Source organism: Pyrus communis, chromosome 10 (genome assembly GCF_041283825.1).
Source record: "Pyrus communis isolate YQ-2024b chromosome 10, ASM4128382v1, whole genome shotgun sequence".
Lineage (NCBI taxonomy): Eukaryota > Viridiplantae > Streptophyta > Magnoliopsida > Rosales > Rosaceae > Pyrus > Pyrus communis.
In genome coordinates this window covers 3,846,349-3,911,983 of record NC_142574.1, presented here as the reverse complement: position 1 = coordinate 3,911,983, position 65,635 = coordinate 3,846,349, and the positions used below count along the sequence as shown (strand labels likewise).

Below are 65,635 nucleotides of genomic sequence, written 5' to 3'. Positions count from 1 at the left end.
TCAACTTACACGTTGCCTTATCCATCACACAAAGCTACTAAAATTATCAAGAAAATTCGAAACTACAGTAGCCAACCCTCAAATTCGAAAATTATAGCTGCCCAGCCCCACAAAATTACCACAATCATCTATAATATCTATATAACAGTAATCGAATTTGAAACTAAATTTCATCACCACCAACAATCCCAAATTTATCAATAATTAGGAGTTCGAAATTTACCTTGACATGAGAAAGGATAAGGTTCATCTAGAAAGGACATTGACACGAGAGAGTAAGGAGACCAAAATTTTTAAACTAAATGATGTGGTGATTGATTATTGAATTATTACTTAAGTGTTGATTAACGTGTTTATTTTCTATTAGTGACACATCATCGAATTTTATTTAAAAATTTGATCTTCGTAATATTATCCGAGAGAATTTCCAAGCTTCATTTTGCGTGAGACTCGGCAAGCAAAATAGTTTATTTTTTGTGTCATCATTTCACCATTAGCATTTACATGGTTTTCTAAAGGCTCAAGAAATGCATTTTCTACGTTCGAATCGAGGCATTAAAGACTGAGATTTGAATGGGCTTTGAGAATGCGCAAGGTCGGAAACAACTAACTTAGAAAATGGAGTATTTGGTTGACGGCAATGGAGGTTATGAAAATGTGGAGTATTTGGTTGACTGCAATGGAGGTTATGGTTAAAAAAGTGTCTACCAAATTGTGTTTCTCACTCCTCATAATGATATAGAAAATAAAATAAAATTTAATCATGATTATGTTAGTGGACAGATGTCAGGCTTTAAAAGTGATGGTAAGCATACACCCTAGTTTAGAATGATGAGCAAAAATGCTCTCTTACATATTATCCGTATGGTGTTACAACATGACGTAACATTCAACATCGAAATAATAAAAAATATAAAAGTGCACTACAATCATTCAGATTTACACTTCAAGGTTACATTATCTTAAAGTTATAACTAATTACACTGAATGACATTGGTATTACGATAACAAGATTTCCCTTTACAATGTCGATGCTAGATTACACTCTTTAAGGTATATATGATGCTATACTTGGATGCTATTGCATTTCATTATTAATGATAAAGTTGAATGTACCAAAACCCAAAACCCCACAAGGCAGCGTGGGTATTGAACATCATAGGCAAGTGCTACAGAATAAAAAGGAGAAGGATAAACAAAGCCAATAAGAAATTAAGTGAATAGAAACCAGCTTGAAGCAACTGAACAAGGAGCATAATATTGGTTATAGGAGTAGCATTATCTCTCAAGTTATAAGTTGAGATCCTAAAACACAAACTACCGGTAAGTCCATACACTACAAAAGATAAAAAGCTCAATGCTAATATGCAGTGAGTGTAATCAACTAAAGCAGGAGGATCATCCTTCGGAATGCGAGGCTCCAAAGTTGTTATGCGAACGCTCGAAATTTGCTTCCATACCATTAACTTGCTCAACGAATCATTAGTACGCTTTTGCATATACGTACATAAGTCATCGAGCTGAGCTATGAGCAACTACATCAATGACTAAGAAGAAAAAGCACTTGGATAATCGATATGTGTAACTAACAAGACGAACGAAAAAAAAGAGTACTCAGACACCGAAAAGCATCACAAAAGTGAGCAAAAAGATGGATCTGCTAAAACGATGGAGACATTTAGATGTAACCAAACCAAGAATAACTCGGAAGCTGAGATAGTTTTTTGGACAAAAGAAGCATGACATGTCAGACATGAAGCTAAAAGGACATATCACCATAAAAATGATAAAATAAAATACAGTGTAATAAACAGATTAATCGAAAGCTTTGTAATTAAAACCTACCTCTGTAACCCGTCGAACTTCAAGCTTGAACTCAACCTCTTGCTTTTGGCATTGAGCTTCTTTCTTAGAACCAGCTACATCCTATACGAACACGAAGCAACCATAGACTTGCTAAACAAGTTACCCAATGAACAATCAGACATAGATACCTATGTGCATTTGTTTTTACACATGATATATGACATATGTGTATACATGTACAACTATCTATATCTATGATTTAAACAAACCGGAAAAAGAACTACTTAAGTAACCTATACTACAAGAAATGTGAGAACAAAACAATTTCTGACATATACATCACTTGATACTAAGAAATGTGAGAACAAAACAATTTATGCGCTCTTACCAACAAGGACCTTCAAAACTGCTAGCTAGCAACAGGATTGCAAAGACTAACGCTCATCTGCAGCCTCCCCTTCTAGCTATCTGCTAGGTTTCTTCCCTATAAATTGCCAAATCAGTCAAGGGATATGTTAATTGCCACTTACTACTCAGAACACTCTCAAGTTCTATGTTTCTTTCTACTGTTTTGTTTACTTAAACATCAGAGGACCTTTGGTGGACACCTTCCCCTTTTTCTTGGTTAGTCAATTAAGCTAACGGTGTTTATTTTCTTGTAGGTGGAATTTCGTCAAATTTGATGTATATGAAATTTGCATCTACAATATCATTAATACATTTTACTAGACGCTCTACATGATATACAATTTTTTATTAAACACTATATCATGATTAGTGATTACTACGGAACACTATATTAAAAAGATTTGATGCGGTAGTCAACTCTTTAGCTTAAACCCCTTCATGATATTGCAAAGTTTTTTACACAACCAAACCAACTTACCATAAGCTTGAAACAGTTTGAGCTTAGTATCGGGCTCGAATTTGTTAAGCACGCTCAAGCTCGGCTCGTTAAAGAATCAAGCCAAATCTAGCTTTAGCTCGAAAATAATTAAACAAGCCAAACTGCAGCATAATATTTTTCGGTTTGGCTTTACAACCATAGCTATACTCGCAGGCACTGATGTAATTTCCGTCAGTAATCAAGGGCCCAAAACAACAATTTGATAAAAGTTCAAGAACTAGTGAACCAATTATTTATTGAAAGAATGGAAAATTGAACTAGTGATGCAATTATTAAGGTTTTGAAGGAAAGTCAAATGGTGGCCAGTTTGATCCAAGGAAAGTAAAACAACTAAGACATCAAACACAACAGCTGGTCAGTCAATGCAGGCCCGGTTTAAAGCAGAAAAGTCAGTGGGAGGCCCAAAAGTCAGTGTCGGCCGGTTCGCTGCATGACCGCCAAGGTCGCGAGGACTATATTAACGAATCGAATTAAAACCATCCTGACACATTTTCCAGGAACAAACGATTTTTAGGGGAATCAATCTGCACCTTCCCATTCCCATCTATATTTTTAACTTCTTCTTTCTCCATTTACGCGTTTTTGAACAACCTAGTTTTCTAGTCAAGTATGGCTCCACACGATAGAAACTTTTATCGGGCCATATGAATTGAAGAATTCTTTTAGGTCAAATTTTTTTCGTGATCTCTGTAGTAACACGTCATTTTCAATGTAACCCTTATAATGAAAAAGCTTTTAATTAAACCTTTGTGGTGAGCCTTATTAGCAATTGAGATCCAAATCCAAATTTATGTTAGTCTTCCGTTAAATAAACTCACGTGACTATCATATGAAGGGTCAAATTCGTCATTTCAATCCAAAATACATCATATTCAACAGATATCTAATATAATTTAGGGTTTAATTGAAATTAGAGTTTACCAAAAAAAAAAAAAAAAAAAAAAAGCTTGAACGCGAAGACTGAAACTAAACCTGTAAAACCATGTCAATGGCTAGGAGAAGAGGTGAAGGAAGTCGCGCCTAATTTCTTAGGTATGATTTAATTTCGTTTGGAAATCCTAATACTTCTAATAACCATTGTTTTTTTTTTCAAATGCCAACATGTCTTTGATCATGAGTTAGAGTCTTAGTTTTACTTGAATTTTCATTCTTGTATCAATTTGTACCAGTTTGAATGCATAAATGCCTTTTAGTTTTGTCTTTAATTGGTAATGTGGTTTTATCCAGGCCCTAGTTGGCCAGTACACAACCTTTCAATTTTTTTCTTAATCTTCTTTGAATTTTAATTCTTTAACTTTCTTATGGTCTTGAAGTTCATATGCGGAGGGCAGACCTGAAGATTGAATTTTCAATGTCTTTCACCTATTGTCTTTAATTCTACAATGCTTTTCACCCGTCTGAATGCATATATATACTACATTTCACCCATTGTCTTTAACTCTTTAAGTTATTCTTGTGCATATGTGATTTTTCTGGATTATATAGGTTGAGAACTTGAGATACATGTGCTATCACATTGGGGTGATGATAGTGACTGTGGATGAGGTCCACTAATTGCTATGGCAGTGGCTGGGAGCCTAAGATGAGATACGGGAACTACTAGGTTTTTTTATCTTTTCAAATTTCTTTTATTTGTAATTTTATTTTAATTCAATCATGTTTTTGTTTTGGGTATTTTTATTAGCACCCCATATATTGTTGAACACCCCACATATAAATATATTATTAAATGACATATAGTTTTATATGAAATGACTATCTAGCCCATGAATACCAAATTAGTTGAAGTAAAACAATCAAATTAGTTGAGCCAATAAATTTCAAGAAACAAGCAGGCAGAAGCTCGTCAAATTTGAGTGGTTTAGCAGGCGGAGCAAACATGAAGTTTAACATTGCGAATCCCACCATAGGGTGCTAGAAGAAGCTGGAGATCGACGACTACACCAAACTACGTGCATTATGGGATAAGATGATCTCTCAAGAAGTCAATGGTGATGCATTGAGTGATGACGTTAGGAGGTATGTCAAAAACCCATCGCAGAACATTCACAAACAAAAAAAAAATAAAAAATAAAATAAATTTCAGCTTTAAAAAGTAATACTTTCACAATAATTCGAATCAAAACCAATGCAGGCAGTGGCGGATCTAGGAAATAATATTAGGGGGGTCAGTAAGAATAGCGTGCAATTTTTTTTTTTACCAGATATGGCATGCATATTGCCATTTCATTGAGTCTTGGTAGGCCTGAAGTCATTTGGAAAGACATACTGCACACTTGTTAATGCTTCATTTGCGAGGGTAACTAACATGTTCCAAGGCTACTCTCATATGAAAGCTTAACAAAGAAACACACTTATCTTGAACACACTAACAATGTTTGATATCATTGCATCCCATTAGTATGTTTGTCCAAGAATGATGATGCTTTGTTATTCCCTGAGATCACCATTTCATTCACTATTCTTTCAGACATTTTATCAAACAGTTGGTGGGTATATATGAAGCCAACTCTAATCTTCAAAAGGGCATCACCCAAGGTATCCAAGGACATTCATTGAAGTTCGGAGGGCCAGCACCCAAGGTATCCATGAATGTTCACCGAAGTTTGAGGGGTCAGCTAACCCCCTGGCCCTTCAATGTATCTGCCACTGAATGCAGGAGTGCCTTTTAGTTAAAGTTGCTGAAATGTCTGCAGAAAAGGAACGTTTGATGTTTGCTTTTAATTTGGATCATAGAGATATTGTTCTCGTGCTTGACGCGAAGGGAGTGGTGGTGGCTGATATTACGTCTATGGAGGATTTTCTGGGTCCAGAGGGTTGTATCATGGAGAATATACAGATGTTGGGAAAAAGTTTCGAATGTTTTTTTTGTCAATGGCAGAACAAAGCTTGTTATGGCTCATAAACTAGCTCAGTATGCAGTTCATGTTGATGATTTTAAATCTGGAATTTAAGAGGAGCCTAGTTGGCTTTCTCCTCTTGTACTGTCTGTTGATCCCTCATGTTAATGAAAGTCATATTTTCATAAAAACAAGAAATAAAAAATCCATAAACATAACTAAATGTGCAGAAAATTGATGGAAGACTAAACCCTCGAGTGGATAAAACTAAATGTTCAGAAAATTGAATAGAGAATATAAAAAGAAATTTTAAATTTCACAAAGAGTGTGGGTGTAAGGGTAGTATTGGAAAGTATGTGAGTGTATTAAGATAAATTTTTAATCTAAAAAGTAAATGGGGGTGTATTAAGTATGTGGGGTGTAGTCAACAAAATATGGGGTGTATATAAAACAACCCTTTTTTCTTTTTATTTTCCAAAATAAATAAACTTAATTTTGAACGATCCACATGTAATAGTCACATGATTTTATTTAACGGAAGACTAACAGAACATTGGATTTGGACCTCAATTGCTAACAGGGCTTATCACGGGGGTTTAATTAATAGTTTTTTCACCACAAGGGTCACCTTGAAAGTGGCGTGTCACCACAGGGACTACAAAAAAAAAATTGGCCATCCTTTTAAGTATTGGCTCCTGTGTCACGTTACATATACACTCAAGAAAAATACAAGGAAAACTCTCGTTGGCTTTTGGATCTCACCCGACCCATTTTGGTGGAGCTCTCTTTGGCATTTGAATCTCACATGACCCATTTTGGTGGACCTGAATACAAGAGTCTCTTCTTGTACGTATTTTGAGTTTATAGTTAGTAAATTCGCGTCGACCTGAATACAAGAGTCTCTTCTTGTATGTATTTTGAGTTTATAGTTAGTAAATTCGTGAGTAATATGCATATTGTACATTTTTCGTGCATCTTAAAGATTGCACTTTTTTTTTAAACTCTAATATATAATACACGTGTTCTACATGTACATACATACTTTTTATGTTTAATACGCTTTTAAATATTTTTCAATAATACAAATAAATTTTATCTCTATTAGAGAGATAATACAAATAATGGTACAAATAGATGGTAAGAATAACATTTTTTAATATTAAATTCAAAAAGGTTTATTTTTAGCTACACTATGTACAACTCCATTTTGCTCTCACTTTCCCTCTTGGCTCTTGTAACTTAGAAGGCACATCTTACTTCTTAAAACTCAAAATTCGTTCCATTTTGAATTGTGGACTCTCTTCTTCCTAAAACTTATATGTCACGTCTTAAAATGTATGTGAGATCCAACAACCAATAAGACTATGCCACATGAGCAATAAATTTGATTATAAATCTCAATTATGTGTTAACATTCTAGACTTAGAAAATATTAAGTTTAAAAGAAATTGAATAGATGAAAACTAAAAAATAAATTGATTTTCCTGGTGCACCCAAATCAAACCCACATAAGAGATTAACAAATCTAAGGCAACGTGGAGAGAATTTTGAGTTTTATAGAGACGACTTTCATTTCAAGGGCAAAACGGATCAAAATCAAGTTCCACGGTGCAAAGTGAAGCGAACTTTGAGTTTCTGAGGTAAAGTGGCGACTTTTGAGCTGTAATGAGCAAAATTAGATTAAATTCGAGTTTCAGAGGACATAGCTAAAAGTAAGTCTTTAGTAAAAAGGAAAACTAATGAAAACAATTCCAAAACTTTGAATTTTAGCCAAAAGCTAACACACCCCGACCGAAGTCGAGACGTGCTGGCCGTCACGTGAGAGTGACGTAGCCAAGAGTGCAAAAGAAGTAATTAAAAATGTGAACAAATTAAAAGCAAAACTAAAACTTACTTAAACTAAAAATAAGTGAGTATGCGGAAGTGGTCAAACCCAAGTTACAAACATTCAGAGCATAGGTAATTTAAAGGTACAGTCGAACTATCTAAGTACTAAATACAGAACCAGAGAGAAGAACCCTTCATAATTTAGTGGAATGTTAGAACCGTTGGGTAATCCTCGTGTGCCACACAGAAGAACATCTATCTAGTACCTGGAGGGGCGAAAAACAGAAGGGTGATTGGGCAAAAACAAAGCTTTAGAAAACACATTTCTCTTTTCTGAAAGTAATAACCCCAAACTGTAAAACCCGTATAGTTTCCAAAAAACAATATTGTGTAAGTATGAAAATCAATGCACAAGAGCAGTGAAAACATGAGCATGCCACGTCACAACATCTCAGCAATAATAAATGTAAGTCAAGTGTGAATCAATCTAAACTATCATGCTAGTTGGAGTCACCTAATGTTACCTATACGACTGGACCTATTGCTCATCAGCCTATGCTTATACATAAGTCGGAGTCACCTATTGTGACCTGTACGACAGGGCTAGGTGTAAACATGTACGCTCTAGTGCTACGATCACGTGAAAGCTAGCGATAAATCGCGGATCACCTACTAGTCGAAGTCACCTAATGTGATCTGTAGGACAGGGCTAGCACCAAACTTGGATCCAAGGCTAGCGATAAAAATATTGAAATCTTGTATATGTTAGGCGTCGGGGGAAGGCTTGGATATACAATTAGGTGTTGGGGGAAGTGCCTGTTTACTAAAGTGGAAATTGAGAGTTTAATTACAAAAATTGGGTTTAAGGGATGAACAGGAGTTAACTCATACTCTAGCGTATTCGAAGCTAAGTGGTATAAGTATGCTATGGGACGTGCAGGTTTGGATGCCTTATGTATGTGTTAGCGGGATTAGAAGGGAGTGAGTACATTCATGCATCTCATTTGCACATATTTCATGCATTTGAAAGAATTGTTACAATTTAATTATTATTTTGTTGGTACTTTTTGTTGTAAATTAATTTATGTACTATTCTATTTCCACTGTGTATTCAATACATTTTAATAATTTAATTTAATTTTTCCACCATATCTTGGTTGTAAAATTTATTTCTATAGCTAAGATATGGCTCACACCCTAGCTCGTGAATAGTCTTTATTCGTGGGTCAGGACGTGACAGTTTTTCTAATAATAGTGCATAACTTCGCACAAACACATCAGGATACATTCTATACCTTTGCAGGAAATCCTCTGGGCGGTCCTCTTTCAATACTTTATGTATATAATTGTATCATTCCATAGTAATTGATCGTCGATTTAAAGGACGTCCAATAGGTTGTCCAAATGTAATTATAAACTCTTTTAGCACGTGGACTATGGCTTGAATTGCCATCAATAAATATTTAATGGTTTCATAAAGTTCTTCTTCCTCAATTTCTTCTTCATTAGTTTCTTCTTCTTCTTCAATTTGTTCTTCCACCATTTGCTCCACTTCCATTTCTTCATCCACTTCCATGCTTGATTGAGATATTATATAAACTACCCAACCAAATAAACAAAATCATAAAGAAATTAACAACATACCAAAATACCACCAACCATGAATTTTTTACATCGAAACCATCATCTAATCTATATACACACACCACAATTAATCTATACACACACCATATATGATTACTAAACAGCATCATCACCATCATCGTCTAAAATTACTAAACAGATATCTATACACACATTCCATCAGCATCATCATCACCACAATTAATCTAAACACACACATTCCATCGGCATCATCATCGTCTCATCTAAAATTACTAAACAGATATCAAAATATATGATTGAAAAAAAATAAGAGGGGGAAAGCAGCAAGCTTTTACCAATTGCAACAAGATCAGTCAACTCCTTGGCCAATTGATGACCCCTTGACTTCACATGAACATACACCACAAAAAACCCCATGAACCGCCGTTTCTTCCACTTCCTCCGCCGCCCCCTTCCCCTTTTGAATCAACCAATAAACCCATCAAACAAACACCACAAAAAACCCAATTTTCTCCCAGGAAGCACCAAACTTTGATCTTCCCACACTGAGTTGTCAAATTTTCCTTGTCCTAACCAAAAATTACGAGCTGGGTTTTTCTGTTTCGATTGGTATTTCGATCTTAAGGGGTAAATTCTACAGTTTAATATGAAAAATTGAAAATTTATGTACACTATTCAACCTGCCAGCACACTTCTGGATGCATAATATCTGATACAGATTTCTGAAAGCCTTGCACCGAAAGGAAAGAAAGGGAGGATTTCTTCCCTTTCCCTTTTTAATCTATTGCATGTATGTTTTCTCTTTTCATTGCATATGTATATGGTTTTTCCAGCAATCAAATAGATTAAACATATACAAATTGGGAAGAAAACTGCAATACCTTGTGGCGATAGAGGAAGATGAGAGACAAAACTGTTTCAATTTTGTGATGAACGTGAAAAGAAATCACATGGGGTAGGATGAGATTCTTGATGACACTTTGTATTTATACCACCCACTTTTAAATCTCTCAAAATCTCTTGGCCATTAAAATCCTAATAAATCTTTGACATTCTTTTTTCTTTTTTTTTTATTTGTCAAAGAGAAAAAAAAAAGTTGAGAAAAGAAAGAAAAAAAGTTGAGAAATAAGTGAGAATGTACTCACAAGTATTGGTTGTTGAAAAAAAGGTCCAAAAGTTTGAATCTGGCCATAAGTGATGTGTGAATCTCCTATGGGTGTTTAAAGTTGATTTATGCATTCAAAAGTGAATTCTAAGTGTTTATTTCATTACTTTGCTTACTATTGCTTTAAGAACTTTTATTTATCCTTAACTTTTCTTTGTTAGCCAGTACCTTAGCCCCGTTACAACCCTTAGACTTCGATCTTGATTGTTATGTGTTTCAATGTGTGGAGTTTAAAATTGGTACGAGCATATGGTATCCCTAATTCTCGCTTCTAAGTAGTAGCATTCTGTTCATGAGATCATATACATGTTGTATTAATAATTCCAGAAAGTGTCATCTTTGTTATAACATAGTGAGTGCTACTCTACATGTTTACATCAATCTTCTCACATATACCTAGTGTAGGGAGTGTAGTCAGAAAATCTGTGTGAAAATAAAGAGTATAGCCGGTGAGGAATTGAGGGATTCTCTAAGGCATGTTACTACATTCAAAATGTTGTTTTAATTGATTAAATGCGAGCTAGTGAGTGGTGACTGCGGTTAAGTATATGCTCGAGGGTAAAGATGGCTAAAATCTGTTGGAATAGTGATTTTTAACATGTCATGTTTCATTGGAAATCCCTGAGGCAATTATTGGAAGGTCTAGGTTATGTTTTGTTTGTTTCGTTTTGCTCGGGGACTAGCAAAAACTAAGTGTGGGGGAATTTGATAGGAGCATATTTATGCGACTTAGTTTGCTTGTTTTCTTGCATTTACCAAGTTAATTTCTACTTATTAAAGCATTTTAAACTATTTTCGTGTGTTTTCAGGTTCAAATGACAAAGTTGGTAAGGAAGTGCAATTTGGATAATTTTAGAGCAGTTTTGGGCTTGGAATGGATAGCACATGCATGGAGTAAGGTGGATGGACATTTTTGAAAATCAAAAGAGGCTAGGAATGTGCTTAACATCTGGAAGAATTAATTCAAGACATTGAAGATAAGGAATCAGCTATAAAGAAGGAAACAATATTATCTTATCCAAACCTTATCTTATCTTATCCTATCCTAATCTTTTGCTACCTTAATTCCAGTTGCAAAGGGGACTCATTTTCACATTAAATCACCTAAATATCTAGTTCTAGAAGGCCTTACCTTCTCCTAAAAGGGTGCCGCATACCTTATCCCTTGTCCTTCTAGAAATCTACCACATCTTGGATCCTTATCCCTGTTTGTTTGTGTTGTGCAATCCTTTTCCAGCACAACCTTTGGAGTGCCAATCCTTCTCCAAAATAACCTTGCCGTGCCCCCTAGCCCTATAAATACCCACATCTGCCGCACCATTCAGGGCACCACACACGAGAGCCTAAAATAAAAAACATACACTTTGTGCCGTGCAAAGAAGGGAGAAGAAGGATCTTGTGCCGTACCTGCATCCAAGGATTGTGCAATCTGCCATTGGATTGCTTGAACGTTTTTGGGTGTATTCTGTAACATCCCACATCGCCCAGGGGAGCGATCCTTAAATGTATATTCTCATCCCTACCTAGCACGAGGCCTTTTGGGAGCTCACTGGCTTCGAGTTCCATGGGAACTCCGAAGTTAAGCGAGTAGCGCGCGAGAGCATTCCCAGGATGGGTGACCCATCAGGAATTTCTTGTGTGAGTTCCCAAAAACAAAACCGTGAGGGCGTGGTCGGGGCCCAAATCGGACAATATCGTGCTACGGTGGTAGAGTGGGCCCGGGAAGTGATCCGCCCCGGGTCGGGATGTGAAAATTGGTATCAGAGCCTAACCCTGGTTGTGATGTGTCGACGAGGACGTCGGGCCCCTAAGGGGGGTGGATTGTAACATCCCACATCGCCCAGGGGAGCGATCCTTAAATGTATATTCCCATCCCTACCTAGCACGAGGCCTTTTAGGAGCTCACTCGCTTCGGGTTCCATGGGAACTCCGAAGTTAAGCGAGTAGCGCGCGAGAGCATTCCCAGGATGGGTGACCCATCGGGAAGTTCTTGTGTGAGTTCCCAAAAACAAAACCGTGAGGGCGTGATCGGGGCCCAAAGCGGACAATATCGTGCTACAGTGGTAGAGCGGGCCCGGGAAGTGATCCGCCCTGGGCCGGGATGTGACATATTCTATTCTTAGTTTTAGTCCAATGTTTGTTTTAACTTGGTTTTCAATTATGATGAACATGTGGAACTAATATCTTTTTCGCTAGATGTGAATTCGAAGCTATGGACATATGTTTTATATGAATTGATTACATCCAATTATTGTTTCGTAAAACATGAATGCAATTTACTTATCTGTTTGATTAATAACTTATTCTTGTATGTTGATTAAGGAGGCCTACTTAGTTTGCATGCATGAATCTGATGCTAAAATGTAAGGGAATTTCACCTAATCGTTATGAACTTATATTTATAAGTAGTGGAGGTTACTAGTCACAATTGTGTTAAGTAAATCCATGGCAGGAGTATCATACAGTTCATAGTTCGAATGCTTTGTCAATGCTTATGATTTTCATAGAACTTAATGATTTTTTATATGTATCTCTATCATGCAGTTCATATAGGGAACTTGATAAGAATAATTTAATTGCGTCGCTGAGTCCAATTCAATAAATTTAGGGAAATCTGATGGTTAATTTGTGCAGTTCACAGTTAACTTAGGGCATTGTCATTCATGGTTTATTGGAATAGTAATTGGAAATCGATTTGTATACATATGTGTCATGTGTGGAGAAAAATCCTCTAACTAGCCTTTCACCCTTTAATTCACCCAAATTTCATATTAACTTAATTTGTTTTCTGCAATCTACTTAGTTTTAGTTAAATTCGTCAAAACAACCCCCATTGAGTATTTTGAGTCTTTTTAGTTTAATTTTCGTCCAAACTTCTTTCTAGTGCTTGTTTTGAGTCAAGTTAACTTAGTTTTCTATTTTTGGGTCTAATTAGTGTAGATTAGCATCCTTTTTAATCTCCGGCCTAGAACGATCCCTACTTTCATATACTACAACTATCTAAAAAGGGTTTAATTTGTGTGTTAGGGTGAGATTCTTGATGGCACTTTGTATTTATACCACCCACCTTCAAATCCCTCAAAATCTCTTGGCCATTAAAATCCTAATAAATCTTTCACATTTTTACTATACCTAGATTTGAATGTATTTTTAAACTCTTAAATCGGCTACCCCTAGATTTGGGTATATTATTCAAAATCCTCTTAAATACTAATTTGACTATACCATGATTTCAAAATCTTTTAAAATCCTCTTTTAAAACTCTAATCGACTACATTCAGATTTTAAAGTCTATTAAAATTCTACAAAATCCTAATTTGACTACACCCTCTAATGTTGTTTAATGGCTAAGGCTTAGGTAGTAATAGGAAAAAAAAATTTAAATTTTTTTATTTTTTATTTTTAAATTTTGTCCACAAAAAAAAAAAAAAATTCAAATCCAACAGCTACTTGGCATCAGCATGACTCCAGCTAGCTACTTTAGGCCGGCCCGGGGCTGGCTGGCTGGCTCATTTGGGCCAGCCGGTTGGCCTGATTTGGTATTTTTAGCTCGGTGGGATCCACGAACCCTTTGGCCTAGCCCTCGGTTGGAGATGGTTTTCGTATCATTTCGAGCTATTTTTAGCCCTATGGCCCTCTGGCCAAATCGGTTGGAGATGGTCTTAGTGGACATATGTCAAGCTTTAAAAGTGATGGTAAGCATACACCCTAGTTTAGGGTGGTGAGCAAAAATGCTCTCTTACATATTACCCGTATAATGTTACAACATGACGTTAACATTCAACGTCTAAATAATATAAAATATAAAATTGCACTACAATCATTCAGATTTACACTCCAAGGTTACATTATCTTAAAGTTATAACTAATTATATTGAATGACGTTGGTATTACTATAACAAGATTTCCCCTTACAGCGTTGATGCTAGATTACACTCCTAAGGTATATATGATGTTATATTTGGATGCTATTGCATTTCATTATTAATGATAAAGTTAAATGGTACCAAAACCCAAAACCCCACAGGGCAGCGTGCGTACTAAATGTCATAGGCAAGTGCTGCAGGATAAAAGGGAGAAAGATAAACAAAGCCAATAAGAAATTAAGTGACTAGAAACCAGCTTGAAGCAACTGAACAAGGAGCATAATATTGGTTATAGGAGTAGCAATATCTCTCAAGTTATAAGTTGAGATCGTAAAACACAAACTACCAGTAAGTCCAGACACTACAAAAGATAAAAAGCTCAATGCTAAATATGCAGTGAGTGAAATCAACTCAAGCAGGAGGATCATCCTTCGGAATGCAAGGCTCCAAAGTTAGTTATGCGACGCTCGAAATTTGCTTCCATATCATTAACTTGCTCAACGAATCATTAGTACACCTTTGAATTAATCAAATTTTTAAATTTAGTTCATTATTTAATAAATAATAATTAAGAAAAACTAGTTAATTAAATGATGATTGTGGTATACGAGAAGTCTTTCTCCTTCTTTTCCTTAGGTTGTGCAAATTTTTCAAATGATGTGGTTGTCCACATCAGATGTCATCTAAGATGGTATAAAAATATGATATAAAAATATGGTATGAATAACATTACCGTTTGCATATACATACCGAAGTCATCGAGTTGAGCTATGAGCAACTACATCAATGACTGAGAAGAAAAAGCATATGGATAATCGATATAAGTATAACTAACAAGACGAACGAAAAAAAAATGAGTACTTGGACACCGAAAAGCATCACAAAAGTAAGCAAAAAGATGGATATGCTAAAACGATGGAGACATTTAGATGTAACCAAACCAAGAATAACTCGAAAGCTGAGATAGTTTTTGGCAAAAGAAGCACGACATGTCAGACACGAAGCTAAAGGGACATATCAGCATAAAAAAGATAAAAATAAAATACAATGTAAACAACAGATTAATCGAAAGCTTTGCAATTAAAACCTACCTCTGTAACCCGTTGAACTTCAAGCTTCAACTCAACCTCTTGCTTTTGGCACTGAGCTTCTTTCTTAGAACCAGCTACAACCTATACGAACACGAAGCAACCATAGACTTGCTAAATAAGTTACCCAATGAACAATCAGACATAGATACCTATGTGCATTTGTTTTTACCCATATGATATATGACATGTGTGTATATTACAACTATCTATATCTATGATTTAAACAAACCCGAAAAAGAACTACTTAAGTAATCTATACTACAAGAAATGTGAGAACAAAAAAATTTATGACAGATGCATTACTCGATACAATTTCTGACAGATACATCATTCGATACAATTTCTAACATATACATCACTCGATAAAAGGAAATGTGGGAATAAAATAATTTATGTGCTCTCACCAACAAGGACCTTCAAAACTGCAAGCTAGCAGCCGGATTGCAAAGACTGACTCACATTTGCAGCCTCCCCTTCTAGCTATCTACTAGGTTTCTTCCCTATAAATTGCCAAATCAGTCAGAGGATATGTTAATTGCCACTTGCTACTCAGAACACTCTCAAGTTCTATTTTTCTCTCTACTGTTTTTTTTACTTAGGCATTAGAGGACCTTTGGCGGACACCTTCCCCTTTTTCTTGGTTCGCCAATTAAGCTAACGGTGTTTGTTTTCTTGTAGTGGAATTTTGTCAAATCTGACGTGTACGAAATTTGCATCCACAATATCATTAATACATTTTAATAGACGCTTTATGTGATATACATTTTTTATTATTAAACACTATATCATGATTAGTGATTATTACGGGACACTACATGAAAAAGATTTGATGCAGTACTCAACTCTTTAGCCTAAACCCTTTCATGATATTGCAAAGTTCTTTACACATTCGAACCAACGTACCATAAGAAATAGCTTGAAACAGTTTGAGCTTGGTATTGGGCTCAAATTTGTTAAGCTCTCTCGAGTTCGGCTCATGTAAGAACCAAGCCAAACCTAGCTTGAGCTCCAAAATAATTAAACAAGTCAAACTTGAGGACATTGTTTTTAGGTTGGGCTTTACAACCTTGGCTATATTCGCAAACACTGATGTAATTTCCGTCAGTAATCAAGGGACCAAAACAACAATTTGATAATATTTCAAGAACTAGTGATCCCATTATTTATTGAAAGAATGGAAAATTGAACTAGTGATCCAATTATTAAGGTTTTGAAAGAATGTCAAATGGTGGCCAGTTTGATCCGAGGAAGGTAAAACAACCTACACATCAAGCATCAAGCACCAAGCACAACAACTGGTCAGTCAATGCGGGCCCGGTTCAAAGCACAAAAGTCAGTGGCAGGCCCAGAAAAAGGGCAGCCGATCATTCACGTCATGACCGCCAAGGTCGCGACGACTGTGTTAACCAATCGAATTAAAACCTTCATGACTCCAAGGGAATCACATTTTCCAGAAACAAACGATTTTTAGTGGAATCAATCTGCACCTTCCCATTCTCATCTGTATTTTTAACTTCTTCTTCTTTCTCCATTTACGCGTTTTTGAACAATCTAGTTTTCTAGTCAAGCGTGGCTCCACACGATAGAAATTTTTATAGGGCCATATGAATTGAGGAATCATTTTAAGTATCGGCTTCCGTGTCACATTACATATACACTCAAGAAAAATACAAGGAAAACTTTTGTTGGCGTTTGGATCTCACCCGACCCATTTTGGTTGATCTCTCTTTGGCATTTGGATCTCATATGACCCATTTTGGTGGACGTGAATGCAAGAGTCTCTTCTTTATGTACTTTGAGTTTATATTTAGTAAATTCGCATATAATATGCATATTGTACATTTTTAGCACATCTTAAAGATTGCACTTTTTTTATAGGAATTGTTATTAGCACTCTAAAAATCTCATTCTACACTCCTCACAAGTGTATTTTTCTTTTTAATTATAGAAAGTTTAGAGTGCAAAATGAGATTTTTAGAGTGCTAATAACAATTTTCTTTTTAAAACTCTAATATATGATACACGTGTTCTACACGTACATACATACTTTTTATGTTTAATACACGTTTAAATATTTTTCAATAATACAAATAAATTTTCATCTTTATTAGAGAAATGATACAAATGATAGTACAAATATATGATAAGAATAACATTTTTTGAATATTAAATTCAAAAAAGCTTATTTTTAGCTACACTCTGTAGAACTCCACTTTGCTCTCACTTTGCCTCCTAACTCTTGTAACTCAAAAGTCATCACTTTACTTCCTAAAACTCAAAATTCGTTCCGCTTTAACTTGTGGACTCTCTTCTTCCTAAAACTTACATGTCACATCCTAAAACACATGTGAGATCCAACAACCAATAAGACTATGCCACGTAAGCAATAAATTTGATTATAAATCTCCATTATGTGTTAACATTCTAGACTCATAAAATATTAAGTTTAAAAGAAATTGAAGAGATGAAAACTAAAAAATAAATTAATTTGCCTGGTGCATCCAAATCAAATCCACATAAGAGTATAACAAATCTAATGCAACGTGGAGGGAATTTTGAGTTTTATAGTGACGACTTTCAAGTTTCAGGAGCAAAATGCGATCAAAATAGAGTTACACGGGGCAAAGTAAAGCAAACTTGAGTTTTAGAGGTAAAGTGGCGACTTTTGAGCTGCAATGAGCAAAATTAGATTAACTTCGAGTTTCAGAAGACATAGCTAAAAGTCAGTAAACTAGTAAAAAAAGACTCCAAAACTTTGAATTTTAACCAAAAACTATCCTATAACTTTATTTAATGATAAAGACACAAGGAAAAAAAAAAGAAAAACCTTATTGGCGCGCGTGCAACTCAATGAGCAGAAGGGCACTGCCCTTGATCATCGCCAAGGTGATGCTCAATGAGCACTCCCAGTTACATCAATTTCTTCAAACATTGGGGTTTTTTGGGTTTTCACCCACTTCAATTTTGTTTTTTTTCACCACTCCAACATTTTTGTTCACTCCCGCTCCAACATTTTTATGTGATTACAAAGCTATGTAGCTTCGTAGCAAGGGTTGTGTTTGATTTGGATATCTCATGAGGAGAACGTAAAAAAGAAGTGAGGAATGACCGGGTATCTCTTGAAGAACGACATGGGCATGGGCATCACCACCTCATCACCATCATAAAGGTGGTTGTTGCTCAAAGGATGCACGAAATCAGAGAAGACACTATTTTTAAAATTTAATCAAAAAATTGGATCAAGAAATAGACTATTTATGAAACTGGACCAAGAAGACACTATTTATGAAACTAGACCAAGTTAGAGACACTATTTAAGAAACTGTACCAACTACTATACACTATATATGAAACTGGACCAAGATCTAGATACTATTTATGAAAGTGGACCAAGAACTAGGCACCATATATGAAACTGGACCAAGAGTGAGACACTAGTTATGAAACTGGACCCAATAACTAGGCACTATTTATGAAAGTGAACCAAGAACTAGGCACTATTTATGAATTTGGACCAATAAATAGTGTAATCCCGTTCAGTTTCATAAATAGTGTAATACCGTTAAGTTTTATAAACAATATAGTAGTGTTCAATTTCATAAACAGTATAGTTATGTTCAATTTCATAAATATTGTTTGTGATGGACACATTAGGTTTTTTTTTTATTAAAAAAAAAATTATATCAAAATTGTGTCATTTCATTAAAATTTAAGTTTTTTTGTCATCTTTATTAAAATTTGAGGGTTTTTCATTAAAATTTAAGTTTTTTTTTTCATTAAATAAAGTTATAGCATAATTTTTGGTTAAAATAAATTTAACCCAAACCCTTTTCATAAAGCAAGTGACCCCTTTACAACAAGAGATTTTTTAGTGTGACCGGCACACGAGATGGTACACCACGTTTCATTATACAAATTGTGGGATATGTGTGTTAAAAAATTAATAACTTAAAAAATAAAATTTCTCACCACTTACATAAAAACACGTAGTGTACCATCCTATTCCCGTCATCATAAAAAATTTCTCCTTTACCATAGTGGTGAAAAGGAGTTGAGTCATTGCATAACGACATGAGTTCGAACCCCGTCGGTGACTAATCTAACAAAATCTATCGTTTGACAAAAAAAAAAAAAAAAAAAAAAATTTCTTGAAAGCTCCCTTATGAAAATGGCCAAGTTTATAAAATATCAATTTTGCAAAGTTGACCAAGGACATACGTACGTGTTTTTCACGTACTAATTTCGTAATTTAAATTTACCGACTACGGTACCACCGTACCAATAAGATGAAGCCCCTGCTCGAAAATCGCTTGGTGGAGTTTAATTCCACACCCCACGCTGCAGAGACCACTCGTTTTTTAACTCTCCGTCTGAAGTCTTTGCAAGAAACAGACCCATTGGTCTGGGTCAACAGTCCAAGTCAACTCCACTCCCCCTATCCCAACCAACACGCCCGGCATTTTTCTCTCCTTTCACTTTGTTCCTCGCTCCCACAAACTTTCCCGTTCCCCCAAAAATTCCATAACCCAACACACAGACATCTACCTCTGATCCTCTCTCTCTCTCTCTCTCTCCTCCTTCCACCTGAAAAATCACATATATTAAGTATACATACAACAAATCTCCCTCGCACTATCTTTGTAGCCGGAAAATGAGCAGCTATGGCCGCCAAACCACCTCACTTGTCCTGTATTTCAATTTCCATTTCTTCTTGTCTTTCTTCTGCTACCTTCCTGTTCCTGTGGTGTTCTCTGCACTATCCTCAAACCAAAAAACCGCCATGATCGATCTCTCCAACAGCCTCAACGCTTCTGCTGGTGGTGCTGTTTCATGGGACGTCAACAAAGAACCGAACCCATGTTCGTGGAAGGGAGTCGGGTGCAATTCCTCGACCAATTCATCAGTTATCCGGATTTCGTTGTCCGGGCATTCTATATCTTCCTCGGAGTTTCTGCCGCTCGTTTGTCGGATTGAGTCTCTGCAGGTTCTTGATGTGTCCCGCAACCGTCTGACCACAATTCCGCCTGGGTTTATCTCAGCTTGTGGAAAGCTAGGTGACTTAAAGCTGCTCAATTTTAGTGTGAACAATTTGGTAGGTCGTCTGCCCGCTTTTGTTGGGTTTTCGGCGTTGGAGGCTCTGGACTTTGCTCGGAATAACTTGAGTGGAAAAATTGACTCCGAGTTGGACGGGTTGGTCAAGCTCAGAAGCTTGAACCTTACCTTCAACAATTTTACTGGGCCTGTTCCAAGTCTTCTCGGAAAGTCTAAGGTTTTGGAGGAGCTTGAGCTTTCTATGAATATGTTTGATGGTCCTATCCCTGATGAAATTGTGGGATATCCGAATTTGACTCTCGTTGATCTTAGCGGAAATCAGCTTACCGGGATTATTCCTGCTCGGATCGGAGAGCTCTCCAAGTTGGAGGTTTTGATTCTTTCGGCCAATAATTTATCCGGCGGAATCCCACAAAGCATTTCCAATATCACAAGCCTTTGGAGATTTGCAGCAAATTCTAACTATTTCAATGAGAAGATTCCTGGTGGCATTACGAAGCATCTTAAAAACTTGGATCTCAGTTATAATAATTTGAGTGGATCGATTCCATCGGACCTCTTGTTGGCAAGGAATCTGCAGACTCTGGATTTGTCGAATAATAGATTAAAGGGACCGGTACCTGAAGTTCTGTCTCCGAGCTTGGTGAGGTTGAGACTGGGAAGCAATTTGCTTGATGGGAAGATACCTTCTGCAGCAATTGCAATACATGAAAATTTGACCTACTTGGAGATGGAAAACAATAAATTGATTGGATCAATTCCTCCTGAAGTGGGCGATTGCCGGAAATTGGCGCTGCTGAATTTGGCTCAGAATCGATTGTCTGGGGCTTTGCCGCCAAATTTGGGTAACCTTGGCAGTCTTGAGGTCTTGAAACTTCAATCGAACCATTTGAGTGGGGGAATTCCAATTCAAATTACCCAACTACCCAAGTTGTCCGTTCTGAATATCAGCTGGAATTCTCTCAACGGCTCAATACCACCTTCAGTTTCACACATGCAGAATCTTAATAACATGAACTTACAAGGCAACAAGCTCAGCGGTTCCATTCCCGTCGGTATTGCCTCCATGAATTCTCTGACGGAACTCCAACTTGGACAAAATCAATTAAGTGGTGACATTCCAAGAATGCCGGCGAATTTACAGATTACTTTGAATCTCAGCAGCAATCTTTTTCAAGGACTTATTCCGGAAACTCTTTCGAGGCTCAGTGGACTAGAAATTCTGGATCTCTCAAATAACAATTTCTCAGGTAAGATACCTGATTTTTTGACTACATTGGGAGCCTTGACGCATTTGTCACTTTCTAACAATGAGCTCTCTGGAGAAATTCCGAAGTTCCCTTCTTGGGTCATGGTCGACGCACATGGGAACAAGGGTTTGATTAACAGAACAACAATAAACACTCCACCCCAATTGGAGAAGAAGAAAAAATCATATGCAGTGACAATTGTTCTTGCCCTTGTAGCAGGTGTGGTCGCTTTTGGAGCGATCACCATTGTTGCCGTATCAATATCGCGACAAAATTACAGGGTTAATGATGAACAAGTGCAAACAGAGGAAGAACTTGCTGTTCCCGAGGTCGTCCAGGGCAATCTCTTAACTTCAAATGGTATTCATAGATCAAACATCGATTTCACTAAAGCGATGGAAGTAGTTTCCGACCAGTCAAACGTTGTGCTGAAGACTAGGTTTTCAACTTACTACAAAGCCATCATGCCGTCTGGAGCAAGCTACTTTGTCAAGAAGCTCAACTGGAGTGACAAGATATTCCAACTGGGCAGGCACGATAGGTTTGCCAGGGATTTAGAGGTCTTTGGGAAACTAAGCAATTCCAATGTCATGAATCCTCTGGCCTATGTCTTGACTGGTGACAGTGCTTATCTGTTCTATGAATTTGCTCCAAAAGGAACCCTTTTTGATGCTCTTCGTGGTATCTCGTGTGAGGACATGGATTGGGGGAGCCGATATAGTATTGCAGTTGGAGTAGCGCAGGGTCTTTCTTTTCTTCATGGGTGCACTCCAAGTCCAATACTCCTCCTTGACTTGTCAAGCAAAAGCATTTTGCTCAAGTCCCTCAAGGAGCCTTTGATTGCAGAAGCTGAGCTCTTGAAGGTGATCGATCCTTCAAAGAGCACCGGAAGCCTTTCTACTATTGCTGGTTCTGTTGGCTACATTCCTCCAGGTATGCAGTTCTGTGATTTCTTCACCTTACAGTAACATAATATTGTTTCTCAGAGTCATCCCCGACTTGTCAGTATACCGCTTATTTAAGTAACTTGCTGGATTTGGAAGTAACTGTGTCTGAATATTTGTCTCTGTTCTGTGGTGGCAGAGTATGCATACACTATGGTTGTAACAATGGCCGGGAATATCTACAGCTTCGGGGTCGTTCTGCTGGAGTTGCTGACGGGAAAGCCAGCAGTTAGTGAGGGGACTGAGTTGGCCAAGTGGGTCTTGAGTAACTCAGCGCAGCAAGATAAAAGGGATCACATTCTTGATTACAGTATCAGCAGAACATCAACTGCTGTCCGAAGCCAGATGCTTGCGGTTCTGAAAATTGCTCTCGCTTGTGTTAGTGTGTCACCCGATGCAAGGCCAAGAATGAAGAGTGTGCTTATCAATCTCCTCAATGCAAGATAAAGTAAAGCGGCATGATTCAACGTCGCTATATGAATTCAAGTTCCATGCATAAGATGGGATGAACCCGAAGCTTTGGTCAGTTCCTACAACTAGAATATCAGTCGTTCGATGTAGTTAAAAGCTTATCTTGCCATAGAATATATGCAACTATAGGAAGTAATGTAACATGTAGAAAATTTATAAACTGAACGCGAATATATAAACAATGCGCTGCTTGTACCACTGCTGCATGTTAGTTGAAAATAGGCACGATACATACGAAGTCCTAAAAACATTTTGTGAGTTGGATTTCGGTAGCAATACGTTTGTATCAAGGATACGCTTGTTAAGTTACAAATACATACTTCTACAACCTCAATAACCAGTTTCATGCAATAGCCAACTCTAAAAACCGGAAAACGACTGAGAAAAAACAACGGCCAGCAGGATTTTATGATAGAACCTTTGATGAACTGGAACTAAAACTCATTATGCATTAATGTGCAAAATTGTTTTCCTATTCGTCATAGAATTGAACAAGCATCCCGTCAAACCTAAATGATTAGCAACGGCAGAAGCATGCCTGACGAGATCCTACGGAGAAAAATCCCAGACATTCTGAAAGCCAAGCGGGGATCAATTGGTGACGACTAGACCTTTCGAGACTAGAAGGTAAGATCTTTGGGGTCCTCAATAATCTTGGCCAAGGTTTGTAAGAATGAAGCCAGATCAGCGCCATAAATTATACGATGATCAGCAGTAACATTTACCTGTAAATCATTGCATGTTCCAAGAATTAGAATTCCTAGTTTCCTTTTTATGTATCATACCAATTAGTATAGCTTTCAAATTTCTTACCTGCATTTGGTTCTTCCGTCCAATCCGACCATCCTTAGTAGCCACAACAGTAGGCTGAGATGATCCAACAGCCATAATTGCTCCCTGTGAAAATTGAAACCAGAAACGCACAAATATTATAACCAACATACAACATGCATTATCACCTGAACAGAAAATAAATCAGGAAAAAGGCACAAAATACAACGCTTACAGTTCCAGGTGGCAGAATAGCATCAAACCGATCAACACCAAACATCCCAAGATTAGAAACAGTGAAAGTACCTTAAAAAACAGCAAACAGTTGTCTCTTAAATCAGAAATAAAAATATGGGCACCTTGAATGTCAATAAAACAAGTATAAAAGATAATATACGAACACAAGAAAAAGTAACCTACATGTAGACATTCAAGTAATCTAGTAAAATTTCTAGTTGCCTCCTGCCTTCGCTAAGCATAGTATATTATGCTACTATTTCTCTCTTGAAGAATCCAACAACTAGGATTATATGAACAATATTCTAACTCCGAAATCATCTATTAAAGTGCATATACCAAAACTCAAAAGTAAAATTAGGAGGAAAAATGGCAGAAACCCTGAATTGAGCAAAAACAGAGACAGAACGTACGCAGGTATTCGACCATAGTAAGGTTCTCTGAGGGCCTAATAATACGGCAGACTAAAAAATAAGGGCCAGAACCTTCGAACACATCACAGAGTTAAAAGGTAACAGAAAGAACAGGCTTTGTAAACTACATCATTAAAAGTAATTCTAGACACTGTTGCTCTAATCAGCATTCTGACTGTTTTGGTGATCTGAGATTCTGAATAAAAAAGAAAGACAATGAGGCACAAAATTCTAATGGCGCAGCCAAAGCTTCTTGGTCAATCTTGGAGTCAAACATGGGAGTTGTGAACTCAAAGAGCCAAGATTGAGTTGAAGCATTGAAACGAACCAACTTAGGAAGCCAACATTTCCTACTTGTAAAGAACTTTACACGCAGTGTTAGGTACTAATTTGACAATTACATGAACCTAACTGACAGCCTGATTATGTACATGTTATGGGGAACATGAGAGTCTGAGCATAGGCAACCAAATTATTTAGGCATTGTTGCTTGAGGAAAACAAACGCTGACTGCATGATCAATGATCACCTTGTTTTCATTCCCACTGTTCAGCTTTGGTGTTTCATTTCATACCATGATAAAGCATAAATTGAATTATTCCATGTCATACTTTAGCTAAGTAATTAAAAGTTTTGAAGGAACAATTTATAACATCCTACAAACTGAATAGTCCATAAATAATTCCAGAAGAAATATTGACGAGATTAAAAGGGTTTTTTAATCCCATATGCATACCCACAGCAAAACTAAGTGAATGCCAGTGCACATAAATCTCTTTTTCTCCAAATGAACATACTTTTTTGTATTGATCGAAAAAGTTAACTACATTTCGATGAATATGATTATTTCTATCAAATTTAGCAACATAATTTTTTGTATTGATCGAAAAAGTAGTTACTAAATTTGATAGACATAATCATGAATTTTGAAGCATCTTTATACAAGTTTTAAAAACTTCACATGCAAAGGTTGTTTATTTTCACATTTCATTCTGCATGACAATGTAATAGAAAATAAACCTAACACTCTCATTCCTTTTCTGCTTGACATGTTGTGTGGCTACTAGGCATTTAGGTAAGTAATAATAGTACCTGTATTGTACTCGTGAGGTTGTAGCTGCTTGGCCCTGGCCTTATCGACTAACTCCTTCCACTTTCTCGACAATGTATATAAGTCAACCTGACCCATTAAAATTTCAAGCATCGGGACCACCAACCACCTCCTCAAAATAAAAGAAACCACTACTATAAAGCATCGAAAATGAAACGGCCCAAACCTTGTCCGCATCCTGAAGCACTGGTGTAATCAATCCCCCATCGATTGCCACAGCGACTGCAATGTTAATGCTGCTGTTGTATGTAAAGCTCTTACCATCTCTACAGCCGGAGTTGACAACAGGATGTTTGACCAATGCAAGTGCTGTAGCCTTTGCAAGCAATGCTGTCATGGTAACTCCCTTGGACTTGATCTAGAAAAAATTAATCATAACATCTACTCATTATAACAGAATAACGTGGTAAACTTAACTTACGAATCCACTGTCATGATTTCACAATTCTCGACGAGTAAGCCACATTCTCTTGGAAATAAAATACAACCTTATTAACGATGCAAGCACATAGCATGCTATAAACTACATAGTCTTCATTGAAATGGAAAGGAGAAATCACTTTACAATTTCAAGACAATGTCGAATTATCTAGTAGAGACTCAATTTTGATGATTGTCATGTTAAGCAGCCAAATTGTTGAATTGAAACTACCTAAAAACCATCTTTTCAGTGCTGAGCGTTAACGAACAATGAATTTGAATTTTAAACCCAACAAGAATTTAGCATTGTTCTTGCAACATGTGAAATGATTCCGAAAGCACATTTTCTGGAAAACCAAAACTAAAAGTTACCTTTTTGTACAGAGCATCGAGCGCATCAGTGGTGATAGTGTATCCTACTCTGAAAGTTGGCACTGAGAGACTCTCAAGCATGTTTCTACTCACAGCCCCCTGCATTGTCGTAAAAGGAACCACCGATCCCAACTGAATTCCCGCCTCCGCCGCCACAGCAGTAGCTGACTTCCCAACACTCGGTTCAGCAGCAGCCGCCACCGTCGGCTGAGCAGCAAAAGCTTCAACATCCTTAGCCACAATCCTCCCCAGTGGTCCACTTCCCACCACTGACCCCAAATCCACCTTCAAGTCCTTTGCGAGCTTCTTCGCATACGGCGACGCCACGATTCTCTTCCCTCCGTCTGATGCCGGGTGGGTCGAAGCCACCGCCACCACAGTAGCCGCCGCCTTAGGGACCACCGCAGGACCCACATTATCCGGAATTTTCTCCGGTAGTGGCTCCGGAGCAGCTGCAGCCGGTGCTGGTGCCGCTGGAGCTGCCGATGAAGAACCGGCCTTGGCCTTGGCCTCGGCAATCTCGTCCTCAGTCTCGGCCAACAGAGCAATAGCCGAACCGACGGCGGCGACGCCGCCCTCCTCCACCATAATCGAAGCCAGGTAACCGTCGTAGAAAGTCTCGACGTCCATGTCGGCCTTATCGGACTCGACGACGACGACGCTCTCGCCCTTGGAGAGCTTGTCGCCCTCGGACTTGACCCAAGAGACGATCTTGCCCTCAGTCATGGTGGAGCTGAGAGCAGGCATGAAGATCTCCCGGATCTTGGCCTGGACTTGGGCCCTGTTCCGGCGCCCTGAAATGAGGGGCGGCGCAGAGGAAGTGGCGTTCCGGCGGAGGGATTGGGAGCTGGGGATGAAGGAGGTGTTGAGAAGGTGAGCCATTGGAGCGGGCAGTCAGAGAATGAGAGAGGGCGAGGGAACGAGGCGGTTTGGATGGGAAGGGGTTTTGTTTAGTGGGTTTATTTCATGGTTGATAAGTTGGTGATATTTGGGTGTGAGTTTCTCGAATGCATCGAAACCAAAGGCCGGCGGAGGTTCCAACTTCCAACTAATTTACCGGTGTCAATGTTGATGATGGCCACTTGGCATGCTTCCTTTCTATAAATAATTTAAATATTTTGTTAAAATAAATATTATTTGCAAATTTTTGTTAAAAATATTTATGTATTTTTTTTTCAATAATATGTTAAATTGAAAAATATGTTTAAATAACGTGTATTATACTTGAAAGTACTTAAATACGATATTGTGACATCCCACATCGTTCAGGGGAGTAATCCTTATATGTATATTCTCATCCCTACCTAGCACGAGGCCTTTTAGGAGCTCACTGGCTTCGGGTTCTATGGGAACTCCGAAGTTAAGCGAGTAGTGCGCGAGAGCATTCCCAGGATGGGTGACCCATCGGGAAGTTCTCGTGTGAGTTCCCAAAAACAAAACCGTGAGGGAATGGTAAGCCCAAAGCGAACAATATCGTGCTACGGTGGTGGAGCGGGCCCGGGAAGTGATCCGCCCCGGGCCCGGATGTGACAATTTGGTATCAGAGCCTAACCCTGGTCGTGGTGTGTCGACGAGGACGTCGGGCCCCTAAGGGGGGTGGATTGTGACATCCCACATCGCCCAGGGGAGTGATCCTTATATGTATATTCTCATCCTTACCTAGCACGAGGCCTTTTGGGAGCTCACTGGCTTCGGGTTCCATGGAAACTCCGAAATTAACCGAGTAGCGCGCGAGAGCATTCCCAGGATGGGTGACCCATTGGGAAGTTCTCGTGTATGTATATTCTCATCCTTACCTAGCACGAGGCCTTTTGGGAGCTCACTGGCTTCGGGTTCCATGGGAACTCCGAAGTTAACCGAGTGGCACGCGAGAGCATTCCCAGGATGGGTGACCCATTGGGAAGTTCTCGTGTGAGTTCCCAAAAATAAAACCGTGAAGGAATGGTAAGCCCAAAGCGGACAATATCATGCTACAGTGGTGGAGCGGGCCCGGATAGCGATCCGTCCCGGGCTGAGATGTGACAATATAGTATGTGTGTATTATATGTTGAAATTCTAAAAACATGCAATTTAGTTCATCAATTAAAGAGTGTGCGAAAAGTGCAAATATTTTTCAAAAATACACGCGAATTTACTAATTAAAACGAACACAACTACGTTAGTAAGTGCTTAGCTAAGAGTGGGGAATAAAACTGGTGCACTAGAAAACATATTCAAACCTAGCAAGAGAAATGCTAAGGATACTTTCTTAAAATTGGACTTTTTATGAACCCTTCGTCACTTCTAATTTTTAGCACAATATTTTATAATGTTGACACATAGATTGTGCCAAAAACATAAGAAGACGAAGAGTTCCACTTTGGAGAGAGCTTTCTTAACATTTTCCAACCTAATAAATATAAACAAAAAAATTAAGTTATTTGTTTTGGACCAAAAAAAATTGAGTTAATTAAAAACTGGTCAAACCCATGTTATGAACCAGACCAAACGGGCCTCGCTTCAATTCTAAATTTTCAGTTTTGAAAACTCCAGTCCAAACCGAACTTGATCGAACGTGTTAATTAACATTTGTTTTTATCTTAATAACCAGGCTTGATTCGATAAACCCAACTCTCTATTAAAACCAATTGAAACTCCAAACAATTTTTTTTCCAAACCCAACAACCCAATACCAACTTACTATTTTTGTCACTTTCCTAACACATTTTGAGTTCCCTGCTGCATTCGTTACTGTCAAAGCATTTTCATCAAAGCACGCCATAGCTATTTAGCCTATTCTCTTATTGCCAACTGTGCAGCATGTTAGTTTCCTACTGCATTTGTTTGATATACATGTGTTTATGGATCAGTTTATGGAATGTGCACCCTGTCAGTTTATGGATCAGAGATAAATATGTGTTTGATATATATGTGTTTATGGATCAGTTTATGGAATGTGCACCCTGTCAGTTTATGGATCAATTTATGGTTGTGATATATATGTGTTTGATCAGTATATGAGATTGTTGACTCTAAAAATTACAAAACCTACGTGGCGCGCAGGCCGAATAACTAATAATCTAACTACGTCCTTCGGTCGAATGCAGGGCGTGCCAACTTGTCGGTCGAGCTTGGCCAAGGAGTAAAATTTGTTGATGTAGCTTTGAGCGCATCGTTGACTTCTCTATCTTGCGATTGCGACCAAGGAAGGAACACTCTTGGTCTCTGGGTTCTACAGCCTGAAGACAAGGCTGCTAATTCTGCGGAGTTCACAAATCGTCGAAGCCCGATTCGGTCACTGTGATTATATTCGTAAGAGTATAAGCACGTCGAATCGAGACCAAACTATATGGGCACAGGTACTCAAACGTGATGTATGTCTTGATGGTGAACGTAGTTCGGCCGTCGGAATGCCGAACCCTGAAACTTACTTGCGAGTACCCAATCATAAAACCACTCGGCGTCCAGTACGCCGAGTAATGCAATTCGTAACACCTAACTATGCCGAGAAGGCTAGTAAGGTGACCTCTGCCAACAAAGGTTCAAAAACCCTTCTCGACTGAGACTTAGATAGATAACCGGTCGACCTCGATGCAGTGTTGTTTATCCAAACTGAAGGTGCTTCTTGGTCGGCTGATTCTGCGGCAGCAGTGCTGTTTATCCAAACTGAAGATGCTCGCTGGGTGCTTCCACAGTGCTGTTTATCCAAACTGAATGTGTGTCGGCAGGAAAAGAAAAGGAAAAATCTCAAGGTGTTTGAGAGGCTCTGTGCAGGGCAATTGTATGCTGATTTGAAGGGGTTTTTCTGTTGCATAATTTCTTGTATTTATAGTGCCCCATTCCTTGAAACCAATTCTGATTTGGATTGGGAGTCCTTGTCCCATTTCGACTCTAACTCGAACAAACCTACTCCTACTGGGATTCTGAATTTTCTTTTTTTTCGGGACTTCATTCCTTGCCGGTCGAGAATCCTGGTCGTACCAGGACTTCCTCGACCTTTTCTATTCATCTGGACTACTTAGGATAGGATTTGGGCGACCCTGCCAGCTGGCCCGGGATTTATTATTCGGCCTATAATATTTATCATCACCTTGGGCTGAGCACATCCTGCTGCTCGGCCCAACAATAATATTTTGGGCCCAAACATTGCCCCCTCGCTTCTGAGATCGCCGACTGTTAACTCTTGGTCGGGCCTCGGCCTTGAAGAAGCGAAAACGTTTATTGCTTTTTTGGACTTTACTTCCTTAATGACCATTACTTCTGCACATTTATGAGACATGATTGCACTTTCCTCGTTGCCCCCAACGCGTGGCCACGTGTCGATTCTCCGCCGTTCTTAAAAGCTTTCAATCATGGGCCTCGAAACCGTGCACTAACTGAAACGTCTTATCCTTATTAATGCATTAAAACTGACGCCGCACGCAATCGTGCGTCCTGGATTTTCGACTCCTCGATCCCATCTTCGCAGGTTCCCAAAATATCTGAAATGATTGGAACCTTTCCCAGTTAAGTTTCCCCCTAATTTGAACCAGTGCTTTTCGAATTCCAGACGTTTGATCTTCACTCTGAAAAGCCTATAAATACCCACACTTCTGTCATTCGCATCTTACGCTTTCATAAATTCCAAAATTCCAATTTTATAATTCCTGTTCATTCAAGCAAAAATCCTTCCAGTTCTTCCTTCTGCGATTTTTTCTCCAGTTTTCCCCTCTGCAATCTCTTCTTCTTCCAAACTATCTCATATCATCTCTACCAATGGCCTCTTTTATTTCGAAGCTCTCTGACGAGGTCCACAAGTGCAAAGATTTCATTGATCGGGGCGCCGTTAAGACGCTGCGATTTGAAAATGACATGGCCACCACCCACCAGATTCTGGGCCCCCTTTTCAGAGACGCAGTGCCGTCGTCTGTTACTAATCTGCTCAAGGAGCAGTGTTTAATACCTCTGCTGCAGGGGTTCGACTGGTCAAAGTGGACTCTGGCGCAGCCTCAGGGAGCCTGGCCCTCGACCACCACGACTTGGGCCGCCTGGGTCGACCGAATGAGCACATTCTTTGGCGAGGAATGGAAGGCTCTCGGCATCTACGATGCCATTATTCTGTCAACCATGGAGATTGCCATGGATAAGGAGCTGCTCATGGCGGCCCTGAGTTTATGGTGTTCGGCCACCAACACCATGGTCCTGCCCTTCGGCCCTCTCGGTCCCACAGTCCTCGACGTCTCGGCCATCCTTGGGACTTCCCCGACCGGCCTTCCTATTGACGCCGCCCTTTCCGGATACCCTTCTCCTCTCGACCTGAAGGCACTATTCGACGAAAGGGCCGTCGAAACGCTAAGCCGGGGTGATCGGGATCCCTCAAGGGAAGAAGTTCAGAAGCTCCACAAGAATATTTTGGGCCCAAACAGAGATATATGAATATTATATATATGTTGAACTGTGGTTGTGATATATTATTGTGAAATGCCACCTCCTCCACCACCTCAAGTTCAATGCCGCCCATCACTACCTCTGTGACCACCCATTTCAAGAGCATCTACACCAACACAAAGGAGGGTTCAATTATCAACAAGAGGAAGGGGTCCACCATCAACGGCAACAGGTCATTCATCAACAAGGGGAAGGGGCCTAATGGGCCAAAGGGAATGAACTTACTTAAGCTTCATTTTGGTTGCATGCACTTTTTTGCTTATAAACTATGTTTTGCTTTTGATTTGTAACTTAATCTAAATTCATTCGGAAATTTGGTTTGTAAAACTTAACTTATTTCATTTTTGTTGCATGCACTTTTAATTAACTAGTTTGGTAGACAATTGTGAACTTAAGCTTAACTTGTTAGTTGTTGCTTGCTTGGTATGAAAATTGAAATTATGAGATGAAATTGTGGTGAATTTTGATTGAATTGAATTTATTTATGTGATTGTGAAACTGAAACTGGTGCGTTGTGCGAGCAGTGGGCTGAAAGCCTACAATTGTTAACTTTTTTTTTCCTGAAAAATGGGTGGGCTTACTTTTCAAAGAGCGTAAAATTGTAAAAAGTTAAAAAAAAAAAAAAAAAAAAACCCAACATTTTGGGCTTCAAGGCCCAATCCTGAAGTTTCCTGAAAATCCTGAAACACTTTCAGGAATCCCGAATTTCGAGAAATGAATAGTTTCGGTTCGGTTTTGCGATATAAAATCCCATCTCGAAATGTTTTAGTTTGGGATTCGGGTTAGGGGTTTCGGTTCGAGATCCCGATCCGAACCAGCCTTATTTGTAATTGCAATGGATGGCCCAGCAACCTCGAGTCCTCGATGACATCACATTTGCAACTACTCTCTCGCCCTCTTATCTCTGCAAGTTTATAGTCAGTCTCTCAAACTTTAGCTAACACATTCTTTCTCTCTCTATCTCCCTATCTTTCACTCCCAATCAAAAATGGATATGATCCCCACCGCTCGCCCGACCTGAAAAATCTCACCTAAACCCGATTACTCAACGGTAGTCATCCACGACGACGATGACTCCGAGTCCGATTGACAGAGCAAGCATAAGAGCTCCGACTAGGAATCCGACCTCTACGCCACTATGGTCTATAAAGGTAATGTCGACGAAGACGAGGACAACAACGGCTCTCTCCCTCCTCTTCTCAGACGCCTCCCCAAGGACTTCGGCGATGAAGCCTTAATCGATTACTTCAATGACGAAAATGAGGATGAAAACGGCGTCGATTTTGGCATAATGATCATCAAGCTCGATCGAAACCAAACCACGAGGAGGTCGTGCGACTTCAAGCGGGCGTCATTCGACGATGATGGAGACGACAGTGGGTTCTCGACCTTTGTGTTGAGGTCGTCGAGTGAAAAAGAGTCGGCTAACAGGATCGTGGTAAGGAGGACGAGCAGTGGCGCTGGTACGAAAATAAGTAGGGCAGTGGCGAGTGTGCAAGTTAAACTGAACCTGTAAATCCAAGTTCGAATTCTCCACCGCCTCGCAATCCAGCTCGGCGATCAGCTCGTTGAATCGCTCTGGTGAAATCTTGTCAGGCGAAGGAGTCTTTGTCGCGATCGGCACCGGAACCGTTCCTTCTTCTGCTTCAATCTCAGTATGCCTAAAACTGGAAAGAAAAAAAAAAACGATTGGACACGTGGACCCACCCTGAACTGACCCATTTGAAACGGGTCAGGTTAGGTTTAGTTCCCAAACTCAAAATCCCTCTACTCGGCCCAGCCCACCCTGTTACATTTTAAAACGGGTAGGGTCAGATTCCTTTAAATTTAGGCCTAGCCCGGCCCTTCCCCATCCCTATTTCAGACTACTCAACAAAATCATAACGAAAGTAGGATTCTAGATGAAATCAATGTTATGCTAATAATATAGGGTTTTTGATCGACTTAACGAAACCGAATCGGAAATGAGATACCGGACCAAATCTACATAATCTAGAAGAATATAGGGTTTCAAACCAACTCAACAAAACCATAAAAAAAATTAGGACTCCATGCTAACTCAATGGAATCCATACACAAAGTGGATACATGAGCACTTTAATAATAATTTTGGATAAAAACCGAACTAAACTGAACCGAATAGTAATTTCAATTTCGTTTTCGATTTTGAGAAAAAACCAAACTCACCCCTAGTTTGGTGCGACGTGAAAATGATTCATAACGTTTATTTATTTTTCTTTTCTTCTCTCAAAAAATTAAAATTTAGTTCAATTTGTATTTTTTTTTTCTGGATAAATATCCAAGCTTCTAAAGTTGCAACGTCAAAATTACTCTTATTGGAAATGGTAGAAGTTGCAGTTCCTACCGGCGTTCATATCAGACCCTTTCTTTCTGTAAGCCCACATCATCCAATTCGTCGCACAATAGTGGTAACAAAGACAAAACCATGGAAGATTCGTAGAGTTGCAGCTTCTTCTTCTTCTTCTTCTACTACTACTAGTGCTTGTGGGTATAAACAAACGGTTGAGGATGGACAACAAGTAGTGTTGCCAAACAAGGCAAGCAAGAAAAGGGTCTTCTTTTTAGACGTCAATCCTCTCTGCTATGCTGGAAGCAGACCCAGCTTACACGCTTTTGCTCATTGGGTCTCCTTATTTTTCAATCAAGTTAGCCTATCTAACCCTGTTATTGCTGTAAGTCCTCTTTACCACTTGCGCACCATGTGTTCGATGAAATGCTTCACGAGTTTTTTCGCCACTCTCTCTTTCATATTTAAACTAAAATCGTTTTCTTCGACGTTCACAACCTCCAAAAACTTACATTTCTGATGTTTGGAGCATATATTATGATAATGCACTTCATGTTCCTTACATCACTATAAAGTTTATCAAAATTTGGTTAAGATAAATAGCTTGGCAAAATATATTTCACAGGAGGATACTATGTAGCTCCACTCCTGAATATTTTTGTTGATGCTTATAGGGAATTTTGATTGCCCTATTAAAGGGTTATGATGCAGTTTATGATGTCACTATAAGCCATTATTTTTATTTATTTCTAGGCACCCAGGGGTTGGTTATAATTCGTCTCATTTTCAGAGAGTTGTATTAGCTTATTCGGGTTATAAACCACTTATGGAGAATAATACTTCCCTATTATTTCTAAGGTAGTTAGTGGCCGTGCCATTGTTTGACCCGGTAGAGGCTTAAAAATGATAAACCCAAGCAGAAACATATTCTCCGCGATGCACAAGTCACGTATTTTCATGAAGGGAACGGTGATAAATCATTGGTCCGAGTAGACTCCCTGGAAAGATAATCTTATTCTTTCATGATTTTCAGCTGTAGAGGGTAGAGGGTTGAGATTCCCGGAACTTGAACTTGAACATTAAAATTACAATTAACTAATGCTGTATCATGATGGTTAATCTTGGTAATAGTAACTATATGTATTTTTTTCTAAATTCTGCACTTGCAGGTTGTTGATGGCGAAGGAGGAAGTGAGCACCGCAGACAGTTATTACCATCTTATAAAGCACACAGGTGGAAATTCACAAGACAGTTTTCAAAGGGGCATGTTGGAAGGTCACATGGAGTCATCACCAACGTTCTTAGAAAATGCAATGTGCCTGTGAGTGAACCCCTATTTTCGTATCATTACATTAGGTTGTAATATTATCTTTAGAGAAAATATGGATCTATTTATAGAGCTGGAAGCATTAATCAAAGTTAACTTTTTAATAAGTAAACACTGAGGGGCAACTACCAAGTACACAAACATTAACATGATGTTTATTATAAAGTGACAAAAAAATTCTAACAGAGTAAAGAAAGAGATGGATCGTACGAGACTAATCAAAGAGCCATCTCAACAACTGGTCTGTTAATTGGCCATAGAAGGCTCCACTTCGTTAAAGGCTACTAACAATTCTTCTATGCCAACAAGGGATGACTCGCAAACTCGACCTGGAATACCAAATAAGATTTATAACTTTTAAAGATTCACCAAACCTGCTGTGCTTCAATAATTTCTAAATTTAAAAGGAAAAAAAATGCACAAAGCTCTTGTAAAGCTTTTCCAGTAAATAAAGACTGCATTTACAGATAGAAAACTTGTATGCATATCTAGTGGTTGGTTCTGCAATTGAAAAAGGTTATGGAAATTCTGTGTACTTTGAAGTCCACCACATAGAGGATAAAAAATTCCATCGGAGGGTGGGATTACTGTATCTAGGATTACCACAGTTGAACTACATTATTACTAGCACTATGACTGCCAATGTGACCAACTGTTGTTATCGTCATTTTCATTGTCGACACACTACTTTATTCCACCTTTATTGCTACCACCAAGGCATTAAAACGACCAAGGAATTAACACCCCACCACCTACACTGAGGCTGTTTTCCCCACTATCACCACTGTGGTTATATGATCATTGTTGATTCAGTTGCCACTTGCCACCACTTACCACCACTACCAACTTTTTATATTCTTGCAACAAGCATTATCTCCCTTATAATATTTTTTATGAAGTCTCAGTAATGATTTTATCTTTTGTAGAACCCATTCCTATTTGGAGCTCATATCTGATACTACACGTAATACAAGATACAGGATCTAATGGATTCCAGTCTAATGTAATTCTTTCACATTTGTCAATTATATCCTGCGCACCAAACATAACGTATAACTATAAGTAAACTCTCTTTTTTTTTTTTGAGAAGAAACGATAGAATTTTATTGAATCAATAGAAGGAATTACAAGTGGATAAGAAATCCACCAACTAGCAAAACTAGCTAAGACCTCTCAAGTAGGACTACCTAACAAGTAACTAAAGCTGGACCAAATTCATTTTACTACTGCTAACACAACCATCACTTTATAAGAAAGAGAATAATCCTTGAACTCATTTGAATCAGTTTCAAATGAGTTCCTATATAAACATGATATACTTGTATCTATGAACGGGCAAGGAACTATATCGTCAGCATAGCGCACATACCTAATTCTCGCTTCTTTACTCATAAAGTCTTGCACCTTCACAACAAGTTGGTGAAGAATGCTGTTCATTAAGACGGGATACAACAGGCTGCCCTTTTATACAGGAGCCATAAGTCTTACCTTCTTTATTCTAGTTGTTTGAAATAAAAATTCAATAACCAGTTTGCTCTCTATTTTAAAATTGTATCCTTTTAACTGTTGAGTCGTTTGATATATAATTTTTTATTGGTCTGGATACTTCATATCATATTGGATTCTTTAAGCCATGCCTGAAGCTAGTGGAATTGAAGCTTAAAACATGAAATCTCTCAAAAAGGCCTGTAGCTGATAAAATTCAAATATTTTGGTTTTCTGCTTTTCGTTATTTTAAACATAAAGTGGTGCAGGTCATAAAAGTAGAAGGTCATGAAGCTGATGATGTTATAGCTACACTTGTTGGGAAAGTTCTTCAAACAGGATATCGGGTGGTGATTGCCTCTCCTGATAAAGATTTTAAGCAATTGCTTTCGGAAGATGTCCAGCTTGTTGTGCCCCTGGATGAGTTAGAACGCTGGTCGTTTTACACTCTTAAGCACTACATTGCTCAGTATAACTGTGATCCATGCTGTGATTTGAGCCTTAGTAAGTATAATTATAATGTGGTGGTTTCATAAATGATAAATGTTTTCCAGTTTTGTTTCCAGAGCCAGTTATGATGTTGATGTATCTTATCCTGGACAGTTTTCTGCATAGATGCTAATGCTATATCTGCGAATGTTCACTTTTATATAAGACACATTGATTCATATAGTCTATGGTTTTTATGGCTTAATTAAAAATACTCATTAAATTCGCTAGGATGTTGTAGAGTGAACACTGACATATTCAGATAATTATTAACGGAAGTAAATTTGCACAGCAACTGTACTGCAATGTTTTGTAAAACATTTGATCACATGCAAACATACACATAAGGGGAGACAGTGATTATTTCTTCTTAATTTGTCAGTTCGTTTACTGTTGTCAGCTCCCAGAGTGGTTTTACTAGGCCGCATTCCTGTCTGATAAACCAAGCCCCTCTTAATGTAATATGTATTCACTTCCATAACATGTTTTGTAATTCTGTTAACTTAATGTCTAGGGTGCATTGTGGGTGATCACGCTGATGGTGTTCCTGGAATCCAACATCTAGCTCCTGGATTTGGTCAGAAGACTGCCCTAAAGCTCTTGAAAAAGCACGGTTCATTGGAAAACCTACTAAACACAGCTGCAGTCAGAACTGTGGGCAGACAGTATGCTCAAGATGCCCTAACAAAACATGCTGATTACCTAAGGAGGAACTACGAGATTCTTTCCCTTAGGAGGTAGTTGCTATGCTTGCTGTGTTAATTTTCTTTTATCATTAAATTCCAGGGATAATCCTGTTATTCAGAGTTATCTTGTTACCTTGCTCTATTGTAATCCATAGTTCTTGATATTCCTGAGTCACACTTTTCTGCAGGGATGTCAATGTTCAGCTTAGAGAAGAGTGGTTGCTTACCAGAGATACAAGCAATGATTCTGCAACTCTGTCTAACTTCTATAAATTATTGGAAGAAACCAGGGATTTCCGTCATCAAAGAGCATCTGTTTCAAATGGCTAAGCTGATAGGTAATTTCTTTTAACTTTCCATATGACAGAAACAAGTTCATGATCTGTTCCTTGTTTCCCATTGGGGTTTTGGGGAGGTGGGGCGGTACTTTTTGAGGATGAGGTCTTTAATTTACTGATTTGTCTTGCCTGTACATTTCTCAAATTTTATAAATTTCATTCTACATGTCCGTTACATAACTATGACTTTTCTGAAATTTTGAAATACTATAAAGTGCATGAACAAAATATCATCTACAGAAAAAAATGAATTAATGTATGAGTAAGATAGATACACAATATAAAGGCAACACATTTACAGTGTCCTTGTCTAACACACGTCCTTATTCAATATAATTCATTTCTTTACATCAAGATATTGAATTTGTCATGTATATATATGCATGACCATGATGCAACCTTGTTCATTTTTATAATTCACCTGGCTCTCAGATTGTTTAATTCATTATTTGTCTACATAATCTATATACATAAGCTTATATTCGTCATGCGTCTTCTTGATAGAGCTCATGAATATTTTCTACTTACCACTAAACAAGGGATTCTCAAATGACTTCTTCCATGCAGTCATTTACAAACCCCGCGAAGTGCATTACATCTAGTCATTACAAATCCCTCTATCTAATGTTTAGAGTATGGGTCATTCCAGTTGTGTCAGATGTTAGGATTTGTGTAGGGAGAGATTTAGGAAATATAAGAGCTGATGTCTTTTTTTTTTTATCACCACTCGGAAAGGGTGGGAGGAGTGTGAAAACAACTTAATTTTGTATTTAGTTTTTGGTTTTAGGTTCCTGTTGTGTAACATTCCATATACATTTCTTCTACATCTCTCTCACCATCTGTCCACCTCATTTCATCTCTTCTCCTCTTATATCTTACCAAAAATTAAACATAAAAGACTAAACGTGAAATGGTTATTAAATGGGCCTTAAAATTTTCATCTCCAAAGTATATCTTCTGAAATCTTAATCAATTGAGCTTAAGATTACTGATATCATTTGAAAGCTTTTATAAAGAATTACTTCACTTTTATAGGCCATTGTTCTAGGATTAGCACATAAACAATAATCATGTAAATAATTTTTTCCCCATGACCTATTTCCCATTCAAATTTGTACAGTGGGTGGTCCGAAGAACTACTATATCCTTTTAACCCGAGGGCTTAGCAAAATTTAATGTACAGGGATGTGCTACCATATCGAAATCCTGAAATTGAAGAACAACAATGTGCAGACTGATATACTTTTGTGCTTCTGATTGCGGAATGTACTGTAAGTTATCACTACCTGTATTCTCTCTCTTCTGCTCTCCCTCTCCCATTTTGGTTGCTTCTCATATGCCTTTCTCCTCCTGTTTCTGGGATCTCAGATTTTGTTGTACAGTGGCTATGAGAAACTTCGCAGCAGTAGATTGCAATGTGGTCAGATGGTTATAGTGCATGAGTGAGTGCTGAATGAGCTCGTGTGTTTATTTAACTCAAAGTTTTGGAACTGCAAATCTCAGCTACATATGCAAATGTACCAATGCCGCCTGGCGGGTGCATTTGAATGTTTTTTATGTCAAATTTATTCTTACCTGTGTCTGTATGGGTGTGTTATGTCAACTATTAGCATAAATCAATGAATGTGGTCCATGGTTTTTCCTTGTGAAACTTTCTTATTCCTTTGATACTTCTTGTGAAAAAGTTATTTAGGTAACCGGACAATGCCTTTTGTGCGAAGATTAGGCCACAAGCTACAACTTTGCAGTTTGTAGGCTACGTTCACAAAAAATGCACTATAAATTATAGATATAAAGTCACTTATACTGCAGTAATATTTCTCTTTATTTGTAAGCAAAAGTATCAAGTTGAGAGGCATATAAATAACGATTTTGATGCCTAGTTATAACTGCCACAATGTGTCACTTAGTTTAAATCTCTCTTCTCCAATGTCGCAATATCAACAAAAATTAGATAAAGAGATTTGAGTCTGCTAGATGCAATGCATGAATTTGTGAGAATTTGTATATAACTACTGCAAATGAGTTATTTGAAAATAATATATTTAGTGACTCTGCACTACTCATGTAGTTACTTATTAACTAGATATACGTAAATATTCACTAGTGAGTACTCAGTTTCTAATTTAACCTGATAAAAATATATCATGCGTTCTTTGTTTTTTAAAACTCAAAAAAATAAAATAAATAAATAAACATATATATTACTCTTTAAAATAATAAAATATGTGTCAATACCACTCAATGTATTGTTGTTATCAACTTAGCCTAGATGCTTCGGCTGTAAGAGGAAAGAGATCTTCTCCGGATCTCTTCCATCAAGGTCACCGGATCGAGTAATTTGGATTTTTCAAATTTCATCCAACGGCAAAAAATTAATACAACTTTTAAGGAGTCAAAATAGGTGAGCTGTTGGATAAAATTTGAGAAGTCCGGATCACTTAATCCGGTAACTTTGGTATAAGAGATTCGGAGAGGATCTATTTCTGTTGTAAGAAATCTCTGATTAAAAACAAGACACAAATGAAGCAAGAAGACAAGGTAGTGTGGAGGAGGCATCTGGACAGGCAATACACGTCCTAGTCAACGAGTGTGGCATGATTCATGAATCCATGGCTCATGTCCCATGGGGATTGGAGGACCCTTCACTTCATTTTACATTTGTTGCCATTCTGATTGACATTTGTTCTTCCTTTCACTTCAACTTCATTTTGCATTTGTTGCCGTTCTAATTGACATTTGTTCTCCAAAACACAAATAAATAAAAAAACAGCAGCCATGGAAAATGTTATAATGCTGTACGGAGCTCCAGTGGAATTTTGAAACTTTACCAAAAAATCAAATAAGATGTAGTGAAGCTAAAAAATGCAGAGAAAATTTTGAAAAACAAAGCTCTGTATCTAAATAGCTCAAGGTGGGAGGGGAGATGAAGGACTCAGATGATTTTTGACTTTCGAGTTTTTTTTGAGATTTTATTTTATAATGGGTGTAAAGATAAATATGCATTTTAATTGGGTATGGGAGGGTACTTTAGGTAATAAATTTGGGTTTAAAGAGATATTAGTTATTTAATTAAAAATAATATGGATTTATAGAGTAAGTTTGGTGTAGAAAAAGGTTAGATGAGTTCAAATAAAATTTCTCTTTTTGTTTTTATCTTCTTGTAAAGATAAATAATTTACATTTTGTTACTGGAGAAATTTTCGGTCCCAATATAACCTTTCCATTTCAAAATATTTGCATCTCTCATTTTAGGTGCTCAATGCATCAAACACTAAATAAACCAACTCTCTCTTTTTAATAAAAAAGGGGTAACTAATTGTGAATCACATTTATTCATTCTTTCCGGACCCCAGAGAAGGCTATTTGAGAATATTACCTTATTTGTTATCACGATCAAGTAAATTTACAGTTTACAAATGTCAAACCTTAAGACCTTTTTTTTTTTCACTTTACCTGTGCAACTTGTCGTGCTTAACTAAACCATAACTTTTTACATTTGGGCAATTTCTCTTTGTCTTCCTTGTCTAACTTGAATAATTAATTTTCTGTCACTTAAAATTGCGATTTAGTTTTAAGGAAACCTAATGAAAAGAGTTTGAAAACTTTGAGTTTTAATGATAAGAACAAAATAAATGGTAAAATAAATAGTACAATGAATGAATTTTTAGTGTAAAAATATAATTTTTTGTTAAAATGAACGGTACTGTAAGTTTTTCATTAAAACTTTCTTAGTTTTATTTATTGCGAAATAATCGTCCAGAGTTCTGGGCGGCCCCACATCTCCAATCAGACTTCGCCTCCTTCTGTGAGAAATCTCAACCGTACAAAACAAAGCAAGATCTGATCACAGCCCTGAACGGTGAATAGTTAAATGTCTAACAAAATGATAGCGGGTCCCACTACCGTAATCATTAATCAATTATGTTCCAGAAATGGACGGTCTGATTGATGGGGTTGACAAACAGATCCAGCCCCCACCGTGTTAGACTGTAAATTGTGAACTGTAGCAGAGATTGCCGATATACAGATGCAGGAGGAGGAGAGGAGACAAAAGAGCATATAAGCACATTCACTCTTCAATCTGGTGATTTTTCTGACCTCTCTTTTTTAGGGTTCTTACACACCCACACACACACAAACATATATATATAGATTTTTTAATATATCCAAAGATTGAGTTTTATCTGTGTTTACCTCAATTTTCTCTCCAGTTTCTGGTAAATTTTTAATTTTTGTAATTTTACTTTTTGTATGTGGTTGAATCTTTTCTAATCTGCTTTGTTTAACTGAAATGGATTCAGCTGCTTTTGGGAATTATGAATAGTATTTGATTGGATTTTGGGTTTCTTAATTAGGTTTAGTGAAAATAATTCAGCTTAAGCTATCTTGAATGGAGATTTTGGGATCTTGAATTGGCCTTTAATTTTTAATTAGCAATAAGTGTGTCGTTAAAGTTGGGGTTGCATGTGCACATACAGCTCCTAAATCCTAATCAATCAATATAAATTGTTTTTGGCAAACTAAGTTGAATTCTGGATGGGAGGTGGGGATCAATGACCGTTAATGGTGAAAGTTGTTTTATTTTTCAATTATTTCATGAATAAATCTGTTGAGGAAGATGATAGTTTTCTTAAAAATAGCATCAGAGGGAAAATGGGTATTGAATTTGTTCAGACTTTCGGCTGCGTGTCTGATGCAGCTATATCTTAATTGCATGATTCATTTCAGTTTGCGATTTCTTTGATTTACAATGACGATTCTCTTGTCTCGTATATTAAGCTGGATTGGTGTTGGATTTTGATACATCAGGTGAGGATATAAGTTGAGAAATGGATCCTAAAGAAAGGCAATGGGACACTTGGGAGAATCCTTCCACTGGGAATGATGTGACAAATACGATTTCCTCAGATCATCAACCTTTTACCAGTTTCAAATCACGGCAGCATCAACAGAAGTGGGAAAGTCCCTCTGTTTTAGATTATGAAATGGGGATGGAACCGTCCTTCCAGAAATTCCACCAGCCTTCTGATTCGCAAGCGTCACATGCTTGCAACTCCAATAACGATACAAAAATACCAGATCGAGAAGATGGTAGGATGCATGACGTGCAGCATCCTAATAAAATCCAAGGCTGGGATCCAAGATCGACGTTGAACAATCTATCTTTCCTGGAAGAAAAGATCCATCAGCTTCAGGATTTAGTGCATGTGATTGTTGGCCGGAGAGGTCAAGTGCTAGGACGACCAGATGAACTTGTGGCTCAGCAACAGCAGCTCATAACTGCCGATCTTACTTCAATAATTGCTCAGTTGATCTCTACAGCAGGTAGCCTTCTACCATCTGTGAAGCATACACTCTCCACCACGATACCTTCTACAGGACAGTTTGGGCAGCTTGGTGGGTCATTTATTCCTTCTGCAGCAGGGAATGATTTGGGTGGCAAGTTGCAAATTAATAGCGGAAGCAAATTAGCTGACCAGGCCAACCAGACTGATCTAATAAGTAATTTTGGGACTGAGCACATTGAAGAACATGAAACAAAAGATGAAGAGGATGCTGATGAAGGTGAGAACCTTCCGCCTGGTAGCTATGAAATTTTACAGTTAGAGAAAGAAGAAATCCTTGCACCTCACACTCACTTCTGTGCGATTTGCGGAAAGGGATTCAAGCGGGATGCAAATTTGAGGATGCACATGAGAGGTCATGGAGACGAGTACAAAACCCCAGCAGCACTTGCAAAGCCCAACAAGGAATCCAGCTCCGAACCAACACTTATCAAAAGGTATTCATGCCCTTATGCTGGTTGCAAGCGGAATAAGGATCACAAAAAGTTTCAGCCCTTGAAGACTATTTTATGTGTCAAGAATCACTACAAGAGAACCCACTGTGACAAAAGTTACACTTGCAGCAGATGCAACAGCAAGAAGTTCTCCGTTATTGCAGATCTGAAAACTCATGAGAAGCATTGTGGTAAGGACAAGTGGCTTTGTTCTTGTGGCACTACCTTCTCAAGGAAAGACAAGCTTTTTGGCCATATTGCCCTTTTCCAAGGTCACACTCCTGCCATACCCCCCGATGAACCAAAAGGAACCCTAGGGCCAGCAGACCACGGGGAAGGCAGTGAAGTGTCAAACAGAGTTGGAAGCATTAACTTCAGTTTTGGCTCCACTGCTCCTGGCGGAGGTGGTGGATCTCAAAATCTCATGGATGTGAAAGAAAGTATCGATGATCCTACTAGTTACTTCTCTCCATTGAATTTTGAAACCTGTAACTTTGATGGGTTTAATGAGTTGCCTCGACCCCCGTTTGAGGATTCAGAGAGTCCATTCTCTTTTCTAATGTCAGTGTCTTGTAATTACACTGACAAAACTGGAGGGGAGTCGAATTTCAACAATCTTCAACGACACTAATGATTGCTCGCCGCGAGCGTATGATTTTCTTTGACATTTGTAAGTTTTAGGTGATCCCATATATTATGTGATTTCTTAAGCTTGAATAATTGATGGTGTTTACTAGTTTGTAGCTTAATAGAAGTTGTAGCAGGCTCTAGCGATCCTTAAATCTTTAGTCTACCAATTCTGCATCATTTATATTCTGTTAGCTTTCGTGTTCATTGGTTTTATTCTGCATTTCATATTTGGAATTCTTTCAGAGATGATGTTTTTGTTTCTTTCTATTTACCACTTTCCTTTACAGTTCTTGTAACTCCCATAGTAGTTTTACTAGGCTGCATTTTGTTATCCATCTTCAATCGATATTCAATATGAATTCACTGCCATAACATATTTTGCATTTAATTATTTGCTTCTGTAGATTCTTACCATAGTTAAACCTTCAAACACATGTCACGATTCTAATAGGGTAGTAAATCTACACCGTGGTTAGGGGCTGTCAGCAAAAACGGACTCTTATAAAAGTTGGCGAGCAAGAACGGAACCAAAATAAGCAAGCCCTCGAAAAGGGTCTTCAACTTCGCACACCCGCAAACAACCACTTGATCAAATAACTTGCATCTTTGTAAACAAATGATCAAAGCTTTACCCTTAATTTCTGATGTGGGACAACACTCCGCATCCTCACATTGCAGAGTAATTTGGCATCTCTGTCGCTGTCCCAGAGAGAGTAAAAACAGTTTCACCAACTTTTCCTAAGTCGCAAAAGATGTCATACCTAACCCTAATCTTTAGACACCCACCCTACCCCTACACAGATTGAGTACTCTAAGGAACTTTGTTAGTGCATCCATAGGATCGGTTCGCCAAATATGTTAGGCATGTATTTCCTCCAGTTATTGATCAAATCAGTTGAAATAAAGAAGTTTGAAGTGCTTGATAAAGCACAAACAGGTCAACAACTCGATCATCATTTTGCTCAACGTAACAACGCCATTACAATTTGAGACCGTAAATGAAAATTGTTTTTGGTTCATCTAACGGATCTGCCCGTAATGAGCATTGTGGTGTAGAATGAGCTTCAAACCCTTTGCACCTTCTCCTTTTGACGACTTCTTCAGAGGGCCGCAGCTATTGTACTTTTCTCTCAAAGCTCCGTTTCCTAAGTAAGACCATGTACGCCCACAGGGAGAACTGTCAGGCCACAAAAACCTCTCAGAAAGTGGGTTCACCAGACCCTCGCGAAATTCTTCAGCTGTCTCACAGAGCAAACCCTGAAACACAACCATAATCATTCTTAAAATGCCTGCATTATGCGTCAAGGGTGCGTCGAGTGCGGAAGGAGAAAATGGTTGGAGTGCTAGTTGTAGTATCATTACCTCTTCCATGGCTTTGATCTTCAGGGTAACATCGTTACTGAGAAGGACAAGTTGTCCATCGTTCCTTTTCATCCTTCTATATAAAAGAGCACAATCTAGGATATGGTCTTCTGGGGACGGTGATACAAGGTCCATCATGCTCCCACACCTCGAAAAAGTCAATGAGCCCGTTGCCCTAGAAGGAAAGCCCCAGCTCTTCTCGCTAAATAGAGACTGCGGCGAAGCAGGAGGGGTTGGAGCAATCAGTCTTCCGTCTTCCATTGAGCTCTGGACATGGATCCACCAATTTGTTTTAACCATGCACTCTTTGATCCATTCCAGCACCAATTCAGCCTCTGTTTTCTTTCTGAAAAGGCTGCCACGTTGCTTCAAGCAATCCAGTTCCCGTATGACTGTTTACAATAAGCGAGTTCATTCACAATCATCAGGACCAACTTTACCTAGCAAATAATATGCACGTAATTCAAATTTCATTACCCATTCTTGGAATGATTAACTGAGTCCCCTTGAGACCTTGTAGAAACTGCAATGACTTCCTTGATTCCTTGTCGAGAAGAGTAGTAGCGTCTGCAACCATAGTCCAGCTCCTCTTTCCTTCTCCAACAGATTTATTCTGAAAATTAACTTTGAGTTACATGTCTTATGTCTATGCTCGATAAAGCTAGTTAGAGCCATGGAAATAAATTAATGAAAGAAAGTTAGAGCTGTGGGAATAAGAAAAATTTAACCAAGCGTTGACCAACTTACAGAGCCTGCATTGGTGACCTCCTTATTTTGAGTGTAAGAGAAAGATGTGCTGCTTCTTGTCGCTGTGTTAGGGACCGAGTCTTCTGATAAGCTCTTGCCCTCAGAACTTTTTATTGATTGAAAAGGAATCCTTTCTGTTCTTACTTTTGTTACCGTCAACTTTTTCTCCGCCCTAGCTTGATTTCCAGAAGTATTTCCTGCTAATTTTATTTCTTGGAGTTCCTTCATTATCTGGTTCTCTTTTCCTGGGGATTCAATCAGCTCTTGTTGACTGACATTGGTGACTGGAGTTAATTTCAACGAGGATGATGTGCTTGATTTCGAATGCTTAAATTCTATCTTACCCTTCTTTTTCAAAGACTTTAGTCGAAGAGTATTTGGGGTTAAATTTTCCTTGTCTGGAGTAAAGATCTCCCCCTCCTGTTCAATACCATCATCACACGCAGCTTCTGCAGGTTTTCCTCTGCTCTTATCTGTTTGAAGCTTTACAGCACTAGCAGGTTTACCTCTTCTTTCCCAAATGCTTCCCATCATCGTACTTGATTTATTCTCAGATCTCAGTGGAGGGCTTTCGCATAGTTCTGATTCAGGCTGTCCTGCTGCAGTAAAGAGAGATTGTGGGGTCTGCCCCTCTTTGTTATTTATTAACTCTGACATAGATGAGGTTCCAGATTCTGTCACAAGAGATGCAGAAGAAATGCTTGAATCCCTTTTGTCATAATCTTCTGATGCCATGCTTTTGTTTTCCAATTCTCCATAACTCACATCCAATAGACATTCTTTTTCATCAGAATGCTCAAAGTTCAGGTTAAGAGGCAAGTTGGATTTTGGTTCTAGGGTCAGGCTTTCTTCTACAACTTTCTGATCTTTGATCTCCCCTAGGACTTCCCCGATTGGCAACGACAAGTTCTCCATCACAGGGGGTCCAGAAAAAAGACATGAAATATCAGTCTGTCCATTATCTTTTCTCGATGGGCGTTGGTTCTCAATTTTCTCTGGTACAGAAGCAGCAGCATAAGCTTCCTTTTCCTTTTCATCAAAATGTTCAAACTTTTGGCTAATCAGCAAGCTTGATTTTGTTTCTGGGGTCAGGCTTTGTTCTGGAACTTGCTCATCTTTGTCCTCCCCAAGTACTTTTACAGTCGGCAAGGTTGAGTTCTCCATCACCCGAGGTCCAGAACAAAGACATAAAATGTCAAACTGTCCCTGATCTTTTCTCAAAGAGCTTTGGTACTTCTCAGGTACTTGCGCAGCATGATCAGCCTCTTCCTTTTCACCAGAAGAACTTTCAGCATTCAGGTTGGCAGGCAAGTTTGGTTTTGATTCCGGGGTCAGGTTTTCTTTCTCATCTAGCTGAGTTTTGGTCTCCTCAAGGATTTCCCCAGTTAGAAGAGGTGAACTCAAAAAAGTTGTCCTTCCATAGTCTTTTCCCAATTGGCTTTGCTTCTCACTTTCCTCTGACACTTGCACAGCAGGACAAGCTTCCCCTTCCTCTGCAGTAGAAAAGGAACTCTCTGGGTTCTCTCTTTCAGAAACCTCTTCTATGACACAGTGAAGTAGGCGCTGGTTTTCCATTCCAAATGCCCAGAAACTTGAGACTTCATTCTCTTCACCACTACCTTTTGATAAGTTCTCGCTCCCTTCTTCGCCTGGATCAAAAATTGAGTAAACGGCATTTTCCGGCAGTGGAGGTGCTGATGGGACCTCCATCTTCCCAATGACTCCTAAAATTTCATCGGAGAACAACGATTCTACACCCACGGAATTTGAATCTGGAGATTCAGTTTCTTTGTTCTCAACTGGCAAAGAATTCTCACTCTGCACAAACCCAAATAGAAAACGCAAACGAAAATTTGTACAAAGTTCATTGGCAACTTTTGGACCCTATTCATTTCAATTCAATTCGAATAAAGAAATACGAAACATATTGAACGAACAACAGAATAAAAAACCATTCAAAAAACAATCTTGGTTTCCTGGAACAATCCAACAAGCAATCTTTTGGACATTCTTCAAATTCATGTCTAAATTAAACAAACCACGTATATACTTACCTGATCCAATACTTGTTCTGCATTTTCATAATCGTTGTGCCCTATGAATGGCACAAAAGGTGTTTCGAAAGCATAGGCCTGCCTCATAGGAATCCAATGCAAGCTGTAGACCCTGCTGGAACCACCAAGCCTGAGCGTGTCCCCTTCGCTCAGCTCCACTCGAACTCCCGGCTCGATCTTCTTGTCTGAAACCCAAGTCCCATGTACTGCAACAAAAAACCCAATTAACCAAACAAGTCCTATAAATTTCTGGGGTTTTCTTATTTTATGCAAAGAAAACTTAATTGAAATGCCAAATAAAAACCCCAATTTCTTACCTGATGAAAAATCGGTGAGAAAGAGCTTTTGAGAAAAAGGGTCGGAGAGGATTTGGAGGTGGAATCTGCTGATGCTGGGGTGAGTCAAGACGATGTTGCAATCCGGGTGTCGGCCGACGACCAAGATTTCTTCATAGGTTTTCCGGACGGTGGAGATGGGTTTGGAGTGCAGCAGCGGCGGGGATTTGTTGACGATGAAGATGTTCTTGAGAATGGCTCCGTTCTTGAGGACTGTGAAGACTGGGATTTTCGGCTCCTCTTCTTCTTCCTTTCCTTCTCCGTTCAGCTTCCTATTCACTTTCTCGTTCGCCATGACCGTGTTCTTTGTTGAAGAATTTGGATTCTGCGTAGGGCAACTGGGTTTAGAGAGAGAGAGAGAGAGAGGGGGATGTGGTGGGGTTTTATTTCAAAAAGGCGACCGTTGTGATTTTTTTCAATTATATAACGGCTATTGCACTAATAATTTTTGGATTTTGAAACTTGATTCAAAATTGTAAAGATTTTTAAGAAAAGAAATGTTCAATAAATAAATAAATAAGTTTGTTTTATTAAAAGCTTAAAAAATATACAAAGGGATACACAGTAATTCAATAAATAAAAGTTTGTTTTATTAAAAACTTAATTTAAAATTGATGTCACCTTACGCGAAAACAGTAGACCGAGTTTGAGAAAACTGGGCATTTGGGCTGGAAGTTGTTGACCCACCACTTAACTTTGGCGACCGTTGTGATTTTTTTCAATTATATAACGGTTATTGCACTAATAATTTTTGGATTTTGAAACTTGATTCAAAATTGTAAAGATTTTTAAGAAAAGAAATGTTCAATAAATAAATAAATAAGTTTGTTTTATTAAAAGCTTAAAAATATACAAAGGGATACACAGTAATTCAATAAATAAAAGTTTGTTTTATTAAAAACTTGATTTAAAATTGATGTCACCTTATGCGAAGACAGTAGACCGAGCTTGAGAAGACTGGGCATTTGGGCTGGAAGTTGTTGGCCCACCACTTACCTTTGGTTTATTGGACTGTTGGAGAGGATTTTTTTGGGTTAGAGGGCAACATTGTTGTCTTTGCCCTTGCCTTTTACCAACTGGTGCAGATACTCTAAGGAGAAGGGTAAGCACGGTTTGGTTTAATACACTTCACCCTTAAAATCGAAAATTGAACCTAATAAAGTAACTAGTTTGGTTGCGTTTTGGCTGTGTCTTGTTGGTTCTATTCTGTTTGAGCTTGTATCTTCATTTGGGATTGTTTCAGTAAACTCCAAAGATAATCACAAAAAGAGAGTGGAGGACGGCGATATAAGTAATCTGCTTTGGATTTTGATGTTGGAGTATGTTGTTACAAGTGCAAGAGGCGCAAGTTCAGCAAACGAGAGCGAGCTCGTTGTCTAGTGGATGACAATGTTGCTTCCGTTGTTGCCACAACACAAAAAAAACTTCTCACAAAATTTGAAATAGATGGGGCATGAGTACTTTATACAAGCGAATATTGAGAGGGGGAAATTCGAACTCGGGACTTCGAGTGCACAGAGTGAATGCCCTTAAGAGCAACTCCACCCCTATCCACTTTGTGCCAGCACCCAGCCCATTTATCCACTTAATTGAACAGTAACAGACTCAATGAACAGTAATAGGCCAAAGCATCTCCACCCCAAAAAAAAATGTGCTGGCACCTAGTCTAAAAATGCGCTGGCACAAACGATCTCCACCCCTACAAAATGCGCTGGCACCCAGTCCATTTAAAATATTAAATAATTTTTTTATAAAATAATAAAAAAAAAATAGTTTTAATTTCGAATAGGATTTTTAACCAATCTCGTCACGCCACGTGTCATTATCCGAACGTACTATTTTTTGAATAGATTTCCGCTAAGATTTTCAACCAATCCCGACAACCCACATGTCACTTCCTGTTTACAATAATTTAGGCAATATTTCGATAAGATTTTTAACCAATCTCGTCACGCCACGTGTCATTATCCGAACGTACTATTTTTTGAATAGATTTCCGCTAAGATTTTCAACCAATCACGTAGTGCCACGTGGCATTGTCCAGAAACTCATCTTTTTTTTTTTTGTCCATATAAACCCTACATCCCTACATCCATCCTCACACTAAACACAATCCTTTTTTTTAGCTCAGAATTCTTCTTTATCGTTTTCAAATCTTGAGTTCTTACAATGTCTTCTTCAAGGAGAGCGTATAAACAGTTGCAAGAGCAGCAGAAAAGGTTGTTGGCACAACAGGAAGAATTGGTCAATCTTGACCAAGATGGAGGTGGAGATGAGGTCTTCGCAATGGAGGAGGATGAGGATGATCACCATAGAAGGCGGAGGGCCTCACATTCCCGCCGTATCATGCAAGCTATGGGTCAGATAGCCAAACCCGAACGTGCGGCAAACATCGATAGAAGAAGGGAAAGACGAGGTAAAGATCTCTTGGAAGATTATTTTATTCCCAACAGCGTTTACCCTGATCATGTTTTTAGACGTCGTTTTAGAATGCAACGAAGTTTGTTCGCTAAAATCATGAGTGATGTTTGCAACCATGATCCATATTTTGTGCAAAAAGAGGATGCTTTTCATGTGCTAGGTCTTCTTCCTGAGCAAAAAATTACGGCTGCCTTGCGAATGCTTGCATATGGAGCATCTGCAGATCAAGTGGATGAGATCGCAAGGATGGGAAAAACAACAGTTCTGGAGTCCCTGATGCGGTTTTGCTCTGCAATTGAAGCCCTCTACACCAATGAGTACCTTCGGCAACCCACGCCAAGGGACATGCGAAGGCTTCTGAGGAAGGGTGAGATGCGAGGCTTCCCTGGCATGATTGGAAGCATCGACTGCATGCACTGGACATGGAAAAACTGTCCAAGTGCGTGGCAAGGAGCTTATGGCGACAGAAAAGGAGCCAAAAACATCATTTTGGAAGCGGTGGCTTCTTTTGATACATGGATTTGGCATGTTTTTTTTGGTGTTCCAGGAGCTCAGAATGACCTAAATGTCCTTGCCCAATCTCCAGTGTTTGACGAACTGCTACAAGGGCGTGGGCCGAGATGCACATATTGGGTTAATGGTACTAAATACGAGGGACCATACTACCTTGCAGATGGTATTTACCCAAGGTGGTCAACATTTGTCAAAACAGTGCCACACCCGCAGAGTGAAAAAGATAAACACTTCGCAAAGTGTCAAGAAGGGTGTAGGAAGGATGTCGAGCGTTGTTTTGGCATCCTGCAAGCTCGTTGGGCCATTGTCAGGAGTGCAGCTAGAATGTTTGATGTCGAGGCTCTTCGATCCATCATGATGACGTGTATTATTCTTCACAACATGATTGTTGAAGACGAGTATGATTATGATGCCGTCGATGAATATGAGCCGGATCCGATGAACAACTCAAGAACACAAATCTACTATGCTCATGATCGGACCGAAGATCCCGTGCAACACGAGCCGTTGGAACGGGATGGACGTTACAATGAATTGATCGTTCAACGATACACTTCATTGCAAGAGCCATACTGGCACATAGCCCGCCAGAATGACTTGATTGACCATCAGTGGAGATTGCACGAAGGCGAAGATAATTAAAATAAGGCTTGTGGTTGAAGAATAAAGTGTATTGTTTTTTAAGTGATCTTATTTAGTGTGTTTGCTTTTTTTTTTTTAAGTTTAAATGGTGAGGTTATGTAATTTTATTTGGTGTTTTAAGTTTAAATGGTGAGGTTATGTAATTTTAAGTTTAAATGGTGTTTTAAGTTTAAATGGTGTTTTATGTAATTTTATTTGGTGTTTTAAGTTTAAATGGTGTTTTAAAGTTCTAAAAATAAATAAGAAATTAAATAAAGTTCTAAAAATAAATAAGAAATTAAATAAAGTTCTAAAAATAAATAAGAAATTACATAAGAAATTAAATAAAGTTCTAAAAATAAATAAGAAATTACATAAGAAATTAAATAAAGTTCTAAAAATAAATAAGAAATTACATAAGAAATTAAGTAAAGTAGTACAAATAAATGCGAAATTATACAAAGTCTGTGGAGTTAGGATATGTGGTGCTAGGATCTTGGTTGCTAGGATTTCTGTAGCTGGAACCCCCTTGACTTGTTTCGGCATCTCTTGCACGCCTCCTTCGCACGACATCTCTTTTTTCTGATGTCCAAAAATATTTTGAATTCGGAGACAGTCCTACTAGAGACTTGTTCATAGTGTCACGATCTGTTTGAGCCATCCTTTCTTCTCTAAGCATCTCATTCTCTCGATGAAGTGCTTCTCTAATCATCTCGTTCTCTCGATTAACTATTTCTCTTTGTCTCTCAGACGCCGCATCACGAGCCTCAGTAGCTGCAATAATTGCTGCCACAGAAGCAGCTTTTTCCTCATCTCTAGCCTTTTCCCATGCCATGTTCATTTCACCTTGACGAGTAAGTTCCTCCATATATTTAGTGTAGTCATTTTTGGAAGAACTACCTTTTTTCTTTGATGCCTTTTTACCTTGAGGCCTGAGGGACTGACGAGTCGGTTGGGTCTCTGGCACTTGTTCAGGTATCCCTTCCGTGTCTTCAAATGTGTTGGCTTCTTGTTCGGCTGTGTCTGCTTCTGGCGAACTGTGTAGACCCATACCGTGCATGACAACTTCTGGACCGGTTGCCACAATTTGGTATTTAGGGCAATCTTTGACAATTTGCCAACATTCCCATTTGTTGAATGATTTGTTATGGTTCTTTGCATTGTAGAATGCTTGTGCTTGTAGTGTCTATAAAAATTACATAAAAATTACATAAGAATTGTGGAATGCATAAAAATTATATAAAAATTACATAAAAATTACATAAGTATTTGGAATGCATATTACATAAAAATTACATAAGAAATTAAATAAGAATTGTGGAATGCATTAAAATTATATAAAAAGTACATAAAAATTACATAAGTATTTGGAATGCATATTACATAAAAATTACATAAGAAATTAAATAAATTAAAATAATCAAATCGGGTGGAATGCATATAAATAAATAAAAATATTGTTACCTCATCCGCTAAACTTGTCCCACTACGCAAATTACCAGAAGCATGAGAGAGGGCGTTTTTCCAACAAGTAAAGGATGCGTTGAGTTTTTTCCAACGACCTTGAAGACCTTGACTAGATTTGGCATCTTTTCCATGTACATCTTTTCCATGTACATCGTTGAACGATTTCGTAATTTTACTCCACATTTCTCGCTTATCCATCTCATTACCCGTAATCGGGTCATGAGTAGTGCGAACCCAACATTCACACAACGTAACATCTTCACTGAGCTTCCACGAAGTCATTTTTTTCTCTCAAAGTGTACAAAATATTCAAATGTAGAAAGTGTAGAAAGTGTAGAAATTATTGAAATGTGGTGTAAGGTGGAAGATGAGGGTTAGGTATTTATAGAAAAAAAAATTTAATTTTTTAAAATTTTTCTGTATTTTTTAAAAAAATTTTGACATTTTTTAATTAATTTTTAATAAATTTTAATGTTGTAATTAATCTGGACCGTTGGATTTGAAAAATAATCAAATCCAACAGCCAACACGCTGCCACGTGGCCAACGGTCAAATTTCTGACCGTTGGGCCTTTTTTTTTTTTTTTTTTTTTAATTTTTGGTGAAATAAACGTGGACCGTTGATCTGTGATCGGACGGTCCAATTTAAAATTTAAATTTAAATTTTTTTTACCGTTGGAAATCCAACGGCCTACAAAAACTAGCCGTTGGATTTCCAACGGCTCTAAGGTGGCCACGTAGCACATTCCCGGACTCATGCAAGTTGGCCTGCACGCGGGCCCCGCCGCCTGCAAGGCCTGTCGGCTACTCGCCCCGCAACCCGCGTGTGTTGCACGCGCCAAGACACAGGCCGGGGAATGGGTCTGTCCATGTTGGGCTGGGCTGTTGACTGGCACGGGCTGGGTGCCAGTCAATTGCACGGGCTGGAGCAGAAAAATGTGGTGCCAGTCCATTTTCTTCACTTGGTGCCAGTCCATTGAGCATGGGCTGGAGTTGCTCTAACAAGAAGGTACTAATTCGCAGTTTCAAATTTAGCCTCTTCACCAGAAAACTTTCTTTCCAGTTATAATCCTGAAGCTTTTGACTGTTTGCAGACTTCTGACAGAAAGCCAAATGTTTCGTTATTGCTTAAAACTGACAAAAATAAATAGGGAAGTGCTATTGGCACTTCAAAAATCTCATTTTACACTCCTCACAAGTGTAATTTTCTTTCTAAATATAGAAAGTTTGGAGTGTAGAATGAGAATTTTAGAGTGCCAATAACAATTCCCAATAAATATTTCACTCGGAAAATGTCGAAGACGGGACTCAAGCCGAGCTGGAATTAAACAGCTGTGGTCATTTCTGCCACCGGATACAACAAAAGAAATTGCTGTTATCCTAGTACAGGATCCCATCCACAAGAAATTAACAGCCAAAACTTATCATACACGGATTGAGATCAGTTATCGTACAAAAAGATAGGTCAAAATTTGATGTTACAGAAAAAAAGATTATGATATGGGAATCTAAAGCACATTGCTTAGTTGGTCCTTAAAATAATTCATGACTCGCACGGTGAAAATTTATCCCAACTCCCATCTAACTTGTAACTACAGCATCATCTAGACACAAGGAGCTCTGAAATAAAAAGCCATGAAAGGCAAACCCCATATTGATTTGGCCGGCAATCCAGCACGAGAGGAGCTCAATCCTGCTTACTTTGAGAAAGTCTTGCACGATGTCTTAGCTCAGCTCTTTTCCACTTAACAATCAGGCGACACAAGGAAAAGAGTGTGTTTACCTGCGAAAGAAATTAGATTCAAGTTAACACAAAGAATTGAAAATACGGAATCAGACAAGATAGAATAATAAATGAACATCAATCGCACATACTAACCAAAATTATGATTGCAATGACGAGAAGAGGCCCAGACCAAAGCGTTGAGAGAAAAACTCCACCCTCATCAAAATAATCCTGACCGGCAAAGCTCTTCCAGTTCGCACGCAGGAAACCATTGAGCCTCTCTGCAAGATATACTCCTGCCACTGCAAAACAATTTCCACATTTAAGTATCTAGATAGGCAACAGAAACATATTACATATGTTAGTTGACATGCTGAGGAACATATATAAGTATCTAAAATCCCAAAAGACATGAAAATTATTTCTTCGTCGCCTTCATACTCACAGCAGCACAAAAGAACATCAGTACTTAACACTGATGTCATAATTCTATGCACGTAATATTAAAAAATTTATAACCCCTTGTGATAAGTACTGGTTGGTGACTGAATTGGCAAAGTTTCCAACCAATCTCGAAAACTGGAAATTACTACAATTCTCCATTGACAAGCTTCTACAAAAGGTATGAGGAACATGAAATCTTAGTCGTAAGATTCATGCATAATTTTACTAAAACATCAATCTTCTGATAAAGAATAAAATAATGCTTCCAAAGCCCTAAAGAGAAACAAGGCTAGCAAAATGCTTTGTTTGCAGTGCCAGTTCCAAGAATTAAATCAGATGTTTCAATGGATTTCCTAAATAACCAGAACTCGTAATGGAAGAGATTCATACATATTCTGGAGAGATCACATAGCACATGCAATACAAACAATCTATTTAAATTGGAAGCTTCAATTAAAAGAGCACACAAGTGATTAAATAATTGCCAGAAATATTTTTGCTGTAACCTCCTTCTGAGAAAAGTTGTGTCCTGTCGAGGCCAAGGAATTCGTGAACAAAACCCTTGGCACTTCTTCCCCAGTTTGATATAAAGCTTGGTCAAGGCTCCTACGGAATCTTGCCTAACAACTAGAAAAAAAATTAAAGATTGATCGCGTTTATTCATCAGTTTTATGGTTCCCTCATCAAACAAGATCCTGAAACCATATGCTAAATTTGAAAGTCTCACATCGAACTATCGAAGCACAAGTTCACTAATAGATAGTGAAAACTTGTGTCAGTGGAGTCAATCATAATCATTTGATTTTATCCAATGTTATGGGCTACATCTAGCAGGACATAAATCGAAAATTATTTCGCTGAAAATGCAATCAAATAAAAGAAGAGTTCTGCTACCATATCACAAGTTTCATTAAAACCATACAAAACCGACTAATTTATGTGCTGAAAATGCAATGAGTTATGGACTTGTGTAACCGTATAAACCACCCAAATTACTTGTTCAGTAGAACAGCAGGTTTCTTTATAGGAAAATTTTCCACCTTTTGAACCAAGACCATAAAATGATGGTTTCTCTACCACCACCATCAATTATTTCTAGAAAAGCAGCCTGAACCAAGACGAGCTGCTTAGAGCTTGCAGAGGTCATCTCCAATTACCATTCCCAATCATGATTTTTTGCTTTTGGAATCAACTTATTATGATCCTAAAAAGTATGCACAGTGAACTAAGGACAAGCCGTGAATCTAACCAAATGAAAGTATTTTAGCACCACCCATTATATGTTTCATCAATGATCTATTCTAGTCACAAGCGTAAAAATGCGGCTTCACTCACAAGAGGACTAAAGACATGCTCTGAATCTAACCCAAATGAAAGCATTTTAGCCATAACCCATTATCTGTTTCATAAAAAAACTACTATATATATTTCTATTGCTGTAAGGGAAGAACAATCCTCCACGGATTGACTGAAGGCGCAATCACACATTACACCATCTCGCAAACAACACATAAACCTACATATTATACCAAAATTAACACATTATATACAAACTCAAAATTAATACCACACCAGAAGCTACAAACATAATCAATCTAATCGAAACATAAAATCATATGTACGAAATAATAATAATAAAACCAACTTACATGCCAAAAGGAACAGAAACATTTGGAAGTTGGGATTCCTCCTGGAGGTGATGGCTACTATCAGAAGCACAAGATGCATGCCCATTAAACCCATCAACCAAGGTTCCTGCCAATAACCCATTAAATTAAATTAGATTTTCTTTTCAAATTTGTTTACTTTCTGGGAAACCAAACACAGAGAGAGAGAGAGAGAGAGAGAGAGAGAGAGAGAGATAAAATAGAGGTACCGTCCAGTCGATAGCGTGGAAAAAACCCAAGAAATTGTTTACAGCAGGCGCAAGACCCGAACGCAACTCTGCGGATAACTTCTGGACGAGATCTGCCATTTGATCCATTTGCTCCTCCATTGCCGACCGAACCTGCTCCATTTCTCACTTTCTCACAGTGCTTCTTTCTTCTTGTACCTTCTACCTTCTTCTTTCCTTTCTCGTTTAATTTCACAGTCTCAGATCCAAAGCTGAGAGTGTCGCCCTTATTAGTCTTACGAGTCCAACGTCGCAGAGAATACAGACGAGAGAGATGAAATAAACTTGACCCGTTCAAATCGACCCAAAAAGTTTAAATGGGCCGGGTAATTTCCCACTTTCTTATTTACCAGCCGTAGTGCCTTTGCGTTGATGCGACGTTGTTTCTTGCTGTTTCAGAATGTTAAATTAGATTTTTTTTTTTAAATGATAAAAGAATGTAGAATAGAGCATATATTCGAATATTTGAAGAACCAAGAAGTTAGAATCAAAGAGGTAAAACGATTTTTAGACAAAATGAGAATAAATGGATTAAAATTAATGAATTATTTTGTTTTTATTGAAGAAAATAAAGCAGAACATGTGATCATATAACTTAGCTGCAGACAAGAAAGTGTTAAAAAAGTATACTCTACACTTAGGATCCAAAGAGATACGTAATATAGAAGAAGAAAAAATGTTTGGTAAAATTCTTTACCAAAAAATCTAAAATAAAAGACAAATGTTATATACTTTGAGCACAAAATGTTTCAGTATTGCATACGAAAACCTCAAAAGTGGGGTGGGTCTAACACATATTAACAGAGCATGTATGAAAATTTATGCACCATTTGACAAACCAAATCTAGCAGTGCCCAAAGATTAGAAAAATATCTTAAAAAGTAGGAATTGTATTTGATATGGATTAAAACGACTGAGTAATTGTGAGCAACTTACGACAAAATGAGGATGATTGTGGAGAGTAATCAAATTCGATGATTTCAACTGTAACAAATGGAAGACCACCATCGAAAAGGTGTTAAAAAGATGAGAATATATGTGAATATGATATTTGAGCTAACATTTTTTTGGAGTGTGATGTTCTACAATTAAAAACTGTGTAAATAGTTACGTCTAACTAATATATTGTGGAAGAGTGTGATTGAGACAATATAGTGACATATTGGATATATTGACCTATGACTGATTGGTGATGCAAGGAAAAGTATTGGAGGATTGTAAAGAAAGTTGAATATGTTGAAATAAAAGTAATTGCGAAAGAAATTAATAAATTGCATCACTGAATCAAATTCGAAGCATATTAATGTCATTGGATATTTGGTTTCAAAATTTGGGATCATTGTTTACATATTTTGGTGTAAAGGATATAATTCAATTAAACAGGTTGAATGTAATGGTGTAAAAAGATGGATCATATATAGTTAGTTTGATGTCTTTGTGTAGTACAAATATATAGTTTGCTGAGTTATTTCAGCCTCCATTATTTGGAGAAATAATCATCATTTTCATCTTTTCTCTTCAGAGGAATCGGTTGCTACCAATTTATATATAGATGCTTTCTTATTTTGATATGTTGTAGACACATGGCTAATTGGCTGGTTGTTCAATGAGGGGTTTGAGTTGGACATGCAAAAGTATAAATTTAGATGTTCCCATCGAAGATATTCTTACACATGCCCAACTTAACTCATCAGTGGGCAAGTAAGGAATGAGGCATATATTCAGAGCAGGTAAAAAGAAGATAGTTTGTACATATATTGGTAGCAGCTAATTCCCCTGAAGAGAAGGATAGTTAACATTGAATTTAAATGTAAGACACCAAGAAAAGAGAGTTAAGAAAACATACCATTAAATCGTTCCATTGTGGTTGAGGATTTAGATATCATTAGGGGAAGATGTTAACACCTCATTACATATCTAAAATGCAATTATAAAAACTTTGTTTATTAGAACATGTTTAATCTCTTTAAAAATTCCTTAATTTTAATTTTTTGATAGAAAATTTGAAATGGATAAATGTCAATTTTTTTCGCAAAATATTAAAAAACAGGATAGATAGAGGAAGGAAGACATTGTTGAAAAAAGGTACCTGATTTTGAAGATTAATATGATGAAGCAATTTTATAATTGGAATATGTATCGAAAATAGACCACAGCAAGAATCGTCGTTGAAGAGTATATCATAGTGAAAGACAGAAAACACTCATAATCTTGCCTCCTTGTTTTGACATTGTGTCTTTTTAATCAGAGCAAACTCAAAAAGAAAGACAGATGATTATTTTTATTTACGAAAGTATCCAGAGCGGTGCTAATAAGTTTAGTGTAAGTTGAACATGTGCAAGACAATTTAAATCAATGTTGCTGTAAAAATGGGGACATAGAGTGTTGAAAGATGGACCAGACAAAACTTATTCGATGTAGATAAACAATCATCATTTCCATCTTTGCTCTTCAGAGGAATGGACTATAACCAACTTATACACAAACATTTTCTTCGTTTTACCTATTTTGGATACATGTCAAATTACATGGCTAATTAGTGATGGGTTTAAGATGAACATCCAAAACCATGAATGCAGTAGTTGAAACTAAATATATACTGTTTTCACATGGTTCAATTGAATTGAAGAACATGATAAGAATAGTGGAATTGTGAAATTTATCTAACTGCTAATGAGATGTTTCAATAAAATGCAACAATTGCTCTATTACTAAAGTGTTCTATGGTTTTATTAAGCTTTGTGGAATGGGTGTATTTGTTGTGATAGTGTGTTCACCAATGCTCTTGAATGTCCAGGTTAACTGATTGGCAGGGTGATAGGTAATTGGGCATGCATTTTGACCATATAAAATGAAGATAGTGTGCACATACATTCGCAATAGCCAATTCCTCTGAAGAGAAACATTAATGCAAATAAGCATAAAACAGTCATGAAAAAAAGGGCAGAATTTTTTGAGTATTTTGATATACCGTTTGAACGGAACAAGTGATGAGCATGGCAAATAACCTGGCAAGGTGATTTTTAATTCAATATTTCACATGTTTGATCTCAACCTCAATTGTTTTGGAAAGTGCGAAGGTGATATGTCTTCTTAAGTGTCCATACGACATCTGCAAAAGAAAGAAAGCAAAGGAAGATTTCAATGATAAGTGAAAAATCTTTAGTATAGTTGCAAGAAATAAATAGTTTACTCATAAATTTTGCAATACATCTTTAAGCACTTTGCTTGCAGTATAGTTGTTTACATTATTGTCTCCATCTAGAATCAAAATCTTCAGATATTCTTTTGATGTAACTCTAGATAATGCTACATATAATTGACGATGGGTGAAAACAGGTTCAAGAAGATATAAACCAACTTGTTTCAAAGATTGTCATTGACTTTTGTTGATGGTCATTGTATAACATGGTCTAACAGGGAATTGATGTCTTTAAAAAATAAAAGGCCACTTATTTTCTGTTGCTGTTAGAGTGATTCTTGGAATGAATACTTTGTAACTAATATTATTTCTAGCAAGTATTTTAGCTTCAATAATTTGGTTGAATAATTGAGTAACCACTAATCTAGTTCCATGCACAAACCCAAGGACTGATTTAAATTTCGTAACATCATAATTGACATTCCTATTTTCAAAATTAGGTTATGTGTAGGTAAACCATTGAAATCGAGCTTATTCAAAAATTCAATAGGATACAATGTTTCTAAATTTTCATTTTTTTTTTTTCAATTAATGTAACAAGATGAGTTTTCTTTTTTATTGCACAAATTAAAGAATCAATAACAACCAAGGGAATTTTAAATCTGGAATGTGTTGTTCTACTAGCTGGTAATAACAACGAAGCAATTCCTGATGATGCCACAGCTAAAACAAATTTTCTTTCAGATCTAAGCTTACTTATGATAACATCTCAGAAGAAAGTTTTTCCAGTGTCTCCATGACCATAAACAAAAAACAAACCACCCTTTTTTTTTTTTTCCCCACATCATCTATAACACAATCGTAGATAAGTTTTTGACTTTGATTAAGTTGCAATTTTAAATTTCTGTGTTTTTTTTTTACAATTCTTCGGAATCATAGTTTAATTCTTCTCTTAGAAGCTTATTGTTAATTTATAATATTTTCCTTGCAACAGGCATTGGTAAATGATAATTGGCTAAAGAACTTGATGCATTGTTAAAAAGCAATTCGAATTCAAACAAAACATTTTTTTTTTTTTAATTCATTTTACGGTATGATCATATCAGGAATTGCAAAAGTTTTTCGCAAGTTGTACAAAATGTCATACATGTTTTGCCAATGAGCATAAAAAAGAATTTCAAGATTTACCACATCACAATATAAAATTATCGTAACATATAATTGCCTCAAACGAAGAGATGACGCTACATTTACAGCACTTGACAAAGCCTTAATCCATTCTTTATCATCTCCTAACAATCCCAATGATTGACATGCAACATGATATGAAGGATGTAAAATACCATTAACTGTTTTGAGATCATCAAAGTTTAATGCATATTTTTTCAAGTTCAAAAGCATTCGTAAATAATACAATTCACCAGATGCATGATGCATATACGTTATTCTACCTATTGAACCTTTTTGTTTTCTAGGTTTCCACATTTCTTTACGTATGTCATATAAGAATTTTGAAGGAATTTGTGCATAAGTGAGTGAGCACACTTCGCTATAAATTTTGTTAGTTTCAAACCAATTTGTTAACATTGTATATCAGAAGAGTTTTGTTTGAAAATTGATTGGAGTGATTGATTACCACTGAAGACAATGTTCTGTTCTAACGGTAAATGCACTGGTAATTGCTCTATATAAGGTTCCCTATAGTGTATAGAATATTGAAACAATCTCCAAGCAGCTTCGTGAGGCGATATGTATCTATAGTTTAGATATGTTAATATTTCATCATTTGGATCTTGTTGGAGAGCTAACCGTGCTCTATCTAAATATTTGTTTACATATTTGAACAAATATTTTATGAGCATGGATTGACAACAGGATTCAATATTTACATGAGCATTATATCTCAAAAGTAGTTCAAGATTGTTAGCACAAAATGTTTCAGTGCTAGTTAGCACAACAATTTGGTTTGTAATGTGAGGAAAAGTAATAAAAATATGGGAGCATGATGTGATTTGATGGAAAAGTCATTTCCAAGGTACTGTGAGACCCTAAAGTAAAGTACATGGAGAAGAGTGCCAGAGAACATTAATTGAAATAGTAAAGAGAGTCAACAACTAGATTTGTCTGTCACATCAAATAAAAGCAGTGAAGCAGCCAATTCGAAACCTTGTTAAAGAACAACAAAACTGTTATCAAATTTGAGTTCATTTTTTATAACAAAATTTGTATCATCATCCCGACGCCTATAAATTAGAAAAACATTTTGTTCAAAAATTGTTTCATTTTTATAAAACTTAGGAAAGTTTTTGGAACACTTATTTTCCCCATGCACGGAAAATTATGATTAACATGCCCACACGGACCATGAATCATAAATTTATTAACAATCTCATAAAGTCGAGGGTTAACAAATTTGTTTGGCAATTCTGCACAAATAATTGAATTTATATCTGATGACACATTGATTTCAACCATATTAACATATGAGAACGAGGCAAACTTCTTTTTTGAAATTCAGTTGTACAAATATCTGTTTGGAAAAGCAATTGAGACAATAAAAAACCCAAAAAAGAAAAAAGAAAAAAGAAAAAAGGAAAGCAAACTGAGATAAGCAAAGTAATAATTTTTTAGAACTCACTTGCTTCAACTTGACCAAAATCAAGTTTCATTTTAAATATTCTAAAAATTATATTTGGTTTGTCTTTAGGTTTGTACCCTAGCTTTTTTTCAAATTCTCTTATAATTTCTGTCAACTTCACATTACAGGTAAATGTTATAAACAAATCAGGATGTCCATGTTCTCTAAAAATAACCATAGCATCTTGATAATTAGTAATCATATATCTAAGATGTAAGATCCCACATCGCCTAAGGGAGTGATCCTTATTTGTATATTCCCATTCCTACCTAGCACGAGACCTTTTGGGAGTTCACTAGCTTCCGGTTCCATTGGAACTCCAAAGTTAAGCGAGTAGCGCGCAAGAGCAATCCCATAATGGGTGACTTACTGGGAAGTTCTCGTGTGAGCTCTCAGAAACAAAACCATGAGGGCTTGGTCGGGGCCCAAAGTGGACAATATCATGCTACGATGGTGGAGCGGGCCCGGGATGTGGTGAACCCCAGGCCGAGATGTGACAATTTAGTATTAGAGCCTAACCCTGGCTGTGGTGTGCCGATGAGGATGTTGAACCCTTAAGGTAGGTGGATTGTAAGATCCTACATCGCCCAGGGGAGTGATCTTTATTTGTATATTCCCATCCTTACCTAGCATGAGGCCTTTTGGGAGCTCACTGGCTTCGGGTTCCATAAGAACTCCGAAGTTAAGCGAGTAGTACACGAGAGCAATCCCATGATGGGTGACCCACTAGGAAGTTCTCGCGTGAGTTCTCAGAAACAAAATCGTAAGGGTGTGGTCAGGGCCCAAAGCGGACAATATCATGCTACGGTGGTGGAGCGGACCCAAGAGGTGGTAGACCTCGGGCCAGGATGTGACATAAGACTTCTTGTGTACGATGTTGGCAAAACAATTTTTTGTCCCAAACTGTTTGCATTGTTGTCACCTTTTGACATATCGTCGTAAATTCATCAGTAAATCTCACTTCTTAAATTTTTTTGATTCTGTCTTATGTAATCCAACCTATCTTCTTCAAGCGTCGCATAAGAATTTACTAAATACTGTTGAAAAAGTCTACCTCCTTTCAACAACGCAATTAAGTATAGATCTCTTTCTTGAATCTGATAAGCTATATAAGGTCTCATAGGTATTCTTTGTCTTTTTGTTTTTGGACCGTTGTAAGTTTCATTCCATTTAAATCCGGCCTGTAACCATCTTCACCATATGGAAAAATAATAGGGTACTGAAGAGTCATAAATTTTGGATTCAATTTTGTAACATGTTTTAACCCTTCACTCTTGCAGTCTATAATAATATCTCTATTAGAGTCTGACAAACCTATATCACCAACTATTAATTCACATGTTTCATCGCTTGATGGTTGATCATATTGCTTGCTATCATTTGGTTGTATGCCCCAACAACGTCATTTTTAAATTGACTAAACCATCATTTTCAAATTTGTCTCTCGTTGTTCAAAAAAGTTTTACCGGCTCATTTGACTCATCAAACATCTTAATCAAGTTTTTAATCAAGTTTTTAACAATTCTTGATTCAAGTTTTTCATTTGTTCTATCACAATTAATAGCCCTTAGATGATTTTGTGTTTCATTATATGTATCATAAATTTATAATTGAGCAAATTTGGGTGACTTATTATCAACAAACAAAAGAGATCCCATCAAATGACAAACTT

General features: G+C 37.6%; 6 protein-coding genes and 1 long non-coding RNA gene across 9 annotated transcripts; 3 read left to right on the top strand and 4 right to left on the bottom strand.

Annotated features, from left to right (window-relative positions):
- Positions 1-8,582: 8,582 nt before the first annotated feature.
- On the bottom strand, positions 8,583-9,993 carry LOC148693393 (uncharacterized). The gene is made up of 2 exons (XR_015951992.1): positions 9,321-9,993; positions 8,583-8,979 (listed from the first exon to the last, which is right to left on the bottom strand). It is a non-coding gene; the product is annotated as an uncharacterized LOC148693393 (long non-coding RNA).
- A 9,394-nt stretch (positions 9,994-19,387) lies between these two features.
- LOC137727912 (uncharacterized) lies at positions 19,388-23,022 on the top strand. Its single transcript, XM_068466777.2, has 2 exons — positions 19,388-22,342; positions 22,493-23,022. The coding sequence occupies exons 1-2, from the start codon at positions 19,759-19,761 to the stop codon at positions 22,798-22,800; spliced, it is 2,892 nt and encodes a 963-aa protein (XP_068322878.2). The 5' UTR covers positions 19,388-19,758; the 3' UTR covers positions 22,801-23,022.
- Positions 23,023-23,063: 41 nt separating this feature from the next.
- On the bottom strand, positions 23,064-27,250 carry LOC137727913 (dihydrolipoyllysine-residue acetyltransferase component 5 of pyruvate dehydrogenase complex, chloroplastic). The gene is made up of 6 exons (XM_068466778.2): positions 26,149-27,250; positions 25,523-25,714; positions 25,338-25,425; positions 23,831-23,901; positions 23,638-23,721; positions 23,064-23,549 (listed from the first exon to the last, which is right to left on the bottom strand). Exons 1-6 carry the CDS (start codon positions 27,028-27,030, stop codon positions 23,445-23,447), a joined length of 1,422 nt encoding a protein of 473 aa, XP_068322879.2. The 5' UTR covers positions 27,031-27,250; the 3' UTR covers positions 23,064-23,444.
- A 6,501-nt stretch (positions 27,251-33,751) lies between these two features.
- LOC137729832 (uncharacterized) lies at positions 33,752-39,839 on the top strand. 2 transcript variants are annotated; one of them, XM_068468877.2, is made up of 7 exons: positions 33,752-34,247; positions 35,032-35,184; positions 36,945-37,179; positions 37,679-37,901; positions 38,039-38,188; positions 39,309-39,459; positions 39,557-39,839. In XM_068468877.2, the coding sequence occupies exons 1-5, from the start codon at positions 33,765-33,767 to the stop codon at positions 38,178-38,180; spliced, it is 1,236 nt and encodes a 411-aa protein (XP_068324978.2). In that variant the 5' UTR covers positions 33,752-33,764; the 3' UTR covers positions 38,181-38,188; positions 39,309-39,459; positions 39,557-39,839. The 2 variants fall into 2 exon arrangements, with proteins under 2 accessions (XP_068324978.2, XP_068324977.2); XM_068468876.2 differs by having other exon boundaries at positions 33,761-34,247; positions 39,372-39,459.
- Positions 39,840-42,134: 2,295 nt separating this feature from the next.
- LOC137728762 (protein SENSITIVE TO PROTON RHIZOTOXICITY 1-like) lies at positions 42,135-44,842 on the top strand. 2 transcript variants are annotated; one of them, XM_068467519.2, is made up of 2 exons: positions 42,135-42,275; positions 43,001-44,842. In XM_068467519.2, the coding sequence occupies exon 2, from the start codon at positions 43,021-43,023 to the stop codon at positions 44,599-44,601; it is 1,581 nt and encodes a 526-aa protein (XP_068323620.2). In that variant the 5' UTR covers positions 42,135-42,275; positions 43,001-43,020; the 3' UTR covers positions 44,602-44,842. The 2 variants fall into 2 exon arrangements, with proteins under 2 accessions (XP_068323620.2, XP_068323621.2); XM_068467520.2 differs by having other exon boundaries at positions 42,243-42,408.
- A 601-nt stretch (positions 44,843-45,443) lies between these two features.
- LOC137730058 (FHA domain-containing protein PS1) lies at positions 45,444-49,496 on the bottom strand. Its single transcript, XM_068469124.2, has 6 exons — positions 49,081-49,496; positions 48,764-48,969; positions 46,710-48,527; positions 46,440-46,575; positions 45,963-46,354; positions 45,444-45,857 (listed from the first exon to the last, which is right to left on the bottom strand). Exons 1-6 carry the CDS (start codon positions 49,391-49,393, stop codon positions 45,621-45,623), a joined length of 3,102 nt encoding a protein of 1,033 aa, XP_068325225.2. The 5' UTR covers positions 49,394-49,496; the 3' UTR covers positions 45,444-45,620.
- A 6,030-nt stretch (positions 49,497-55,526) lies between these two features.
- On the bottom strand, positions 55,527-58,537 carry LOC137729974 (uncharacterized). Its single transcript, XM_068469027.2, has 4 exons — positions 58,166-58,537; positions 57,939-58,044; positions 55,999-56,147; positions 55,527-55,902 (listed from the first exon to the last, which is right to left on the bottom strand). The coding sequence occupies exons 1-4, from the start codon at positions 58,304-58,306 to the stop codon at positions 55,807-55,809; spliced, it is 492 nt and encodes a 163-aa protein (XP_068325128.2). The 5' UTR covers positions 58,307-58,537; the 3' UTR covers positions 55,527-55,806.
- Between the last annotated feature and the right edge of the window lie 7,098 nt (positions 58,538-65,635).

Coding starts and splice junctions, on each gene's coding strand:
- LOC137727912 (XM_068466777.2), top strand. CDS start 19,759: ATGAGCAGCTATGGCCGCCAAACCACCTCACTTGTCCTGTATTTCAAT. Junction 22,343..22,492: donor TGTTGGCTACATTCCTCCAG/GTATGCAGTTCT, acceptor CTGTGGTGGCAG/AGTATGCATACACTATGGTT.
- LOC137727913 (XM_068466778.2), bottom strand. CDS start 27,030: ATGGCTCACCTTCTCAACACCTCCTTCATCCCCAGCTCCCAATCCCTC. Junction 23,902..25,337: donor ACCTCACGAGTACAATACAG/GTACTATTATTA, acceptor CTGTTTTTTAAG/GTACTTTCACTGTTTCTAAT. Junction 23,550..23,637: donor GACGGAAGAACCAAATGCAG/GTAAGAAATTTG, acceptor AATGATTTACAG/GTAAATGTTACTGCTGATCA.
- LOC137729832 (XM_068468877.2), top strand. CDS start 33,765: ATGATTCATAACGTTTATTTATTTTTCTTTTCTTCTCTCAAAAAATTA. Junction 37,180..37,678: donor ATGCTGTGATTTGAGCCTTA/GTAAGTATAATT, acceptor CTTAATGTCTAG/GGTGCATTGTGGGTGATCAC. Junction 37,902..38,038: donor GAGATTCTTTCCCTTAGGAG/GTAGTTGCTATG, acceptor ACTTTTCTGCAG/GGATGTCAATGTTCAGCTTA.
- LOC137728762 (XM_068467519.2), top strand. CDS start 43,021: ATGGATCCTAAAGAAAGGCAATGGGACACTTGGGAGAATCCTTCCACT.
- LOC137730058 (XM_068469124.2), bottom strand. CDS start 49,393: ATGGCGAACGAGAAAGTGAATAGGAAGCTGAACGGAGAAGGAAAGGAA. Junction 48,970..49,080: donor TCTCACCGATTTTTCATCAG/GTAAGAAATTGG, acceptor TTTTTGTTGCAG/TACATGGGACTTGGGTTTCA. Junction 45,858..45,962: donor AGATCAAAGCCATGGAAGAG/GTAATGATACTA, acceptor GTTGTGTTTCAG/GGTTTGCTCTGTGAGACAGC.
- LOC137729974 (XM_068469027.2), bottom strand. CDS start 58,306: ATGGAGCAGGTTCGGTCGGCAATGGAGGAGCAAATGGATCAAATGGCA. Junction 56,148..57,938: donor GTTTCTGTTCCTTTTGGCAT/GTAAGTTGGTTT, acceptor ATTGTTTTGCAG/TGGCAGGAGTATATCTTGCA. Junction 55,903..55,998: donor TCATTGCAATCATAATTTTG/GTTAGTATGTGC, acceptor TTTCTTTCGCAG/GTAAACACACTCTTTTCCTT.